Source organism: Prinia subflava, chromosome 1, assembly GCF_021018805.1.
Source record: "Prinia subflava isolate CZ2003 ecotype Zambia chromosome 1, Cam_Psub_1.2, whole genome shotgun sequence".
Lineage (NCBI taxonomy): Eukaryota > Metazoa > Chordata > Aves > Passeriformes > Cisticolidae > Prinia > Prinia subflava.
The window spans coordinates 57,918,704-57,990,792 of NC_086247.1; the positions used below are offsets into that span (position 1 = coordinate 57,918,704).

Genomic DNA, 72,089 nt, shown 5'->3' on the forward strand with positions numbered 1-72,089 from the left:
AGTTAAATAACTACACAAAACCCCAAAATTATTTCTTATTAGCCTAAAATGAAATTTGTTCTGAAGGCTCTTTTCATATTTCTAGTCTTCTTGAAACTTCCATATATACATCTATATTTGTACTAATGATATCAAAAGGTGTCCAAACAAAGCCTATAGTTAGCTAGACACTGTGGAAAGTTCTGTAATAATTATAGCTGACAATATTATATGCTGTATTTGTTCTTTATTTTCTATGTTTTCTTTTAAGGACAATATTGTGAGCAATTGCAGCTCTTTTGAAGACTACATATTTATAACCTAAAATAGTGCTTCTCAATTTTTTTGCTTCTTAACACAGCCATGAAAGAACTCAAAGCTGGTAAGTCCAAATGTAGCAATGAACTTGACTCCTGCTATTTCACCTTGAACATCTACCTGCCATTAAATCAGCAAAAAGTCATATGAAGACAAATATTGTTGAAATAACAGAAACCATTACCCAAATTTTGATACTGTCTTTCTTTTTTAGATTTTTTTTTCACTTTACTATTCTCAGCTCATACTTACAAAGTATTTGTATAGTGTAATTAATATAAATAGTGATTTACCAACTAATTGTATTGCTATGGTGACCTCAGTAAGTTGAGATGTACTGCAAGTGTTAGCAATAGTTGGACACTAGTATGCCAAAATTATGTTTCTCTGTTTTGTTGCCATCTTTCTGAAAATAAAAAGATGACAGAAAAAAAAATTAAAAAAAAAATCCATGTCTTTGCATAATTTCTTGCTAAGACTGGTCAAACTGAACAGCCAAGAAGCACCTGAGTTAATTCCACTGGAACAGAGCACATGATAACAGAGGTTGCAGTTAAATTTCTATTTTCATGAACACAATAGCAGGCTTTGGAATTTTACCCTGTTGTCTATTCTGCAAACCCTTTAAAGGGTTTTCAGGTCTTTCTCCCGTGTAAATTTTGTCATGGGTGGGAACCATGTCAGAAAGCAAAAGGTCACATGAGATTTTGGATCTTATCCTCAAAGGATGTTTTAACCTAAATCCCGTAAGTGAGAAGTGATTTTTTTGAAACTGACCTAGTGACAAAGGAGAGTAAGCAGCCTTGCTATCCGTGGGATTATTTGACAGATCATTTCTATTATGTTAAATATTTACACTAGCAGCTGAGTGCTCTAATTAGGCATTTTATTGCCTTTTTACAGCACACTGTGTGTGGAAATGCAGGAAAAAAGCGGTCCTATGACGAATATCTCAAGGGCTGCATATACCTTCATCTGCCAGTTGCCTGAAAATATTGAAAGAGGACTGAAGGAGCCCAGGAGTCCACTTTATCTGAGTAATGCAGCCTTGCTGTGACAGTGCAGCTGACTTGACCACCAGGAGTGACGATCAGTCAAGGGCAGCACCTTGTCTGTGTCTCCCCAAGATAATATCCTGGAGGCTTCCTGTAATTGACTAATGCTCTCTGAACCAGACTAGGAAGAGAGATGTGCAACGCTATGGTGCTTTTCCTGAATAATGTTGAATTCTAAGTATTCCTGGTCATGCCACTTCAGCAAAATGCTACTAAAGGCTCAGGATGTGTCTCATCGTTTTTTTATAGATGACTCCTAGCCCAGTCCAAGGAAGTAACACTTTAAGTTCATGTCAGAAGACTAGGGAAAAAAAATGAGCCCAAATGTTTAGCCACAACTGAGTGCCAGGAATTACATCTACAGATTGAACCTATTTACACATGGTTATTTCTTGCTACCACTGAGTGCAGAATCTGCACATCCTTTTCAGGATATTTATGCTGTATCGGTCTACTGGGTGGATTTCTCAGGGCAGAAGCATCTTATGAGAATAACTTTGTCATTTAAAACAGTCTTGTTGTATTTTCATAGGAGAAATGTTTTCTCCTGGTTTTACCTCAGAACATTCAACAGAATGAATGCATTTACTGTCATGTTCTTTTGAATAGCTACATCTTTTAGAGCTATAGTAGTCAACAGAATATACTACTAGTGCTGTTTCAAATAGCACTGTATAACCTGTAGTTCACTGCACATCGTGGCACATTTCCAATTAAAAAAGAAATACAACACAGTGTTTACACCTACTAATATTCTCCTGCTGTAGCTGGCCATGCCAGTGATGTCATCTTTTTGAAGATAACTGCATCTCACGTGAGAAACTCAAATATCTCCTCTACTTTCCACATGTGAATAGCTCACTTTCCACTTCAACAAACAAATTCTTCTACATCTCCAAAAAGTTTTCTCCTACAGCCTAGCAAAGTAGCTGGTGGGCTTTTGCTAAAGTGAAGAATTCTGTCAGAAAGCAAGAGGGAACTAAATTGTGTTTGTAAAAACAACTGCTTCCTTAATCGTCTGGCCATATATCAGAAAGATAAGAAACAGACAAAACTCTCCAGAAAATAAGATTCTTAGAGTAGAAACAAGTGAAATAGCCACTGTCTGAAAAAAAACTAAATTAAAAAACAAATTCATTAGTTTACTGTGCAACTGCTAGATTTTTGAAAGTTATTGGATGAATTATATTCTAGTACTCTCCTATAACTAAGTCTTTGTATGATTCAAAAAGTCAATGTCACAGGATGTTTTAAAAATGTATTCTGCATCTAGCGTAGAAATCTCCAGGATCAAAGGGAAAAAATCTAGGTTTTCATCCCCACTGGAACCTGAATGTTCTCTTACTAAAGGAAAAAAATAGAAAAAAATAAAACTATAGAAAGAAAAAATGGAAAAAAATCAAAGGAAAAGTGAAATTCATTTTTAAACCAAATTGTCACCTCCAATTATAGTTAGATATGCCCACCACAGACAACTTTCAGTAAATAAGAAGGGGAATAATAAAAGCCACACAGCCCAGTGAGTAGCTGAGGAAGGCATATTAACACCAAGTCCCCAAAACCAAAAGTAAGGGAAAAGTAAGACTTCTGTCCTGTCATATTAGAATTCATAGCAGTATAAATTTCAGTGACCAGATCTTTCCTTCTTCTGCTGCTAGGAAATTTTCTGGCCAGAAACTGTCCTCTCAGGGAACAGTGAGCTTTTGGCCTCAGCAGTTCCCAAATGTACAGAACGAGAAGATGTGTTTTTAAGAACTTTAGCTGCAGAGTATATTGGGGAGTGTCTTTGGAGACATTCTAACTCTTTTGCTTCTTCACCTTTTTAACTGCATAGAGCAGCAGCCCCTTCTGAGGAAGTGTTCAGAAACAACATTGCTCTGTGTTAAACTGGGAATTCCCTACTTAAATTACCAACTTAAATTATCCATAAACATGAATTTTACATATTATTATACAAGGCAACATTCTCATATTTAAAGGATATAAATAACACATTGGAAGAAAGCAATAATCATCCCATCTTTTCCAGTATTATGAAATTCAGCTTCCCCTGAGATTATGGGAGGAAAACTTTTAGACACTTTTTGGTTAATCTCGCCTTTACAGACAGGTTTTTTTGCCTAACAATTAATTTGCTTCCTGTTGGTTATAACTTCATGAGAGTGACATTCACTTTTGTTCAAATTGATAATTTTTCTCCAATTTCATGCAATTAAAAGTGCCAGAGAAAGTTCAAACCACACTTAATTCCTTATACTGACCTAGAATAGACACGAACTGTTAGAAACCAGATGGAGGTCAGCTTAGACTTCTATTATTTTGATGAGAGAAGTTCTACCGTATGCTTTACTATGAAAACCAACATTAGTTCACACCAACTCTACACCCAAACATTTCCACTGAAATTAATGAATAAAGATTGTTTCTCATAAAAAACATTAACATGTTTTATTGCATGATTATATGAAAAAATCAACCTGAAAATAAATTCTAAAACAAGGCATATTGTCTTCAATCTCTTTTACTTTTTCTTTTAATGACACTCTTTTGCTAAATTCTTAGTCCTCTCTAAGGACAGTTATGTGACATTCTCTGTGTTCACAGAATGACCTCAAACTGGTTTGTCACGAACGTCACAAACAAGTGAGTCTGTGGGTAAGTGGAGATTTGGAACCTAGAATTCGAGTAGAATTACATTCAAGTCTGTAAAACTCTTTTGCCTCATACTTTTCCTTACCCCAGAAACTCCAGGTTCTGGTATCCCTAAGCAGTGATTATAGTAAGTATAGATTAGTAAATTTTTAAATTCTATTATCATAACTTTAGATTTGAGATTTAAAAATTATAGTTTACATGGAATTTAACTGATTCACATCTTCTCCTCCTCTGTACAATATCTATTGGTCTGAAGCAGTGATTTTGTTTGCACTGGATTTACTCATATTTTTAATATTGATTCTAGAAGAAGCAGGTTTAGGTCTGTAATCTGAGCTGAATTTAGCAATTGATTGAGTACTACACTAACTGACTGGCTCAGCCTAATACAGAGAATAAATACTGGTCTTCTGCATCACATTGATGAAAAAGACACTGTGATTCATTGAATCACAATTCAGAAAGGCAGTGTTCACAAGTCCTTATGTCTGCTTTATACAATACCCAATATTGCTATGTAAGTGGCTGAAGAGGCAGGGAAAAGAACAGCAAAGTGGGTACTGATTAGAGATTGTCTAGTTCTACCATTGATGTGGTAATATTTGGAAGGAATGAGCTCCCAGGAGAGTTTTGACTAGCAGCAGAAGCAGGTCAAAACATGATGGCCAGTTACAGCTCTCAGGATTGTTAAGCAGGGGTCAGCTGCTTACCCAACAAGTAGACAATAATTAAATTTCATTTGACCAGATCAAGTTTTTGACTGCCAAAGAGCAGGATTTTTCCTAGCTTGATTTAAAAGAGTCATTTAAAGTTCTAGGGATAAAAAATAAGAAAAAAAAATCAAATATACATTAAACCTTTTATTTAAAAGTACTTGGTAAATCACTAACCTCTATTTTATTGAAATATCACTGATATGCAATATTCTAGAATACAAATGACTGCATTATTGCTAAAAATTACTTGTGTGGAGAATGCACATAAAATTACAGAGCTCTAAACTATCACATTTGATTTTTAATATCCTAGGCCAGTATGTGATTTGATTTAAAAAAAAAAAAAAAATTGTAAAATTTCAGTATGGAATTCATAGTTAGTAGCAGTTAATAACCAACTGTCTAAATCACATAATGAAATCAACATCTAGGAATAAAATTTTGAGAAGTATTTTCTGCATTCTCTTTTAATATTAATTTTCACATAGGTTTGAGAAATGAGCTACGGGAAAAGAAAAGAAAAGAAAAGAAAAGAAAAGAAAAGAAAAAGAAAAGAAAAGAAAAGAAAAGAAAAGAAAAGAAAAGAAAAGAAAAGAAAAGAAAAGAAAAGAAAAGAAAAGAAAAGAAAAGAAAAGAAAAGAAAAGAAAAGAAAAGAAAAGAAAAGAAAAGAAAAGAAAAGAAAAGAAAAGAAAAGAAAAGAAAAGAAAAGAAAAGAAAAGAAAAGAAAAGAAAAGAAAAGAAAAGAAAAGAAAAGAAAAGAAAAGAAAGGAAGAAAAACCCCAAAATAAAACAAGAGGAGTATAATACAATCTTTTGTTAACCCATATACTGCAACCAGCAGATTTGATAACATTGTCTCTTGAGCTTCAACTATCAGATAACATCTGGCAAATGATGTATGTAAGTCCTGTTACACAACATCTTCTGGCTTCTCAGTGTCATCTAGGGGACTGATATGTGACTAGAATAACACATTTCACACTGCCTGCTTCTGTCATGCTGGTACAAAATTTTAACAATGGATATGCCACAAAAACTGCTTTATTTAATTTTGAATTCTCAGAAAATATTTTGCAATTCTCTTTTTATCATCTTACTCATGACTCAAGCAAACTTTCTTAACAGAAATTGCCAGATATTACATAGACTTCTGACATCCAACTATTCTAATAAACTTTTTGCATCTCTAATTTATAATGACCTCTGAAGCAGTATTTTTGAAGTGTTGATCAAAAGTATTTGCTTACTTATTTTCACAGTTTTACAATGAATTTATTCCTTTCAATTACATTCTCAATTGTTTGGTAAATCTCATCACCCTATATACTGAAAACCAAAAAATAATTCGAAGTACATCTTACAGTGTCTATTCCAAACATTTTTATTTTTTCTCATTGAAGTTAAAACTTCCTCTACAAACCTATTTGAGGAAAACCTCAATGTCAGGCATTTATCTCCCTAGTGAATTGCAAACTATGCTGTGGTCATGTAAGCAATGTGCATTTGAAATAATCAAGAAGACTTTTTAGAGAAAGAATATTATTATTACTAAATAATAATAATAATAATAATAATAATAATAATAATAATAATAATTATTATTATTATTATTATTATTATTATTATTATTATTATTATTTCTCTTTTTAAAACCTATCCATAACTACTGCTCTATTTTTATTTTTAAAAAAGACCCTTTGACAATGAATGCACAAATAAAAGTTGTAGTGGGATTGTGGTAAAAATACACTGGAAAATTATTTTACATTTCAAATTTTAAATCCAAGAAGTGGAATCAGTGAACCCTGCTAATGACTGCAGATCTTCTATCATTTCATTTTACAACTTGTAAATCTGACTGACCAACTGAGTTGAATCAAAAAAGCTTATCTGAATTAATTATCTCTTAAGCAGAAGACAATTGAAGAAAATAATTTCATTTCAGACCATTCCATGGTAGTTTTTTCAGGGACAGGGGTATCTAGAGGAAGAATAGCACAGGAAGACAGAAAAATCATTAATCATGGTTTTCTAATTCCAACAAAAACTCCGTTTACTGTAACAAAATATTAAAAAAAAAAAAAGGAAAAACAAAGAGAGAGTAAATTGAACCTGTTTAAGGCTATATTAGTTTGATACTGATCAAATACACAAACGCTGAATTGATACAGCTCTACCACATAATTTGTGTGGAGGTAGAAAACTAGTTTTAATTCATTAAAAGAGTTGAAGAAACAGCAGTTTTGCTCTCAAAAACTAACAGATATTTAATTTTCACTTAGTTCCACAGATAAAAAGGTAGAGGACATTTTTTTAAACATACTAACTTTTAAGTAAGAACCCAAGCCTAGAGATTGCCTGGATTTAGGCACATGCTTAGATGTAGGCTTCCTGAAATTCTTTGCTAAATTGAGACTAGATTTAGTGGCTTGTCAGTGCAGCATTTGAGTATAGTAAGCTTAAGCAACTGTTCTTTGGAATTATCCTTTGGCATATCAGAAAGTAATTTCAGAGATTTTTGATGGATTACAGTTAAATTATAGTAGCTGTTATTTGTACTTGGCCTGAGGGCTGTTATGAAATGCACAGGTTTTGCAGAGAAGAAAATAAGGACACCTAGCATTTGGATTTGTCACAATGAAAAAAAAATGTGCAAATTGAAAATATGTACACATTGAACATAAATTGAACAAAAAAATGCCCTATTGATTTTCTGAGACAAAAAATTAGGAATATCTCTATCTAATGTGAGTTAATGGTATAAGGGAAAAAACCCTTGTTTAATCTACTCAGCATTCACAAGTATCAAATACCCACAATGAGCAGGTAATTGTTGCTTGAAACCAATTATATTGAAAATTGAATCCTTTTAAAATAGGACTTTAAAAAATTAACTTCTTACTACCTCAGTTTGTCATGATCACTTTTAGGACAGCATGCCTTGCTGTATAGATGTCATCAGTCAATTTTTTGAGAGGAGGTTTGTGTGTATCTCCTCAGTGTATGTATAAGATAAAAGTATATATGGTAAAAAGGAAGTTGTCAGAAGCTTGAGATAGGCTATAATTGTACAGAGAGAGAGAAAGTGGAAGAAAGGAAAAAAATGAATAGGACTAAGTCAGGGTGTTCATGAGCTTGATTCACAGTCTTGATTTTACAGGAGTTTTGTGTCTACCAATAGATATATTGGCCAGATTTAGCCATAGACATAATATCTACTATTCACAGAAATCATTGTATAATCTGTTTCTCACACGAAAAAGACTTTACATGTAAGTATTTCCCTACCCCATGACAGCAATATGGTAATTAAAGACTGCAGGCTCCTTGATATATTAGCACATAATAGGAGAAAATGAGAAGATGGATCAGAGACATAGATGCTCTAATGGGCAAGTTAACTTTATTTACAAAATATTTAAAACAAAATTTGTGTCAAAGTTGAATGAAGCATGATCTTATATTTAGTCCTGACAGTCTAAGAAACACAAGTGTGATATGTGAAATGAAGGTATTACAACGTCTGCATTATTCAACAAGACAGTAAACAAATCAAGATAACCCTCAGCCATCAATAAGATGACAACAAACACCTACTAGAACTACAAATATGCAAAGAATATTCAATAACATTCACCTCAGTACTGATAAACAAAAGAGATTCTCTGAACTGTCCTCTTTGCAAAAATGTGAGTACTGTCTTTAGAAAATGAACCAAGGCTAGACAATAGATGAGTGTACATAACAAATTGTGAGAGAGGATTTACTTTTTATCTGACACATTTCATCATTTACTAAACATTGAATACTGCAAAAATATTCAGTTCTAGAAACAGAAACATGACTCAGTTTTGCAAAGACTTAAGTTTACAAAGGTACTAATTATTGGGCAAGAACCCTGTTATTTATTAGTTTATTAGTTATAGGAAACTGAGTGATTTCTAACAGTTTGTTAGAAATATTTCTTTAAGGAGAATTAGCTAGAAGCACTATACAAAGAGTAAAAAATCTGTTAAGGAAAGGTAAATATCTCAATAAAGATCATTATTTATTGCTGTTAGAATTAAGAAATGCTTCATTAAATAAATTAGAAGATACCCAAAACAATGTACAATCACAATTACTTGAACCTATGCAAAAAGATAACTGAAAAGAAATAATATAATCATGGATTTTGCCTAACATATACTGACAGCTAAAGAATCACACCTGTTGCAACTGAATGGCTACAGGAAAAATTGTTTTTCTGCTTAACAGATGAGGCACACACTAAGACTGATCAGACAAAAGCACTAGGGTGATTGCTAAGATTTATTGCCAGTAACACCTCACAAACCTGTAGATACAATGCATAACGAAAATTGAACAGCTTAAGAAAAGTATTAGTGCAAAAAAAAAAAAAAAAGAATTGCTTCAATGTCAGCAGAATCTCTCCAGATATCCACATTTCCAAGGTCCCCAAGAGAAACTATTACAGCCAACAACAATTCTGTCAGGATGAGACCACAACACAACTACCCACCTAGGAGTGCATCCCAATATGAGCTATTAGAAAATCTACCAGATGAGAAAATCAGATGACCTGCAAAACCTTTGAAGACTAATCAAAAACTCCTTATTCATTACATATCAGACAAGAAGTTTCTATTTTTCCCCTGAAGAAATGCTATAACGTTTGAATGAGAACTACCAAGTAACACAACAACAGGTTTTGGAGGTGCTATTCTGAATGTGGGTAGTGAAAATTCTCATTGTAAGTTTTTAAACACTTGTAGAAGACTATTCAGGCTTTCTCTTCAGCACAAATTCCATATTATCCTCCTTGATCTGCTATTTCCAAGTGCTTCACAAATGTTACAGAGAAATCAAGAATTAATAATAAAAAAAAAAGGGCCCAGGGCCCTGATTTTACACGTGTTTAAAGCAAAGGGTAATCACTTTATACCAGACCCAAGGTTAAGCTAACTCAGCATAGTGTTTACATAAAGTCAAAAGTTTATCCTTAGGGAAAAGAGGATAAGAAAAAGACCACATTTAAGGAAAATCCTCTGCTGCTTCTAAGATTTAGATTTAATTGTTTTGTAACAAATAATAATATAAACTATTTATAGAATGACAATGGTATTTTAAAAATGCAGCTTAATCTATAAATACTAATTTTATAGGACTAATTTTTAATGTACATCTAAGATTCATAAAGATCCCTCACAGGTGGTCCAAAGACACAGACTTTTTGTCAGAGAAATGAGACTCCTCTGAAAAGAATATTTATCATTGCAACATCATAATCACCATTATTGATGAGGTCACCTACAAATGGAGAAAGGTGTTTCTTGTGGAGGTGGAATAGAATTATTTATACCTTTACTGCTGTAGAATATCCTAGTGAACCTCCTCTAGAAGTTTGTGTCCAACTTATTATGGAATGAATACAGGGAAGGGATCAGGGCGTACTGATGGCAGAGGAAGCAGTAATTGTCCCTAGTTAAGCTGTCATTTTTTCTTTACTCCAGTGCTAGAAATGCTTAGAACAGTATGTTATATTTCTCTTGTTCTTGTTTTTTTACATCAAAGTTCAGTAGAGTAGGGACTTAAGTGTTCAATTTCCTTTTGTTGGCAATATGATACTCCCAGCACGCAGAGATTTCTAAACTTGGAAGTTCTGTATTTGCCTTTTGGGTATTGCGGAAAGAAACATATAACTATGTGATGGCAAGACATAAAATGGGATCTGAGAACCCCACAAGACCTTTTAGATACTCATTTGCTGCACATAAGGAATTATTTTTCACTTAAAATTTAATATAAACCTGAGATCATGATTTTCAATGTAATGCATCACCCTACTTGAGAGAAATTCCTTCCCTTTCCCAAGACCAGATGCCCTAATGCCTTGTAAACAGCAATGAAGTGCCTGACTTTTATTAAGTGCTCTTATATCAACACAATAAATGTCCATAACACTGGGAATGTGCTTATAGTAATTTGAAGTGCCGGGGGGTTATATCTCAATAAATAAAACAGATTTACACTTTCTGGTAATTTTTGACATCACTTGGTTCTGTCTCAAAAGTTTAAATGAAGTTATGATGGGTAATTTCTCATACTTCCAAACCAACTCTGATCCCAAAGAAAAAACATTGTCTTGTTCAAAGTTGAGTGGCTCTGGCCAACCAACTGGTTTCTTAGTTGTCAAAAAACTTAACTGGATTTCAAGGCGCTAAAATGTGATTGTCATTGCTGATAATAAATTAGAAGTAATCAGACCAGGCTCAGAAGAGTAAACAAAAAAGTACAAGTGAGCTTGCTTGCATGAATATTAAACTATCCCAGGTGCCTGGGAAATATCCCATGGTAAAATACATTCAAGGCAGAACATGGACATTAGATGGCAAAATGATTTGATAATATTTTATCTAAGATTTTAGAATTCCAACAGAATTTAACAAATTCACATTAAATTTTTCATGAGTTCTAAAATATGCAAATTCCCCAAAGAGGGAGAATTTGGGTTGGGTTTTTTTTCTCCTCAGTATAGATGACGTGATTATTCTACTACTCTGACATTCACTGAAATGGGAATGTAAAAGTACTGTTACTCTGGTTAGAGAGTGTTTCCTATTCCACTTTTTGGGACACAAGAGTATGAATATTTTTTTCTTTTTTCCATTATTAGGCAGTTGAATAGAAAACATTACTGACTGACGTTTATATTAATGAGGCTAAATAAAAACACAGATGGCTTCTACTAAGTGAAGGAACTGAAAGTAATGATGTGCGATCTTAAGCCACTGTCCTGCAAAATCAGGGACCAGGATAAACAGAAATCTGATTATTCTAGCTGAGCAAGAAAGCTCAGATAAATACAGCCTCTCTCTGCCTGAATCCTTGTCTGTACTAAAAAAATGATTCTTTAAAAAGAAGCGCTGTCGATAATTTGAAGTAGGACTTGATTTTTTCTACACAAAACAGTGATTCAACACCACTTTGGAAGATAGTCTTGAGACAAAACCTTTTAGAGAAAATGAGTGTAATAGATTGAGTCAAAGGACTCAGAGCTGTGAAATGAAATTTCAGATGTAGGCCTTTCAATGGCCCAAAGAATAAGAAAACAAGAGCAAGGATGAATTATCCTTTGACTTGTTATGGGTTTTTCCCTTGTCAATCAAAAATGTATTCAAAATGAACCAGAGGAACCTGAAAATACTGTAGCCTGACATATACTTCTGTCATACCTCAGATTTCCTTAAAAAGGAACAACCCAAAAAAATGTTTGTATACATTCATGAATGTTCAGTAGGTTCAGAAAGTTCCGGTTTGAACACAGAATTATTATTCAGAATTTTAAAATAAAAAATAAAATTAAAGCAGTGTATAAAAAGTAAAGAAGTTTTCATTTACTTATAAACGCCCAAGTATGAAAAATTGTTGAAAATTTACACCAAAATACAGCTGGTTGTTACTGATATTAGCTGTAATAATGCAAAACATTAATACTTTTTCCCTTAGTTCAGAGTTCTGACATTGAAAACAGTCTATTATACCATAAGTAATACTTCATTCATCCACATGTTGCTTAACATTATAATTTAGAAATGACAAAAAATGAAAGCCTAAATTATCCTCTTCAAAAAGGAATATTTTTTTGCAAAACTTTCAGTAGTTTTACCACTTTCTGGATGTGTTCATGTTGGTTATGTGTGTAGCTCTTATTTTGTTGTTAAAGTTTTTTCTTCTGCAAGATCTCACCTTTTAGAGTACTGACGAGACCTCTGAAAATGGTTTATTTAAAAGGAAAGGAATGTATGGCAAAAAAGTTATATTTGTTTCTGAAACTGCAGCCCCCTACTGGACTTTTAACTTGGTGGATGGATTTCCAGCAATTTCAATACTAAGAAATCAAAGAACTTATTGAACAGAAAAGCTGTAGTAATTGCAAATTATTATTCTATCCCTCAGGATTTTTCTTTATAATTTCTTTTAATAGGACTTAGTCCAAACTAGATTTAAAATGCCTTAGGTGCAGGACTCTTTCCATTTGCACAGACTAATAGATCTTCATTGCAGCATTTTTCATGATACCCTAATTGATCTTTTTTTCAACTTCTTCCATTTAACTACTTTTATAAACCCTGAAGACATAGTAAATAATTTCTTTCCCTGTTTCTCCAGGTACCATTCAAATAACAATAAATGGCTGCATCTTCAATGCAGTCAAATTTACTTTTTATTTTTTAAATCTTGGCACACCCCCATACATTTACTATCACATCTCCTTATCCTCCATTAAGATCTCAAATGCAAAAGAGGCAGATGAGAGACACGTCAGGGGTAGGTGGGCACCCTCAAAGATTGATGATACTGGAGAAGCAGCTGGATTGCACTTTTCTCTGGACGAAGAAAGCCTCCTCTGCAGCCTCCAGTTAGGAAGTGTCCTGCTTTCAACAAGTGAGATGAGTGGCAACGAAAACTGCATCTCCCCTGAACATTCAGCTGCTTGAGACAGCAATCGTTTCCAATGGGTCTTTGCTTTGGATCATTTTCTTCAAGTTCTTTAAAGAGAGGTTAGCCAAAGATTTTCTTCCAATGTCTCCACTGTTCATAATTTAATTTTTTAGGTTATCATTACCTAAGCTGGTTCTAGGTGGCCTAGGTGATAATGTCTGTATTGGAGTCTTCTCTCTGCTGTTCTGTTGTACTCTGGAGTGGAGTCCTCTCTGTGTTACTATTTTATACAATCTCAAAAGCCATTATTCTGTTTTATGAGTTGGCAGGAACCCCTCCCAGTGTATAGCAGGAACCCCTCACATATATGGACAATAGATCTCAAAACATCATGCCTTATCCATGTCTGCATAATAAAAGACTGTCCAAGCAATAATTTGGAATGTGAAGTTCCTCCTCTTATTGGTGATCAAAGAGGCAGCAGTGTTGTTTTGTACTTGTCAGACAAATCATATTCTCATTTTGGCCAATATTCCTAGAAACTCCCTACTACTTACAGAGCTTTCTATTGAAATGTATGGAGGGGGAGAAAGATAGAAACAAGGGGAAAAAAAAAGGTATATTCCATCTGAAGTCTGTAATAATTTATGCTGCTGTGCCAATTTACCAGCATTGATCTTTGTGTAGAAATTCTCCTTACATCAGTAGAAAAGGAATGAGAATAGAACATGATCCATGAAATTGTCTTTTACTTGAGAATTTTTTAGACAAAGTTGTAGATTGTGCTATGAATATCTTTACAACCACAAGGAACAACCCTTTGGAAAAAAAAAAGGTAAAGAAATCTAAAGCAAAGAACTTATGGTGAGGAAATGGCAAAAGCCTACAGACCCATGGGAAAAGAGAGATAATTTAACTCACTTTTCAGAGTGGAAATGCATGGTTATAACAAAATTTTGTCCATTGTTTTTGAATTTTATAGATATACCTGGCTATCAGATAATTTGCTACAGAAATTCTCTCTTCTGTTGCTGTTTTAACCTTCTGTATTTGCTTAGCCACTGCAAAACAGTATCCTTGACTTGAAAGAAAATTTAACTATGCTGGTTAATTTCATAAGTGTTTTCTGTGGATTAATGAAAGAAAACCAGAAAGAAGAGCAATACAGAGCATGTAGACCTGCCAACTTCTATGCTGCTAACTGGAATAATTAAGAAAGAATTTTGGCTCTGCCAATTTTAGACGGTATTCTAGAGAATATTTTTCAACCTAATACAACAATGTAGCTGAAAAAAGTAGTGACATAATTGACAAAATTGCATAATAATTACAGTGCTTTAGAGTGAGCTATATTAAAGCATGACTCATCACTCAATACATAAGAAGTCACAGAACTACGTCACATCCAGCAGTGCAGTTGCAGTGCAGTATAGTGGAGCTGCAGCCAAAGAAGAAACTTAAAATCAGCAATCTTTTGTTAATAAGTGAGGGAGCAGGGGAATTAATGGAAAACATGACTATGAATTTTGTTTTACTTTAATGAAATAAACAGTGACAAGGAATACTTGTACAACTGCAATTAAGATTTACAGCCTTTCTGGAAAAATGTTTAATACATGTTACTATTTGAACCTCACACATCCTCTGGTAATAGTTGCAATAGTTTGCTTTATTGAGGAAGGAGAACTATTCCACTCCTGAGCTGGGGAAATGATTGGTGAAGTGGAAGAGCAATGATGGAATTTTCTGAGATAATTACATATTTTATTAGAATACTTTATCAATGATCTTTTTGAAATAAAAGCTGCACAGTGTAACAGTCAAGCATAAAACACTAAACTTCCCATGAAGCATTTTGAATAACCTCCTGTAATAACATTCACTTGAAAATAATACTTTTAAAAACTGCAGAATATGAACATCTTTCCCCTGAATAAGCCTTACTTGTTATGCAAAAGATACATAGGACTTTTATCAATTTCCTATCTATTAACACCTTCCTTGACAATAAACTAAGTCCCAGCTAAAGGTATTATTCCACAGCAAGATTATACATCATTAGAAAAGTTACAGTGATAAGCTTTTTCTATTAAAAATGTGATGGTTTGTACTTACCAGGTGTAAAATTATACCGAGCAGAAAACCCAATAGATTCCAGTTCAGCATCAGCAAAAAATTTAATCCACAGGAATCTGCCACTGGATTTTATCATAGGTGGATTTTGCTGTCCACAGAAACGCCCAAGGATTGGGGAAAAGCCAAAAGGTCCATCTCGCACTTCAATGTGGTCAAATTTACACTCCCAAGAAGGCTCTATGGAATATTTTTCATCAAAGTGTAGTTCGATGCATTGTCTAGGAGCAGCTAGAGGCAAAAAGAAAATTATCTTATTATTTTCTAACCCAAGACCTTTAAAAACTAAAGCAAAATTGAAGAAAATCAAATATATCAATTTTTATGCATCTTAAATTTTTGTTTAAAAACCTGTTGGAAAATTAGTACATTTGTTTTTTTTTTATAGATTTCACACTGTCAGCTTTTTTGTCTATTGTTTTCCTTTAAAAAAAGCATTCTTGACAGCAGTGCTTAGTAAAGCTGAGATATCTGTGATGAAAAGGAAAATACAGCCAGGAACAATTTCTTCAAATATAAAATGTTTCTAAGAAACTTACATATTTAGAAAAAAAGTTTTTCTCTTATATTTGTGTGAGGGGTGTTAATCAGAATACTTTTTTTATACCTAGTACTAACAAAGATGATGAAGAAAATGCTGATCAGAACTGTGCTACAGTAAGGACAGATTATGTTTCTATATGTATTGCAGTCAATGGCAAACTGGAGCATGATTGCTTTACTCAGAATTACTTCTCATTGGAAACAGGAGAGCAAATGCAGTGAATTCTCACTTAAGAAAGAAATAGATAAGGGTGATAAATGAAGAGCAAATGATATACTGAAAATCTTGAAGGAACTTCATAGTGGCTACTTAATTAGACATGTTTAAAAGAATTCCATCTTTAATAGTAGGTAATGAGTCTAGAGACAGTTGGGATGATCTCTAAAACAAATATTTCCTAACATCTCCTGTATAAAGCAAAAAAAAAAAAAAAGTAACTGAGAGAAATATAGCATTTTCTTAAAATGAGGGGGGAAACTCATGGTTTGATTGGTACATTTATCAGAGGCAACCTCCTAGAGGTGTACTGTTTTCTACACTTAATCCAGGCCATAGCAAAAACTGTGCCTTCTGTGTCCAGAGCATGGTGCACTGGAGCCTTTTGCTGACAAAACCTTCTGCTAAGACAAGGATTTGTTGTGTCATTGCCCTCTATATCTCTCATGGGATCATGTCCTGCACTTGACACACATCAAAAGAGGTTTGTATTACCATGAGCTTTGCCAGAATTACCATTCTTTCCACATGAAAATATGCAAAATCAAACTCCATGCTGAGTTATTAGCATGGAAACTGCTTAGCATGGAAACTGCTGCCAGTCCAGAAGTCAGAATCTCTACATTTCTTTCCTCAAGAGTAAAAAGAAAACTGTCAGTGTGACCAGAAAAAATATCTTGTTTGGATTCTGAAACATTTTAAAATGAAGCTCTTGAAAAGAACTCATTACTCACGTAAAGAGAGAGATTATTTAAAATTAACTGAATAAGAAGATATTAAGTGAATTTTGAAATCTTTACATAAGAGCACATAGCCATATCCCTTTTTGCAACTATTTCATGTAAAGAAATACAGCCTCATTTTATTAGAAGCATTTAAGAAGTTAATAAAAACACCTTATTTGAAAGGAAAGATTATTTTAACAGCTTTACTTACAATGTTAATATAATTCGATGATTTATATTTATTGAAACATTTAATTTAACATACTAAAGCAACCTTTTCTACTGCTCTCAATATGAAGACATTCACATTCAAGGAAACATTTACTGTTGACCTGTCATTATTTATACCAATCTACAGAAAATTTGTGATATTTATGCTCATAAAAATTCAATAGCAAAAGCAAAGGTCTGTGTTTTACATATAATTGCACCAAATTCACAGTCAATGGAAAAGAAACCACTTTGAATGTACAAAAAAAATTTCAAAAGTAAAGTCAGATAATAAAGCTTATGAAGGAGATGATAATGTTATCCTTGGTGAGGTTTGAAGAGCAAAGTAAATCTTTTCAGATTATATATAGTAAAAGATTAAATACCTGGAAGACATCATTGATTAATTTTATTCAGATGTTCTATTCTTGACTTTACACTTTTATAAAAATTATTTATTTAAACTCAAGTAAGCAAGGCTAGGACAGAAGAGAGTAATCAAGAATTTTAATTTGGGATCATATTCTGCATGCTCTTATTCCATTTCAGGAAATTTGTTGAGAACTGTTCATCATTCACCTAAGGACCATAGAGTCAGGTATCAGAAACTCTATCCTGACAATACCTTAGGTAATCTTAGGAATGCTTGTCACGGCTTGAAAATCTTACACATTCATGACTCATATGTTATGCTCCTAACCTGCCTAGAACTTTATTATTATGTTTTAATGTCACAAACTAGATATGAAGATAGATTATCCCACTGCTGTTGGTGACATACAGCAGCAAAGTACAGTGTATGGCTGCTGTGCTTCCCACAGCCACAAAGGAATTGATTCAAAAAAGGCTTATGTCATTATCATAACATATTTATCCTTTAAAAACTTTCTTTTCTGCTGCCTTATTTCATATCAAGAAGAGGGTTACAAGTTCTGGCCCATAGTTAAATCTTTAACAGGTCTTCTCTGTATCCACGACTCATGTAACATGTTAAAAATGGCCACAAGGCTCCCTCAGAGTTCAGTTATTTGATAGTTTTTGGTGTTGAAAAGGAGCCCTAGAGCCAGCTATAGCCTTGGTACAAGAAGCTCTAAAATAAAAGGAAAGATTGTAGATAAATAAGAATCAGGCCTACACATGAGAGCTATTGGCTGAGTGAATGCATGATCTGAGAAAAAGCAAAATTTCCACTATCATAATCATGCAGCTTCCTGAATCTCACATTGCCAACCAGTTTTATGACCAGAATATTGCTACAGTTTACACTATTCTGCTTTTATTTATTTTTCAACAAAGTCAAGATGAGGCTTTTCCTAGAGAAGCTCAACTCTTGCTAGAGGATCAGAGAGAATCACATCAGCTCAAGGAGAGCTCAGGAGTTTCCACTTTTCCCTAAAGTCCCATGAGTAGAAGCTACTTCACTTTAAGAATGGAGCATTGAATATTTATTAGCAGCACTTGTCCACTGGGGACAGAACAGGGCTGGGGATTGAGTTTGAGGGCTGGACCACCGCCCGTTCACACTCCTAAAATGTAAAGTCCCGTTCTGGCATTATTTTGGCCATGCCAGTAGGAAGACTTCATATTTCTGTAACTGTGTGTAACCCCAGGGTGCAACACTCAAATCCATGATCTTTCTATCAAGTGCTTTTAAATGTGCCTCTGTTCTTCATTTTGTGTTTCATATTTAGTCAATGGTTCAATGTTTGCAAGAATCTACATAAAATACAAAATTTATCAAAACTTCCTGATATGACCGTAAGGGATGAAAACCCATAATTCAAACTCTCAACTTTAAATTCTTCTTAGCAAAAATTATATAGTTTCACACCTATGCCATGGCTTTAATAAGGGGATTCTTTGCTAAGAGCAAGGTATAACAAGCAGCTATAGTTTAAATACACATCTTGTGCCACAGCTTTTGCAACAAAATATATGTACATGAAGTCACAGTAAAATTTACAGAAATAAACTGGGAACACATCCAGAATAGTCACTAATAGTGAGTGTGTGTACCTATAGAAAAATAAAACAAAAAGTCCAGAATATGAAAATCTTCCAGACTGGATTGGCATCTGGCCATCTAGTCAGAAAAGGGGGGATAGAGTGGTTATTTCTGGTATCCTAATGCACAGGTAAAGCCCATTCACATCTTCGAAACTTCTTCTGTGGCTACATTGTCAGGAAAAGTTGTTGTCAGCTCCAAATGAAATATATTGAATAATATATTGTCTCATAAAAAGGACTTGATTTCAAACCTTACAACTTCCATATTTAACTTCCAATTTTCTTTCTTCAAAAAATGTTTAGTACCATGGAAAGGTCTACTTAATGATTGCAGGTCTTGTCATGTTTTTCATGTAATTATCTTATACAAGTGCTATCTTGAGATTTTACATCCAATGAAAAAGAATCATTGGGTTCCAGCTTGCAGTAGAACAGCTGCAGCAAAACTACACAATTAGGGTTTTAATTCTGATCAGCCTCTAAGTCTGTGTAGTGACAGCTGAAGTTAAGTGAAAAAATCTGTTTCAATTTGCCACACTGCATGGAAATGAGAACTCAACACCTACTACCATCTCTATGAGCTGTCACCCTACTAATAGTTTCAATAATCCTCATTCCTTCTGGTTATCCTGCTATTATTGATAAGGAAATCAAATTTATCTTCATTTGAAAAGAGGGTTATTTCATTGTTTTGGTGAAAACTTTTGAACACAAAAATCACTGTGAAATACAGAAAGACTTTGAGCAGAAGTTTTTCATTCTGTAATAACATGACAATTTTCTAACATCTGTGAAATATCATGAAAGAGTTTAATGGCCTTTTGTGAGAACTTGAAACCTTGAAGAGCGATAACTCATTATGTCCATAAACATGTAAAGTGAAAAATATATTTTATATCTCTGTAAAGCAATTCTAGTTCATAACTATATTAATAAATAAATAATTATTAAAAGTAGAAGAGTGGCTAAAATTTTACAGGTATTTCACTTATAGGGTTACTAAACCAATTCTCAAGTTATAGTGTGTATAGTATGACTATCCCACTGCCCAAACGTTTTAATACAAATAAAAGCCTTTGCTCCTACAAAATCTCCTGTGCAAATTTCCTTTTGTAGCACACAGGCCAAATGTTCTGCAGTCTGGCAAATGCATCTGCTGTCACTGCTGTGATTGTTCTGGGCAGCTGTGAATTTTGTCAGGTTAGAATCATGAATATGCAAAATAAGGGTGAAATTTGGCCAATTTTTCTCAGTTCATTTTCTATGTTTTCTATAGGCCAAATAAGATTGAAAGGGAAAAAATACAAAAAGAACAAATCTCATTGCATTTTGAAAGGCAGATGGGATTCATCAGCAGTTCCTTGGGGATTTGTATCCACCTCCTCCAAGCCTCACTTGTGACACTCCTCTTTAGCATAACAATTTTTGTACAGAGTCCATGATTTCTAGATGACTTTAAGGATTTCTTTTAGAAAGGCATTCAACCTGGACTTTAAAATTCCTAGTTGTCCCAAGAGTTCATTATCATTACTATTGAAACAGAATTTAAAAAAAAAAAAAAAAGGGAAAAAGAAAAGCAAAATAATCTAAGAAACTTCCAGCTGTTTGCTTTGTTCTTTGACTGCTAGGATGGAAGCCTCTGCAATCAGAAATCCCTTTCTCTTTCAGAAATTCAGTCTATGATCATGGCAATTTTTGCCAGTTCCTTTACTTCACCAAAGTAATTTTGGCTTGATAAAAGGCTTGTATACATATAAGTTGAGCTACAACAATGTGGAGGAAAAAATATTGAGATGAAAGTCAACTGTTTACAACATGCTACAAGCTGGAGTCCTCAGTAAAGACTCCTAAAGTACTAGGAATTTTGTTTGAATTTGCCCTAAGACCATGTTTGATAGCAAATAAATGAAAGAATGAATTCAAGCAGCCAGGAAAGAATCTGGTGATTCATATATGTATTTATACTCACATCATACAGCTTTCACTATGGTATCTACAGTCCTGGCAAGCTGAACTCCCTGAGACATACAACGGGGAGATAGTGATGGGGGGATGAGTTATAGACTTTATCAACAGTCCCTCTAGTTGGGTACTTGGCATTCAAGCATATTGAAATTTCAATAATAAATACAGAAATAAAATGCTCATAGAGATGTTTCTGTCTTATTCTAAAATATTTATTTCCTCCATTAGTCAGGATAATCCACAATTTCTGTAGATTGTTATCTGATTTCAAAGACATTGCTATCAGTATTTTTTGTACAATCCTTTAATATCAGTGTCTTATGATAATCAGTTTCACAAAATATAAAAGATTTGGGGAAAAGCTGATACTTGCTAGACTTCTTTATCAATTTCTGTAATTTTACATGTTGCAAAAAAAAAAAAAAAGATAAATAATCCATTCTAATTACAAAAAAAAAGTTTTTGTTGGCTTTCAGTAGCTCTTTTGCCTTTTCTTTGAAATCTGCCACATTTTAAAATATTATTGCTCAGATATCTTTCTATATCTCTGCTTATTTTTGTCACATTTTCCAGACAGACATGACTATTTCTGAACTTTTCAGAAGACAGAAATAGACACGGGGAGATCAGAGCTGAAAATGTTGTGCAATGCCTATGGTTCATTGTGGGCTTTAAAATGACCAGCTGCAATCCAAACTGTTGATTTGGATTGGATGGAAAGAAGAAAATACCCCTGACATAGAAAAATTGTGTTCAACTGGATTTTGCAAGATTGAATTTTCCAATAAATTATAACAAGATGTCTGTTGAGTTTACTCTTTTCCCTACACTTTGCTTTAAACTTGTCAATGTGGAATTTTATCTTTGTCATAGAAGTTGGTTGATTAAATCTTTCCTTAATTAATTGTTCTTAGGCATTTCCATTTTAAGATATTTTAAATCACATTATTTCAACAGTGTATTTTGCATCTTTCAGCACATTAACTATATTTTTGTATGTACTTAATTACTATTATAAAGACAAAAGTCTGTAATATTGGACTTTCAAGCACCTTCTTACTATGAGGAAAAACATCTCATGACCTAAGAGATGGGACTAAATTTTACAGAAATGGTGGGTTATTTTCGACACCATTTCACTTTAATGACAGAACACCCTGTGTTTCAGATCTTTGAAGATAAAACAGGTATACTTTTTCCCAGTCTCAGAGGACTGCTGGAAAATTTGATCAATATATGCAAAAAGACCAAGATCTAGCAAGATATGTGTGACCAGAAGAAAAAAACAAAAAACAAAAAACAAAAAAAACACACACTAAATTTTGAACCTATGCATTTATCTCCTCTTACTTCAGTCAAGTTATCTAGAACCAAAGTGGTATTTAGTAATTTTTCTGACTTTTGACTTTCTAAAAGTACAATAGTGTGTGTGGGCCTAGAACAGCTAATTCAATTTAAATCAGCTATATATATTTGGAAATATATCTTGGTACCACCTGTATCTTTCATAAAATAATTATTTCTGTAATTCTTCACTACATCATAATTAATTATTAATTCTCTAAATCAGGCGTGCATAGAAGACCATCACTGTTTTATTCTACATGTATTCACAACTCATGAAAGAAACTTTTTGATTCCAGGGACTCACTATATAGTACCTGATTCATCTGTTCTGAGCTCTGATAGGATCTAATCTCTATCACTTTCCATAGACTGATTACTACAACAATCTCTCCAACATCCATTGTACTAAGACTAATGAAAAGAAACCACATAATTTGTAATACACTTTAGTATTTCCTTTCCATGCCTGCAATTGTATAATCTTTAAAAACTAAGTTTTAGAGTTGTTTGTGCTGAAGTTTATACTTTTCTTGTTTTATTTTGTAGGTTTGGTTTTTTTCATTTTCATTTCTTATGAACAACTGGATGGAAAACAATTTCCACTCTGTGGGTATTTTTCTGTATGATTTATTTTACTGTACTTTGCCTAGCTAAGCTTGTCATCCCTGCTTCAGTTATGGTAAGTTTAAAATTCCTGCATGAAAGTCAAAAGCATTTTTGTTTCCCATGTCCAGTTTTATTACTCATTTTAAATATCCTTTCTTCTGTCACATTACAGCATTTTAGGTTCTATTCATTTTCTAAATATCCTGAAAGAAATGGTACTGTTTATTACTGAGTCATACATACTTACCAGCTTAACCAATTTATGAGTTATACCAAGATAGAAATCAAGAGTTTCTGTAAATCTATTGCCTTGAAAAGATTTATTACCATGACTTTATCTACTCTTGACATATAATAAAACCTATTCTTTTTAATGCAGTTGAGGGTAAAATAAAAAGATTCTTCTTTTGATCACCTTCTATAATGTAGACACACTCTCTGTCTGGAGGATACTTGTTGGGGTAATTTGGAGAAGTGAAGATGCCTCCTTCTGCATATTTTGTCCAAGTTCCACACTGCACTGGTCTCTGCCCTTCGGAAGTAGTTTGCTTTTCTGTGAAATGATGAGATTAAGCATTTTATCATTAGCTGACAAATTATTATGTCCACGTGACACTTAGAACTATGTAGCAGGATAAATACACCAGCCCCTTTTCTGCCCTTTGAGTGGCCTCAAACTTTTCTCTGTTGAGACTGAGTATGATTATTGATCTAGGGGAAAAGAAGGCTGGTTTTTATGGGTACAAACATATAATTCTTACTCAAAATTTTTTCTCAAAGCAGAGGAGAGGTTTGGATGTCTAGGGGAAAATAAATTTGCATTGCTTTTAAAATAATAACCTGCTAGGGAAAGCACGTGCTTGAGAATTGGAAGGCATGAATTTCCTACTCATACATCTCAAAAAGCTCAAGCATGTGCTCTATCAGCAAGCTTCATGCCATAATACAGGAATATATCAGTCACAAAATGAAGGAAATAACTCAGAGAATTATGATCCTATATAGAAGTTGTTTCAAATCTGCAGCATATTTAGTCTATATTCACTGGACAGAGGTAGACAGGGGAATTCCTGGAATCTGGTTCATAGATTATTTTTATCTCACTGTTTGCTGTAAAATTAATAAATAGCTCTGAGGTCAGGAATTCCAGCCCAGAACTTTCCTTCTCCTAAGTGAATCATCAGGGAGCAGTCAGACATTCTTGTCTGCTTTCTTCCTAGCCCTGAATTTCTTGCATTTCTTTCTGTTCTCTGGCAGAGAGACTGGAGTCAAAGGTTTGGGCCAGTTCAAGCTGAAGATCAGGGATCCCCTCCTGAGCATCTTGCTTTGACAAGTAGGCTAAAATGAGATAGATTCTTCAGGAAATATATCTAGGCTGCTATTAAAAGGAAGGACAGTAGTTTCAAGACTGGTGTTGCTCTGAATGAAGTATCTAATAATCAAAGAATTGTCCCATATAACTTAAGCCCCCGGTGCATAAAGGTGTTTGAGGGTCCCTTTTAGGATCAACGGAGAAAAACAAGCACCTTCTAAGGATGATATTAACTGTCTGAGGTCTGACTTATACTCTGCAAGCATTTCTTTTTCACCCTGGTCCATATCCAGGCAGAGAATGACATGGAGCCTAATTTCCTACAATGAATTCCAGCCTGCAGGGACTGTGCATTCAGACACAGGTTCAGACACACTGTGCTTAGCAGCAGTCCCTGCTAGGCTCTCCTCACACTGAGCATCCAAGGCTTTCAAGAACCTCTTTCTGTACTCCTCATGCACAAATGCACCTGTGATAACAAATTTCAGGATTTTAATTATACTTCAACTGGAAAAAAGATCTTCAGTGTAGGCAAGTGCCCAAAGTGGACTTCCCAATTTGAAAGTGGGAGTATTTTATAGTCTTTAGCTAGAGTCAGGTGGGGCCTGGTAAACACCTCTGGATTTTTTGTGTGCATACAGGCACATGAGTACTCCAATCAAATGGACAAAGGACAGACACTGGAAGTAAATGGGCTACTAAAATTTTCAAAAACTAAACACTCAAATCCATATTTTGGTCTCTAATAAATTGTCTGACAAAAATGTCTGAAGTTTACATACCTGTTCCTTTTTTGGTTGCCCCAGACAAATGTAGGATGATTAGACTTGCTACAACTGAAAGAGAAATATGCATTAAATATCACAGAGTGATAGTTTCTGCAATCAAATCACTTGTACTCATATATCTCACAAGAATACAAATGAAATAGCATTACTGCAAAGAAAAAGTTTCATATTTACTTGCATCTTTTAATTGCATATATTGTATAAACAAGTTTCTCCATGGTCTGTTCTTCTAAGTATTTATCTTTGCAAATGTATGCAAATAAAGAGGAGATCTTTTGGGTTTGAATCAAAATCCACAGGCACTGAAGTTCTCATTCTATTTTTTTCCTTTTTCATAAATATTAGAGAAAATATTTTTATCAATACTTATTTATATAATAATAGTTTGTGTCAGTAACAGAAAAGTGGCTTTTAACAGAGGGAGACTAAATTTCATTGCCACTGTATGTACTAATGTCTCTCACTATGGCATAATAAAATTTGAAAATGAGTACTGGGAATAGGAAGGAAGTGAAGGGCTGGGTTCTTCACATCCATCAAAGCATTTTCAAATCTCTAGTGAAGTAAATTATTGTGTGTGCTTAACAATCTCATTAATCTAGTTTGACTTGTTGAGAGGGTGTTGCTTTTTTTTGCTGCAGTGAACCTGCAGCCCATTTTACAAACAGGTATCTACTGTCTCCAGCCGTGATAGGACAACCATTCCTCTTGGAAACAAATGCAACTTTTCTGAAATAGACTTTGACCTGGAGATAATTACTGGGTTCCTGGGAATTTCCAAATATAACAGTTTGACTAGAAAAGGCTAAGAGGCAAACCCTTGGTGCAGTCATAGTGAGACTAATTTGCAAGATCAAAGTGATTAGCTAGCTATTCAATGAAGAAATCACACACTGATTTTCTTGTCATCATTCATATCTTCTCTGGCTATCAGAGAAAGTGGAATAGCAAGGGCAGAAGAGAGCAGATCCATCAGTTCTTGGAGTGCTTAGGACTTTGCCCCGGCTAGTTTGGCATTAGGCCCAAACACAGCACCTAGGCTGCTCTGACTTTAAGGTGGAAGTGAAGTTGTGTGCTTATTCAGAGCATTTTGGGTCAGCCAGCTACCATTTTGTTGATGACTATGACGAGGAACTGATCAATTAATAAAAGTAATAGAAAGTAATAATTTCTTCTTATTTTCCCCAAGAGACAACAAAAGACACCATGGGCTAGTAACTATGATCCTTTCCAAGACGGGGCTTTTAACATTTTCACCTTTTCATCGCAATTTGTGTGTAATTTTCACCACAAAGGAAGCCACTCTCCACATTTCCAGTATTCTGCTAACACTGAGATCCCTATTTCTACGTCTTTGACCTTTCCCATGTAACAGAGGGTTTGAGGCATGGATGATGGCTGCCTATTAAGCAGGGTAAGATTGGAATTCTGGGAAAATGAAGGCTTGGCAGCAAATTCACTATTTCTTGGTCAGGCTCACAGCCCCTAAAAACAGACGTTGGCAGCACTGAGAGTTAAAACTCTTGTGTGTCATGGGCATTCAGTGAGAGCACCACACCTTCTGCTCAGAGAGGAATGCTACCTAGCCATCCATACCCTTACTGTCCTCAGGGATGAATTCTGGAAGTACATGCTAGCTGGGAGTCTGCCTCCAACTGTGTCAAAATCCAAAGGCAAGGCAGAAATCATCACTTTATTGAGTTGCTCATTTACTTTAGCTGTGTTTCATGCAGTGATCATAATGCACCTATGCCTGTAATCTTCACCAGCCTACACCTAGTTTCTCAATAGTCTAAAGTGGATTGGTTTTCAAATATGGAATCAGCTGCCAGTGTTCCTTCTGCCCACAAATTTGTGGAAGCTAGAATAGGACACAGATAGCCAAACAAACTCCATGTGAGAAGTGTTTCTTTTAGGCAATTAATAACATTTCATATCCGATTCTTACAGGTTCATTTCAAGCATCTATATCTATTAGGTCTCCCCTCATTTTCTGTATGGAAAAAAGTGGAGTTCAGAGAAGTAAAGAGTTGGTCCAAGTCACAGATGTATTATTACCAAGATGATAAAAAGAAAACCTAGGTCTTTTCAGTTCCAGATGTATCTGCTGGAAAAGAGGTTTCCAAATCACAGAGCTGTTTTCCCAAAGCATAGAGCTATACTTACATGTCATTATATCAGTATTTGTTATTACTTAGCAGTCAAAATAATCTTGATGATAAAGTCTAATAGACAAGCAGAGAGTAATAAACTAAGCGGTTTGGGAGGTTTGGTTTTATTGTGGACATGTAATGTCTAACATATGGATAGATAAAGTGAAACACTTCTCCCACATTAAAAAAAAAAAAAAAAAAAAAAAAAAAAAAAAAAAAAAAAAAAAGCAAGAAAGGCTCTTGCTTTAGTGTTAATAACAGTAGCTCTAAAATATACATGTTTCCAGAAAGTAATTAAAATTGTGATCTTCCTGAGAAAAGCCAACACAATATATTTTATTTAAGCAGACAAGGCAGGCCATTTTATTCTGTGATCTCTCACCTTTTTCTTCCTTAAGCCATAGAAAAAGAACTGTGCTTTTCAGAGAGGGGGAAAAAAAAAGACCCCAAAGAGACCAACCATGGAACCTTCACTCACTGAAAACTGTCATTTGTGAAGCACTGGCAGCATAGTGACAATATTGTGATTATCTCGATTTGGGAATTGTTTCGAAGTTTCCACAAAATTTCTTGTTGCATTCTCACTGTTTTTCTCCTCCCCATTTCCCTCCTAGTCAAGGGTGTCATTATAATCGCGCTTTCTAGTGCCACTCTGATTACGCATCTTTCCATCATTTTTGGCTCTGTACATTTTTTCCTTATAAGCTGTACATTAAGTGATTTATCTCTTGGACGGGCTTTTAGGAGGCTGTGATTTGGCACAGAAGCGGCTTAGCCGGGCAAAGAGTTGTTGGACAAGCAATACCTGGCCATAGCGCTATTGTACAGGTGTGGGCGCACAGAGAAGTGCCGGGAGGAACTGGGACCAGTCCAGCCCTTCAGAACAGTGGACCCTCTGCAAAACAGAGGCAGGAAAGGGGGTCCAACCGCTCAGCGTGGGGCCCCTAAGCTCTTGCAAGAGCAGGTGACATATTTTGGTGCCTCCTTGCTAATCCTGGTGGATTTCGGCCGAGGGCGCCGCCCCCGCCCCGCAGCTCTCCGGGATCCGTGCCCGGTGCGGCCGCCCCCGCCCCCGCCGCGGCTCCCGGCGCTGCCCCGCGCCCCCTCAGCCCCGGCTGCCGGTTCGAGCCGCTGCCGGCGGGGGCAGCTCCTCTGCGCTCCCTGCCGGAGCGGCGAACGCCACCAGGCGCGTCGCGCCCAGGTGAAAGCCTCCAGCCCCGGTAGCGTGCCCCCCGCCCGCCCGCGGCGCTGGCAGACACCGGCTGCCCTCCGGTGCACCGCAGCGTGCTGGGGGAGAGGATGCGGTGTGTGCGTGGGGGAGTTCGCCCCCGCGCCGCGGGAGCCTGGGCGTCCCGTACGCCAGGAGCGGAGGCAGCGGAGGGCAGGAGCCCGTGAGCGGGCTGGGGGTGGGAAGGGGGAGATGGATACTCACTGTGAAAGAAGCTGCGCCCATTGGTCATGTCTGTTCCTTACACAAGGGGCTTCGGTCTCCACTAATTCCATTTAGATACGGGAGGACTTCCAGTGGCGGGGAGAGGATGGAAGTAGGAAAAGAAGAAAAAGACAAGAAAAAAAGAAAAAAGAAAAAAAAAAATCCCGAAGCCCACACACAGCAGAGCGGAGCAGCCCTTCCTCTCCCGCGCTCTCCCTCACCGCCTTCAAATGATCACCGCCGGCTCAATCCCATCACACCCGAGCGATCACCAGCACCGCCACGAGCGGTGCATCGCGGCGGGCAAGGCGGCGGCGGCGGTCCGCGCATCCAGGTGCCGGCGGGCGGCGGCGGCGGAGCGAGCCGAGCCCCTAGTCACCAGTTTCATACAGAACCAAAAGCAGATCGAAGCATTTCCTGCAGGACTCCGAGCCCAGCGACTTCCAGCCCTTCGGCTTCTTTTGATGCATTGAAGAAGGGATTAATGGGTCCGTCATCAGCTCCCTGTGCTTGCTCCTCTGAAGGGGTGGGGGCGGGCGGGAGGGAACCCAAAGAGGAGGGGTGGGGTAGGGAAAGATTTACCAAATAGGGGATTTAGTCATATTTGTGTGCAATGAGAACCCCATTAGACAAGAAATCCTTTAAAATCGAATAAATTCATTTTTGCAAAACCCTCTCCCTGCGCATAACATAGTATCAAGTGGTAGCAGCGGCAAGAGGCTGAAAACACATTGCACGATCTGAAATCCCCTCGGGAATGGATGGAGCGAAAAAGAGATGGATGAGGATAGATAGATGCACCCTCACTTCTTCAGTCCAGGGCGGGAAGTAGAAGAAAGCCGTGGAGACTCTTCCATTCATTCATTGCAGGGGAAGGGGAAGAGGAGGGGAAGGACGGGAGGGCGGCGGTGGTGGGGAAGGAATGATTTCAAAACTGGGAAAGGAAGGGTAAGAGGAGAGGGATCGCTTCCCCTCTCCTAATCAGTTCATGGATCAGACAAAATGGTCATGAGTTCCTCTTTGACCTGCACCTGCCAAAGGGAAATTGAAAAGATTTTCCCCCTTGAGAGGCTGCTTCTTCCTCTACACACCCACACCCACGCACGCACAAAGACACGCACACACACAAGCACAAAAGGGAGCAATAAAAGTTTATCTGCTAATCCTCCGGCCGCAGATACAATGATTACCTCTTCCAATCAGCCCAGAGACGACTGCAAAATCTCTCCTTTTTTCTCCCGCCCTCCTCCCGCGTCTAGGACTTATCTTCCTCCCCAGCTACATCCCACCCCAAAACCCCATCCCTGTGACGAGATTGCGGAGGGCTACTGGTCAGGGCAGGAAGGAACGAGAACACAGTAGAGAAAACATACGAATAATAAGAGTATTGAGAGGACCTGAAACGGTCTCAATGGAAAACAAGAGGTGAGGAGGAGTGGTTGAGCAGAAAGGTCCCTGTCCCCTCTTGGCCCTGCAGAGCCGCGGCAGCCGGCACCTCACTCCCGCAGCACCGCGGCCCCGGCGAGGGCAGGGCGGCAAGAGAGGACAGCGAGCGAAGCGCACGGCTGGGGCGGCGGCGAGCGACGTGCAGAAGGGAAGATTTGTGCCACGCAAGCGCGGGGGGAGCAGGATGGGATCCCCCGGCTCCTCTGCACCGCTGTTGCGGCGGCCAAGCTGGGGAGCAGCCGGCGAGGGAAAGCCGCTGACTCCCGAGGGGGGCAGAGCCAGGGGAGCCGGGCTCCCCGCAGCCCCTGCCCGGGCTCCCCACGCCGCAGCAGCGCCTCGGAGGCGGGGTCGGCGCTGCTCCTCCTTGCCCGCACCTGATGCTCACGCCGTTTGCAACAAGAAAAGTGTGTCTGGACGCGCAGCCGAGGCGGGGAGAGGAGCGGGGGCCGTGCGGGGGTGTTGGGGAGGAGGCTGTAAGTCAATTAAAAATGAAATGCAGCCAGGGATCCTCCTTTGCGCGGGTGCGGAAAAGCCCGGGCGGGGGTGAGCGCAGGTGGGACGGCAGCGATGGCTGTGTGCCCGCGGTGCGCACGGAGGAGCCGGCCTGCCCGCTGGGCCGGCGGGTCCGCCCTCAGCCCGGGCTCTGCCCCCAGCCCGGGGTCTGCCCCCTAGCCCGGGCTCAGCCCCCCAGCCCGGGGTCTGTCCCCTAGCCCGGGCTCTGCCCCCCCAGCCCGGGCTCTGTCCCCCAGCCCGGGCTCTGTCCCCCAGCCCGGCTCTGCCCCCCGAGCCCGGCTCTGCCCCCCCAGCCCGGGCTCTGCCCCCCAGCCCGGGCTCTGCCCCCCAGCCCGGGCTCTGCCCCCCAGCCCGGGCTCTGCCGGCGGGCGGGGGCAGTGCTAGTGTAGGAGGGAGGCCTACTGTCTTTAGGGCCGCTTTTACTGAGGTGGGTCCCCTTGCTGCCTTTGGGACAGTACTGAGAAGCACAGCAGCTGTTCTGGAAGGTGAATGATGAGGAAGCCTGGACATTTGTTTATGATCTTTTTTGTTTATTTTCCCCAGTAAAAGGCTGTGTTTTAATAAAAAGCCTTAGGGGTTTCTGTCAGCCTGTGGCTTGTCTGCCCCATACTCTGAAATGAAGACGGTATCAGCCATCAATGCTTACGATTGCAGGCAGTCAGCAATTACAGTGCTCACATTAAGGCGAATCTGAGGTGATCTTGGCTAGCAGGAGTCACCCACTCAACCAGCCAGCCTCAGCCTAGCCAGCCTGACTGAGCACTTAAAAATCCTGCTGGGCGAGAAGGGCACAGGGTTTTGCTGCAGGGTTATGAGTAAGCTCCTTATAATAAGGAATATGGAAGATATAAGACTTCGTGAAAGGATTCACCTGTTTTGTGTAATCCATCTTGGCATGAGCAACATCAAGTTTGCAGCTGTTAATCTTAATAAACTGTCCTGCTCTGCTTTCTAATCCTCTCAGCACTTTCTCTGACCTTCCTTATTCTCATCCACAATGCATTACAGAACTTTATTTGTAAAGTAATTGAAAGACACATGATTTATCTGTAGGATAAACTTCTATACAGATGTGCAGTCTACCTTAGTCAAGCAACAGCAGAGTAACAGAAAAAGGGTAGTGTTGAAAACAGTCATACAAATGTTTATAGACAGTCAGACGTTTCTTCTGCAGGATGATGCAGACATTCATATGGCTAAGTTTCAAGTTATAGTTACTTAAAAAAAAAAAAGTAATAGACCAAGTAGGCACAAAACAGCTGATTTTGCTGTTCTGGGAAATGTGCTGTGTCACATCATATAAGAGCGAGCTTCACATTTTTCCTTTTCTGAAAGAGAGTACTTTCAGTTTTAAAATTCCTAGATCTTTTATTGTCACTCATAATTTTAAGGACACCATTGCAATAGTATTGAGAAACAGAAAGTGGTACCTACCAAGTGTGTTTATGCCAAAATGTAATCAGTAACCATCATTGTGGAGTGAGACATCCACACAATAAATGAGGCATGACCACAATGGCCACTGCATGTTCTCATTAGCAATGAGACCTTAAGGAGATATCTCAGGATCTGCATTGCTGAATGCTAAAAGCTTATGCAAAAGTGTTTATAAGTAAGTACTCAGTGTTTGCAGTTTAGAGACTGGTCAAATTTGCTTTCTGTCTCAATAGATATCACTCTGTAGAGAGTTTGAATTTTTGAACTTCATACAACTGCTGAAATCTTCACCACCATATTTTTTTGGCTTTATGTCTCATTTTGTTGCAAAATGTCTTTATGTGAAGTTTGGTAAAAGCTCTTTCTAGTAAAGTAGTAGCTCATGCTCTTAGGTGAGCACATCTTCCATTACCTTGGAATTCTGTAGCTATTTTTTTATAAACTTAGTGTGTATTTTTACATCCTTTCACCAGAACCTTACATTTCTGATAGCAAGTAAACTCAAAAAGGAAGAAAAGGACTGTCATTTAATAAAACATGAAATGTTTTCAAAAAATGGGAAAGCCTAATAACCATAAACAATTATGTCAAATGGCATCTTAGTATTAGGAAGTTGGATTTACTTGGTCAGAGTCCTATTGATTTTTAAATGAGTTTAGGCTTTGAATTTTTCTTAGAGTAACAACATTTGCTTATTTTATTTCATGGAATGACAACTACACTTTTAGATTAGAAAGGTACTTTTATTAGTTCTATATTGGTTGTCAGCTGAATATTGGTTTTAAACATAAGCAAGAAAATCCAACATAATTATGTTCCTTGATTCAATACATACAATGTTATTCTTTGTAGTTTTAAACTATCCATTACATGGAAATCTCTTCATATAGCACATTTTGTTGGCCCGTCTCTTTCACATTCAGAGCTGAAGTTTTTCTATTGATTTTTAGAGCAATTTATTTGAACCCAGAATATTTCATTCAGCAAGGTATGAAACACTTCCTTCCTGTGGCCTAACATCTTTAGGCCAATGTAAGACACTGATCAGTCTGAGGAGGGTTGGTGTGGCAGAAAGGAGATCACTCATTTATAGACCAGTTTAAGCACTGTGAAACATTTTCAAATTGAGATTACAAGATGAAAAAAGACACATGCATGAAAATATCTAACAGTCTTGTCCAAAACAGTAGTGTACAATCAGAGACAAAGGTTCAGTTCAGCTTTGGAAGGAACCTGAGCAAGGCTGCACCCAGGGGGCACTAAGAATGGTCACAAAATGCGCCCCCCTCGCAGTCACCAGATATTACATTTTTATAAGTTTTGGTCCATTTGCACATTGGGCTGTAATTGTCCGATTACAGCTTCAGGTTGGGAGGTCCCATCCTTGTTCCTCCCTTCAGTCTGCCGTTGTTTATGTTTTTGGGCCTGAAAATTGTCATTGGTATCCAGCAGGAAAAGGATTTATTTTGTCTACCTACTCTTTGAAGAGAGCTTACTAGTACTTAATATGAGGTTCAGAACTATACCTAAGCAACACAGAAACTGAAAACTTGAAAGCTAAAACTTAAGGCTTCAAGAGCTACATGAAGCATTGGACAGTTTTCTTCAACAGACAAAAAAAAAGCTTTTTGCCTCTGAATTGTGTTATGCTGGTGTTCCAATGACAAGAAAAGAAAACTTCTGCTTTGCTTTCCCCCCTTCTGTGGTTAGCCTATGTGTTTGTATGTCAAAAGCAGAAGTCCTGAGCAACTGGCTGTAAGTGGCCCTGTCTAGGCAAAGGTTGGACAAGACAATCTCCAGAAGTCCCTTCCCACCTCAAACACTCCATGATGCTTTGAGTCTGTAAACCGTGGGTAACAATGGAGCATAAAGTGGGGGAACAGTTTCGGTGAGAAAAAGAAACTCCTTAATATTCAGGACTGACTTGGCTTGCTTTCAGTTGTAGTGTGTAAGAAAATGAGACAATATATCTCGATTATTTTCTCCTTGAACCAGAGGAGATTATTCAGTCTCAGTTAAAATGGTAAATTATTCTCAGTTAAAAATTCCCCAGCATAGAGGAACCTAAGGTAAATTACCTCCACACCTTTCTCAATTAAATTCTTTCTTATGAAAACAAAACCTGACCAGCATTTGTACATTCTTTCTTGGCTACTTTGGTTAGTCTTGTCTTATCCCAATTCTGCCATTGACAACTATTCTAACTATACCCCATAAAAACTAAGTGAATTAATTCCTCTTTGTGTAGATAAAGACTGGAAGGATTCGAAACAGCCATGAGTTTCTCCCACATTTTCAACAAAACATTCCTTGAACTGCAAGAAACAGCACAGTTATGAAATGGAGAAGGCACTGGCTTCCTTATTTATGGAAAGCAATCTATGCTTCTGAGGGTGGGAAGGAAGAAATACGAGAGTGGTGTTTCTCTTCTCTATGCCTTCTTTAAAAACATTTTTGATTCTGTGCTGTCATATGTGATCACAGATGCACTTTTTTGCCACAATCTCTTTGTGAATGATTTTTTTTTTTTTTTTTTTTTTTTTTTTTTTTTTTTTTTTTTTTTTTTTTTTTTTTTTTTTTTGGCTAGAATCTAGAAAATCCAAACTTCTGGCTGAGTATAACAGTTATGCACAGTGTGACATTTGGAAACACTGAAATGAATCACCAAGCTGATCAGCACATCTACATTCATGGTTTAATTCAGATTAGGAGTGTCATTCTAAAATGAATCTTCCAATTGCCCTCACTTACTGCATTTTGGATTGCAAATTGGAGCAGACTTTTGAGTGTGTGAGCTGTTTTCCTTATAGATGAAACTAAGCTGAGAGATGTGTTCCTGGAGCAGAGTCTGTTTGCTCACTGCTAAAGGGCATGCAGCCCCACAGGAACAGAGTAAAACTAACTAAATAAATAAATGTCCTTTAAAACAGGTACAGAGCAGACATGGAGAACTCTGTACCAGCCATTTCCCCCTTCAGATAGGCTCCTTTTGCCCTGAATTGCATATTAATATGGACTTATTTCTTTCAACAGGGCTAGAAGCTGAAACATGAAAAACTGAAATACATTCTTTTGTGATGAAACACCTACAGAGAGGCATAACATATACTTTCCTGTGTGATATCAGGATAATGGAACCTTTTAGTCCCTTAAAATAACATCTCTTATCCATTTTCTGGTCATTCACAGACTGTCTTTTGCAAGTGCAGAAGGAATTTGGGTCTACACCCTTCCAACAAATGTTTCTCTGAATACAACAAATTTAGAACATCTCTTCTCACACAGTTTTCTTGAAAATGGAACTGTATTCCCCTTCTGCAAACCAGTCTGTGAGATAACCCTTAAATATGAGAAGAAAAGAGTTTAAACAAGGAATGAAGAAAAATCTGATACTTTTCATCAGCAGTTTTTCATAATTAATCTTGTATTTAATAAGTACAACTTGGATTTACATGATATCACACAATTTCAATGGATAAAAAAGACTTCTCTTTGACAGGACACTTTTATTTCTTCTTCTCTTTTTTTCTTTTATCCTGTTTGATTAGTCTCACTCTGAAATGGAATGAATTAAAAAATCAATTTTTTGGGATGATACAGAAACTGGCAACGTTGCCTACTGTACTCCATTTTCTTTCTTTATTTAGAATAGTGGTCTTCAAAATGGGGGAAGATTGTGGACTCATAGAGTCTACAATACAACCCATTGTGGTGCAGAAAGAAAATAATTTTTTACACCATTAATAAACAAAACAAAACAATTTAAAAAAATGTTTGTTAGTTCACCCATATCTCATCCTTATTAATTTCTATTTTTGTATATGGTTTATAAAGAAAATGCATTAGTACAGTAGTCTGTGTATGTATTTTATAAATAAATAAATAAACATGTATTAGGCTGTATACTTGAAAATCTCTTACTACTAGGGGTTTGTCACCAAAAAAAGTTTGAAGACCACTAAAGTTCTGCCAGTTCCAAACAAATACCATTTGTTCCAGTTCTCTCTGGAACAAGTGGTATTTGCAAAAGTGCTAGCTCAGATTCTACATTTAAGACAGAGATAAATTTGTCACTTAAAGCTTTCAAGAACCTTTAATTCTACCATTTCAAGAATAAAGGTAATTCAGAATGGGGGGAGGGGGTGTGTTTTGGTTGTGTTTGTTAGTTGTTTTGGTTTTTGATTCATATGTTGATGGTTTGATTTATGAATTAAACACAGACATGTTGCTATCTGAAAAAGCTTAAGAAATTCCATACCTGTCATTGGCAAAATCTTGAAGAAAGCTATTGAACAGAAATTTTTTTTTAAAAAAATTCTCCTTTCCAAGTCATCTAGTAAGAATTTTGTGATTACTACTCTCTGACTAAAATAACTACCATCAAATAAACCCCCAGAAATGAAAACAAAAGAAGGAAAAATGATAAATTATCAGTTTTCAAAGAAACAACTGTAAGATCACATGAAACTCATGGTAAATCTTCCCAAGCTTATATTCTGAATCGCCAATCACAGCTTAAGGATTTGAAGACAACAGCGGAAGATATACTATGGGAATATGCATAATTTAAATTAAAACTTGAAATGGCAGAAGCTAAAATGAGTTTTAAAATAGACAACTAGTTCCTTACAAAACTACCATGATTACTACATATTAAGAAGTTATCAAAAAATGCTAGTTTATTATTAGCTGATTCATCTGCACTTGCCTCTGAGCCATTCCATTGCAGTTTTTACTGCACTCTTTTTCCTATAACTCTATTTAGGGTAAGTAAACCCAAGTGCTCAATGGTGGTCCCATCTGAAAACTGTATTTAGAAATAATGTGACATATATAGGGACTCTATGAACCTGTTCTTCACTGTAAGAATGAAGAAGAGTACTTAAGAGAAAGTATAATTGAGTTATATAGATACTCGGATGTTTTCCTGAGATATTCTCTTTAGTACTGACAAAAGAAATTACCTCCTAAATAAGACAAAACAGCACCGTTTCTCCTACACAGTAGTGTGGAATCTTAGAAGGGTTAATTGGAAAGTTCAACTATTTCTTATTTTATTAGTGTTCTGGTGGAATGTTGTAATCAAAGGTATTTTTCCAGGGAATTGTTAATAGGCTTCAATTTACCATTTAAGATAAATACTCCTTTTTACACTAGGGAGGCAGGGTGAGTCATATTTATTATTTAAGTGAAATATTTATAATACTGTGCCATGGAAAGAAGTGCATGAATCTTGCTGTCTTGCCAAACATTTCATTCTTGCAAGACCATAACAGAGAGGGTGGCAAATCACATATTCTGGAGTTAAGTTAGTTTTTGCAAGACACTATGAAATTACTAATTACTGTAGACCTGCTTCAAAAAAAGCATTTATTTATAATCTCTTATGGAAAAGGAATTTGAAAGCTGCATGCAATTTTCTAACTTCCAAGTCAGCACCTTTGCTGTATCTAGCACATGAGTTATAAATGTAGTGCATGCAGCAAAGCTACAAGTAAATAAATGATGGATTGCAAACCAGATTGAGATGAGGGCAGAAGGGGAAGAGTTATTTGGGAACACTGAATTAGAAGGAAAAGCCTGGCTTGATGGGCAGTTATAAATCAACAAAATTTCACTGAAGATGCTGGATATACATTTGTCAGTCTAAGTGAAGTCTTATTTTAAGACTAGCTTCTAGACTAATACACAGTTTAGACTTTCATTGTATTGTCCTTTTCTTAATCTTGAGATTGGAGCACAAGGGAAGGTTGGCAGAAGATGGGAAGAGTACATATATAAGTAGGCATAGTCCTAATGGAGATATTTGGATATTAATGGATAACACTAAAGACTTTTCTCAGGTAAAATTGATTCCTAACGAATACTAACAGACCTAGGAATCTATATACATGGGGGTTTGCTTTCAGGCAACTGGCATCAAATTATTCTAAATAAGGCAAAATCATTGTATCATGCTTTGGGGCAATATGTTACATACATGAATAAGTTGTTACTGGTGAAAATTTTCTAAGCTAAAATGTCCTGTGATTTAAGTCCTGTAACAATTCTTCATAATTAAGGAAAATATGTTGAACCCAGCATTTTTAACACACATTTCCTGTAAAATGTAAACTATTTCTTTCCAAGGCCCGATCTCATGTAAAAATAATGATCTCTTTTTAAAGTCCTGGCTAGGACAAAATTTAGTATCATTAAGTCAATAACGTTAAAATTACTTTCAGTTGCCATCTTTTGAATGGCCTTTCATTCACAGTGTGAATATGCAAATTTTGATAGAGGTCTTCATCATTAAATGAATAGTATGCTCTGTCACATGATAGTTTTTTAAATTACAGTTCATCTTTCTCAGTGCATTCTGCATCAGCCTACTAAACTGAATAGCCTCAAGTTTAGCTATTCTATTTTAAAACTGTCAAACATTATTAGCAGAGCAGAGAAGCAGTTCAAAAAGTAATTAATTCCAGGGCTTAGCGTAAACTGCTATTTTAATTAAAAGAACACTAAATACTAATGTCCTGATTCTTTGTACTTAGAACACAAAATAAAAAAGTCTAAATCACTTACATTTAATACATTTTAAATGCAAGTTGAAATATATTAAAGGCATATCTCCTGTTCCTACTCTTCATAAACTGACTTAAAAAAAAAAGAATATATTTTATGCCATATTTATTGGTTATGTTGTGCCATTTTTCTTACTGATTCTCTTCCAGTCTGTGCTGCATAGGAATATCAATTGTTACACCATAATTGCAGTGTGTAGGATGCCAGACCTCAGCTGTGCAGTTGTGACTATTGCCACCTTTAAATCCACAGAAGACGTGAGGTCCAAAACAAAGAAGATGTGAGGTTCTCTTTTGAAGCTCTGAAGTGCTCTCTATGCTTTGCAAATTTACAGCTTCCATCTTGTGTAGACTTTAAATTATACACAAGGAAGGCACTTTACATCGTGAAGAAGCACTGTTCAGGCTGCACAGAGAGGTAGTGAGGTCTTCTTCTCTGGAGACATTCAAATCCCGCCTGGACATGACCCTGTGCAATGTGCTGCAGGTGAGCCTGCTTTAGCAGTGGGATTATATGACCTTCAGAAGTCCCTTCCAACCCTCGTCATTCTGTGATTCTGAGAAACAAGGATTTTGGGCAGTTTGGTTTTTACAGCTTTACAGTCTCACACCTTTGGTGGGCCTCTTTCCTCAAGGAGCAGTTAAAATCCACAGGTATGTCTGCAGTGTGCCACAGAGCACAGTGTGGCTGGTCCTAAATTAGCACTGATTCCCTCCCTGCCAGACAGAAATCTCCATCAGGATCATCACCATGGCCTGAAGAAGCTTGAGCTATCAGGCACCCATGAGACCAGGGTTCCTTCTCTGGAGCAGGAGGCTGTGTGTACCACATGATGGTACCAGCATTGCCTGGGGCTAGCTCAGGTGTTTATGTGCAGAGCTTCTTTGCACAACACATTCTGCCTGTGATGCTTATCTCACCTCGCAGTAGAACCGCAGTAATGCAATATGCGCCGCCACAGCATTTCCCATGTGGAGAAAACTCCAGCTTGTGCAAGATGATTGACAAGGACACGCTGTGTTTGTCCTTCCCTCTCCACAATACTTGACTTTCTCTATAATTTCTAATTCAGTTGCTGCTTTATGGCCAGGACCCAGGGAAACTAAAAGATCAATTCAAATTTTGGGAAGAAAGACACAGACAACAAGCTTAATCATCTAGTAAAAAAACCCAACAAAACCCAAACAACCAAACTAACAAAAACGAAAAAATAATGAAAACAAAACCTAAAATTTTGTCACAGATTATATGTTTAGCCTGCAAGAGCATCTGATAAAATTTAAGTAACTGATGCAAGATCACTGCAAAGGAAATGATAGAAAAATATTCTCCTTTCTTCCCCTCTACAAGGTTAAGCACTTTGACCTTACCTTCTCTAAAACATTTTTAAATATCTGGACAGAAAACCTGCATCTGAAATCTGTGAAATTCGGATTCAACGGGGTTTGGTTTTTCTGATTTAGACTACAGATTTCAATTAGAGGTGCTGCATCCTAAATAATTATCAGGAGGCTGACCATGGGGCTTCGCTCTATATATTTAAAGTTCCTGGAAAATTGCTGGACATAAGAACAGACAAAATTTTGCCTACAGAGACAAAACTTTATGTCAGTATCTTTTTTTTTTTTTTTTTTTTTTTTTTTTTTTTTTTTTTTTTTTTTTTGTGTGTGTGTGTGTGTCAGAAAATTTTATCTGTGTTATCACGTTATCACAGTATTATATGAGACAAACATTTTTTCATCTGCAATATGGCCACATGGCATGTCAATATTGGTCCAGTATTTCCAAGACAAGAAAAAATCCTGGAAGGACTATGGAGTATTAAGGTTAATCTCAGGTGTTTTAGCATTTTGATATTAGGGTCAATTCCCAGTTTCTTATACTTTTATAAGCTTTATCCATTCATGTAATTTTTTTTTCTGCCAAGTATCTGATTATGTCTTTATATTTTGTAAAAATGTCAAGAATGGTTGAATCATTCCTCAGTCTAATATAAAGAAACAAAAATCTGCTCATTAATTCTTTATCTGAAGAGTTTTAGAAACTTTTCTTTAAATAGAAGAATATTCATTTAATTTAAATTTCTGATACTTCATGTAAGTAATTACAGTATCAAAAGTCTGTACAAATTTGACCAAATTGGAAACAGAAGGGCTATTTTCTAGCCAGTGCAAAGGAAGGAGGAAAAAAGATAGATATGGAAGGACTAACATATGACTGAAAGTAGACTTCTTCTAGATGGTGCTATTGCTTTTCTCTTGTGTGAAAAAAAAAATCTTTTATAAGAAAATAGATTGTGATTAATTAATTAAGGTCTGTATTGTTGTTATACAAATGAGAAACACTCTCAGGATATAAAATAATCTCACACATAGCATACCTAACAGCTAAGTGTATATTATATCTATGTTTCCAAGTACTTTTCAAGGTAATTTTCAATCATATATATTGTCATATCGAAATTACATTGCATCAATTAACACTATCACTTGATTTTATCTTTAAAATTTATACCAAAATGAGGCTTTGACAGAAAACTACCATTTTTCCTCTGGCTGTATTAAAAGGTTTGAAAGACTCACAAAACCCTCTGGGATTTGCATGTACATACTACTAATCATATGACCTGCCCAGCAGTCTGAATTGAGAGAGGTTAAATAGGAAAATATCTATATTACAGAATGTTCTTTATAGAAGTATTTACATTTATTAATATTTGTAGCATACTACTCAATTCCTAAAGATCAGAATGTGTTTCCCTTCTGTTCAGGCGCCTAATTTCTTTATACTGATTTAAGAGTAAAGTCTTCAATGAAAATAAATTAAGGGATTCAGTAGTATAAGTGCTCAGAAAAGCTGTTGTTCAAAATCACTTACCTGGCAAAAGTCCCAGGAAGATAGCAGTGGTGTCATCTCTTCAAAACATTATATGACTCCTTTACTCCATCTCAAAGCTTTTATTGTATTTATTTTCAAATCTTCATAGAATCATAGGGAAATAAAAATGAAAGGGCCTTTAGGAGGTCACTAAGTTCTCTGGCACAAGGCTAGATGAACTATATATTTGTCATTCCTGATACATGTTTATGTAGCCAGTCTTTAAATTCTCTATTGAAGGAGATAAAAAAGTCTCAATGGGCAGTTTCTTTCCATGCTTCAGTGACCCTATTATTGCTAATATTCGACGTGAATCTTTCTGGATGAAAATCCACCATAAACTGACAAAATGACACAGGTCAGCTCTGCGCATTTAAGCAACAACAGACTTCGGGCTTACATTGCTCAGGGTGTTGTGATGCTGATCAGTTGAAGCTTATTTCTCCATGAAGGGAACTAGATTTTGCACTTTAATATTATGATCAATCTAGTATTTGGCTCTGAGATCACAAAAGAAAAGTATAAAACCAGAGATATCCCAAATCATAAATTTCGGGTTTAACACTCAGAGTTCTTCCCTCTAAATTACCTGCAGAGGAACAGTTTGCCAAACTACTGCCTCTGCAAGCTTCTATGTGGGATATTTTAAGTGATTTCTCAGTGGTCTATGAAAAGCATTTTAGTTTTAGCAGAGTTACACCACTTATGTTGTTTTTGGATGGGATATTACAGGTGATATCATTTCTGAGATGATTTAAGAGTGAATTCAAGAATACTCTCAGTTAAAGAGTGATTTTTTTTTGCATTATATCTGTATACTGACCTTAAATGCTCTTTGAAAAGTAAGCCTAAATTCATCACTAAGTTGTCTTTATCCTTGCAAAATAAATTATTTCAATTTTAAAAACCCTACTGAAGAGGTTTAATTTCCACAGTAGGTCTGAATGAAATCATAATATCACTCATTTCATTTAATAAAATGCTGCATTTCCCAAAATAAGCTCCCAAAAGTCACATTCACATTCTGAGTTACAAAATAAAAATTTTAATAATATTTAATTAATATTGGATTTCATATTACTTTCAAAATCAGAAATATATGGTGTAGAGGAAAAAGGAATATGTTCGTTCAGTTTTAATGGCTTCATAGTTTAATGAAAACCTGACAAATATATGAGGCAGATACAGACAATAAATAGAATATGTGAGAACACCGAAGTTTTACCAGAAAAAAAGAAGATGAATCCTATTTATTGTTTTTGCTTACAAAGAAGGTGAGGATTTTCCCTCTCTGAACTATTTTTTTATGGGTAAGTTCAAAGTACTGCTTAAACTGCAGTTGACTGTAGCAATTCCAAAAAGAAAAGAAATTCCAAAGAAAGCTGGATAATGACCTGGATAACTACAGATTAGCACCCTTATCCACAGTGGACAAAGGGGTAGAAACGCGAAGATAAATATTCGTGCTACAAAGAATCAACACAGCTTTTGTAGAGAAAAGCCATGTCCAATACATCTACAAGAGTCCCCCAAGACAGCACTAAACTTGTGAGAAAATAAAAGGTAATTTGGTTAATAAAATATTCTTGGCTTTTCAGTACATTCTGAACAAAACTTCCTAAATAAACTAAGATGTCAGAGATAAAAGGGAAGATTCAGTCATGGTAAGGAGGAGAACATGGGAATTGATGGTCAGTTTTCACAGCTACAGGGACTTCTGAGAGCGACCTTTTTGGTCTTTCTCTGTTGTCAAATATGTTTACAAATAAATCTGAAAATTATAGGAGCAATGATGTGATATAGCTCTCTAAAAATACAAAATCAGGCACAAGGGGCAGAGCTGAATGTGAACTATAACAAAAGGACCTTATAATATTTGAATGAAGCATCAACATAATAGAAGACAAAGTGGCAAATTAACTCAAATGAAATAATACAAAGTAATTTTTAAAAAGTCACCCGGTGACATACTCACAATAAAAGATTTTGGTTTATTATGATGAGCTCCTGAAAGAGCTGAAAGAGCTGAGTGAAAGAGAGGAGTGAAAGATCTCCTGAGATTTCTACAGGTAGTACTTTGAAAATATCATATAGAATTTTCAGCAGTCAAAAAGGCAAAATGAATGTTAACCATTCAGGAATACAAAAAAAAGAACAAATAAGAACTTGGTTAGAATGCGTATTCTTGCATTCTGCCTGCAGTCCTGTTCTTCCCATTAAAAAAAAAAAATCTAACATTAAAATTAAAAAAATAGGGATCAAAATACAGGAAATGTGCTCAGAGAAATGGAGTACCTTCTATAGGTTTGGAGAGAGGTTACTGACAGAAGATGGAAGGCCCACAGAATTCTTAGTGAAACAAAGTGGGTGAACTGGGAAATCTAGAGTATGATTCTTATTTCTTTTTTTTTAAGAAGGTGCTCTTGATGATTGTGAGGGACGAGACATTGAACAAGATCTCGGTTTGATGCAATGCATAATAGTTTTAAATTTTCTTTTTAGCATGCTTTTCATGATCTGTTTCAAAAAAAAGACCAAAAAAAGCACACCAAAATATTATTTGTAAGCAATCTATATAAAAAGCCTAAAAAGAAGGAAATTTTTACCTGGACGTGGTCATATCATGTATCACTGGCCAAGTACTGGTACGTACTGGACTTCCATTGGGTGCTCCTGTCTCTTTCAAAGCTGTCTGTTTCTCTGACATTTAAACTAACTCATACAAAAGACCTGACAGGTTCTTTTTTTCCCCATGTTCCCTCAAGCAGGTCAAAAGGGCTTGAAGATACTCAGATTCTCAAGCTCCAAGGGAGTCTTGATAAGCAATCTCCTACCTCGGTGACCACAGAGCTCTAGCAATATTCAAGGCTCCCTGAGATGCTTGCGAGTCCCAAGGACTCTTCTCCTTCTTAAGTCCCAAGGGCTCCTGGACTTCCTTGAATGAGCTTAAGAGTCTGGAGTTTTTGGGTTTTTTCCCAGTCCAGAGTTAGCAGGAAGGTTTTCCCTTGGCCAAACCCCCTTCCTGGGATTTCTGGAGTCCCTGTTTTGACACTGAGTATCCACAGAGTCTGGAAATCCTGGTTTCCAGACTAACTGTCAGTATACCAGTAACATCCCACAGCCTCCGCTTATTCTACAATTTGGGTAAATGCCTGTAGTGGGATACACAGCTTTAGTCCTTGAAATGCACATTCAGTTATTTGACCTGATTAATTTACATTCCCAGAGGCAAAATATCAGTTTCAATTTAATCAATATAGAGATTGAACTGTTAATTCAACAACTCAGGTGTGCTACATAGTGCTGTGAAGAGCAAAGAAACCTTAGCCAACCAAACAAAACTCACAAAACCCAACAGATCAACATTAATTTAACAGAACTTTACAGAAAAGTTAGCAGCTTGGACATAATAAAAGCTGTGCCTTGTCCAACACATCCACAAGAGTCAAATATTTTCTGCATTTCATAACCCTAAGTAAAATAAAGCTTGCTTATTTTTTGTCTTTTTTTTCAAAATGCCACATTAAATCGTAATATTTAAAAGAGAAAGAATGAAATTTACTTGCCTGGTATGACTCAATGTGTGAAAGGAAAGAAATGCAAATCATTTGTTTTGCTGTTCCTCAATGTACTCTGCATTTACATGTATTTTGAGTGCATTGAATGAATGCTATTCCCAAAATCTTGCTATAACTACAACATACAATCCAATACTCTTAACTATACATTAGGGGAAAAAAACAAACCCTGTTTAAATTCTTCGTTTCAAAGTCAGTTCTCATCCTTAAGCACAGTCAGAATTTTCTTTTATTTTCTTGGTTTAACATGGGCCCATAACTGATGTTCATGTTTTCCCCCGTGTTTAATTACAGACTAACTGGATTCATCTTTCAAGCAACTTTAGGTCTGGAAACTGCAGTTCAGATGGGAGCAAGTGTTCTATTTTTTTATGACTGACTAAATGAAGAGATATCATAACAGAAATGAAAATAAAAGCAAGATGAGGACATCAGCTAGTTTATTCTATTATGTGCCCTACAGGTGTCATAGATGAAAGGGAGTGTTTGTTCCATGATGAACCCAACATTTTTAAGAACTGCACTAATAAAGTTTGCCCATATTCCAGAGTAAGCAGAAGTTTTTCTGGAGCATCCATCACAACTTTGCTTTCTCTTACACCACAAAAGGAAACACCTTCTCTGTTGAAAATCTATCATACCCATCCCATATGCTTTTCTCAAAGTATAATATAGATGTGAATGATCTGATTTGAATGGCCAGGCTTAAAGAATTTATTACTTTCGCAGGTAAAATAAACCTATTTAAAAAGAATGTATGCCTCTCCATTGTAGTTATGAGTTATCAATTACAAGAATACAGTGAGATTTTTTAAAATGTATTAAATGTTGAATTTTTAAATTGAGCAATAGTAGTGGCTAGAAAAATAATGAATGATTAAAAAATGTGGCAGGATACTTTGTAGAAAATAATTTTGAATGGATTACACTCAGTGAAATTCCAAACAGCCATGAATGAACAACCAACTCACTGTGTTAGAAACTATGAAGAACTTATCCTCTGCATTCGTGTAGCATTAAGCTTTTTCAAAGACATCATATGATGAAAGTTTGAACAAGGATGGGCAATCATCACACATTCACATTAAACATATAGAAGTACAAGGTAGCTTTAAGCTTTAAAGTTCCAGAATACTGACATGCATTAAAAAGATACAAAATATATGTCCATACATGTGAGGATAAACAGACTTAAAAAGCAGACTACACGCTTACCAAAATACAGCCAAGATCAATTGACTCCATGAAGAAAATAATGTACACAAAGATTTGATGATGCCCAAAGTACTTTGCAAAAATAAGTTCTCGGTAGCATAGTCTTTTCCTCATGGGTTCTCTTAAAAATGGTACAGGCTGGGAGAAACAGAGAGGGACAGACTGCCATAAGAAAGTGCAGATGATCACTTTATGCAAGCTACAAAAACCTGTTCTTCTGACCCTGAAGTACTGAATGGTGACTAATTAGCCTTCTCTGCTTTGACATCTACCATTGACTGTCCTTGGGGCAAGCAATGTGTGAAAATTTATCTCTGCAATCTTTAGTAGCTTGAAAAAATGAGGTGATCAAACATTAGGGTTTTGACTAGTGTTCATGTGGTCACAAGAGTGTCTTACATTGTCAGATAAATTAACATTCCATTAGTGTTTCAAAAGCAGCAGGGTATTCCATAATGTTAAAATACTGTGTAGAAAATGCCTTTCTCTCTGCAAAATACCTTGAGTAGATATTCTATTTCCAGAGGATAGTCATAACAAAAAGAGGATGTAGCTCCTTCAGAAGGTAATGAAAAGTCAAACAAGATTTCATTTAGCATTTACACCAGCATACACTCATTCTGGAGTTTTTCACATGGTGTCAAATGCTGGTGGTGTTGAGAATAAGACAGTTCTGAATACATTGAAAAATGTCATACAGTGAAACAGATATTTCTAATGGTATGGTCACACATCTGGGGATATGAAAGCTTTGATAGTGATTTATTTTTGAGACATTCACTATACAAGCTGTTCAAGTACCAGTTCATGGGTAAATGGCACTTAGAATGTTGATAAAAGCAGCCTAGTAATGGTGAAATGAATGATAAAGTGATATTAACAGCAGGTCCTTGGTTCTTTTCTTGTTGCAAGTTGAAAATAAGCAGCCTTGGCCCTTTTCTTGTTACAAGTTGATTTTCTGGTGTCTTATGAACTACCAAGTGACTGCTGTAATCCCTGTAAAGCTGATATATATCCTTGCCTTAAGCTACAAGATCTGTAAATAGAACAGCAGAAGATAATAATCTGATTCTTATTATAATTTATTTTCATTTTTTGATTCAAAATAAAATAATCTTTATTCACTTTACACATGTGCTTTTAAGTGTTAGGTTTAGAATATTCACTTGGATGATAAGATTCTAAATTTTTTTGTCTGCACTTAAAAACTATCAAAATATCTTGTATCTTCAGGTCATGACCTTGAGCAATCAGGCTGTGATAATGTTATCACCAACACAGGGAAACAATGCAATACAACAAAAGTGTTCTGACATAAGATGAGGTCACAGTTACTTCTTTCTGAGCACATTTTTGTCTCAGTCTCCCCTCTGATCTATTTTTATCAAAACACTTTCAGAAGACCTCTAAAAGTTACAGCCAGATCTTTTTTTTTTTCAAACACATTAAAGCAAGAATTCTTTGTCGTATGGTTTAATAGTCCATAGAGAAACAAGTCTTGAGCATATTTACTGTCAGCAGGGTGTTATACTTCCATTCATTTCAGTTTTAGACAATCAGTACACTGAATTGTATAAGCACATAAATTAAATTTGTTAGGATCCAAGAAACAGCTACATAATCTACTTTACTCATATTCTCAAACCATTTCCTGAAACATTTATGATCATACGTGCTTATGACTAGGAAAGTGTCTTATATGTGCAAATGATAGCACAGCAAATCTGAACTCAAAAACCTCCTGCAGGAGCTCAGGCTACCAGGCAATATCAACACACCCACCTTGCGTTGCTATGTGCACAGTTCTCACTCATGTAAGAATTTTTACTCATGCATGAGGTTCTATTTTGAAGCACATTGAGAGATAACATGTGGATACATTAGGGTTATATTCTCTCTGATCTTCCAAAACAGCTCCTCTGTTTTCTCAGACCTTTGAAGAATCACAGATCCTTTGGAAGAATCTCTCTACATTTAAGCTGAGGAATAAGGAGCCAATTCTGTTTACAAGTGGATAATTGAATTCTCAAGGAAAAATCAATATTAATTCAAGGCAGATGTAGATGATGGTCCTGCTAAAAAAATACATGCATAGAAGTTTTTTAACATTTTATGGCAGTTTTTCTAGTTTCAGAAAGATACAAGGTTGTGCAAGTATTCATGTTAACACCCTAAAAGAAATTATTGAGCCATCTTACTTTCTCTGTTCCATGACAGACTGGAAGAATGAATAGGGATTATATCCAAGAAAACGTCCAGTAATTTTTCAGTGACAAAGTGGATTTCTGAACTTATCAACAGGTCTCAGCATCACAGATACAGAGATGTGAATGAATAAAGTTCTCATGTGAACAAAAATATACAAAAAGGCACTAAAATAAAGCTTTTTTTCACCTCATTAACCTAATTTTTTCATCTTACATGTTCTAGGCATAGCAACCTTTTTCTTCAAAATTCCAAATACATTTGTGACCTTAGTGTCTCCCAATTAGGGATGTCCAAATTATCCCTAATTGTTTTAGAAAAGCAGAACTAGTATCTTCCCAACAATTGCATGCAGATTAGACACCTGAAAAATGACTCATAAGCCATTAAATATTATAGAAACAACAAACCTTATGTTAAGGTTTTCCAGAGAGCATATTTAAATAGACAAGACAGACAAGTCAATTCCTTAAATTGTAGGCAGGGAGGAACTTCTTGATTGCAAAGAAGGATGAGAAAATTGTCTCAGTGCTATGTGGCACAGGTTTCTGATATCCAGAGAAATCATCTGCCATGAACATTCAAAGTTCAGTTACTCATATGTACACTGGATTTATTGCTTAGTTTCACTGCAATTTCAACACATTTTGTTTTAGCAGATTTTCAGTCTGTAAGAATTCAGTAACCTATTTACAGCTGCATTGCAGTAATTGCAAAAATTATTTCATCATATTGTACAAGGTGAGCTGAGAGAGAACTCCTTTAACATTTGTTGTTCATGAGCTACTGTATGGTAGTTTTGCCATCTAAAACTACTCCTCGTTTCATGACTGATGTGGTTCAGTTCTTACTGATAGTAAGTGAGGAGATTGTCTCGAGGAATCTGCATCTTATCGGGTTTAGATTATTAGGTTTATTTCAGTGTGAAGTGGTAGCCTTTGGCTGCAAAGATCTAACCACATCTTTTCACAATCTGATTTTAGAAAAGGGGTTTATTAAATCAATAAAACATAAATCTAACAAAGGGATATTGTGGGAAACAGTGTTTCAGTTCTTGCTGATCTTATTTCTCTTCAGGCCTTTGACAAGGAGTATAAACTTACAGTGGCCTTTACCTTGGTTATTACAGGCAAATCAAACTGAAATTTAACTATCTCTGGCTTGTATTTACAAAAAGAGGTGGGTTTGGGGTGGTTTGTTTGGGTTTTTTGGTTGTTGTTTGTTTTTCACAAGAAAACTTTGGCAATTTTCTTGTCAGATGGTTGCACATGTCAACAAAAGATTTTTTGGTAGAATAATCACACCATACACAGCATAAACTCTGCACAATATCAGGCAGCAAAGTGCTCTTCTTTTTAATACATACTTTTTCTTCTTTCATATTTTCTGTTACTAGATGAGCTGCAATACAACTTTGTTAGAGCTACAGCAGATGTATGAGATATGACAGATTTGCCTTTCTTTTTTCAATCAGATGCAAAAGAAAGATGGAAACTTTAGGTAAAACTGAGTAGAAAAGTATGCTTCAAAATATGGCCATTATATTTTGTAATATTACTGAGATATTAACAATTAATGAGATCTTCTTGATTTATTCCTTCAGGTTGTTACCACTTTTCTAGAATACTAAAATTATTCAGCCTTAGCAATATTTCCTTGATAATTTGAACACAAGATTTCTTAACCCCAGAAAATCATTCTTATGTTAGACAGCAGATTGGTGCTAACTCCTCTGTCTACTGAAAGGACTGCAGTAGACATATATTATGACAAATGAAATGATAAAAATGCATATCTTGATTAAAACTGTGATTACACTGGAAAAATAAGGAAAACATTTTTTTACTTACCTTTCTTTCCAGTGAACTATTATACAATATATTTTAAAAGTAAGTTCTTTAACTTGCCATATAAAAAATAATCTTTCATAGTTGATGATAAATTTGTGATTATTCCTTCAGTCTAAGATTTCACTTTACTATCTGTATAAATATAAATATGTGTTCATAAATATACACATAAATAAAGTTTGTCATTCACATCAGAAAGTCTGATTTCCTTTTGCATAGACAAATCACTTTTTAGACACAGGTAGACACAGGTAGACACAGACCACTGCCAAGAGGAAAAATTACTTAAGTGACTTAAATGCAGCTGATTTTCTTTGTTTAACATTGTCTCCAAATGCAAACACTGGGCCAACTTCTTCTAAATTACTGTACTTACAACTGTAGAGTAGTAAGGAAAAAAACACCTGGAAGAGAAAAAGATGTTCAGAGCTGAAATGGGAACTCTTGGTTCAGTGAGAGCTGAAAAGAATATGAAAAGATTGCTTTAAGGATACTCCTTTCTCCTGTTAAGTACATGTTTTAGATAAAACTGAAATCATGGAGAGGTTGAAAAGAGATGTTAGTCATTTACACTTCAAAAGATTTTCACAATGACTAAATTGTCTGTTCTAAGTGTTAGTGTCACACATAAGGATTGTGCATGATTCAAAATGCTTTTTGCAAAATACATATAAAAGCTAGTCTTTGCGTTGTTCTTAGGAGCACTCTGCCAGTTCCAGAGTATAAGTGAAGATAGGGAAGCAGAATAGGCTCCTTATTTGTTACACAAAATGTTTAGTTGCTTTGAGGCTTTAAATAATGTATTTGCACCATAAATGTCATCACTTCTGATTCAAATATCTTGGTATACTAGTTCAACCAAAAAGTTATGATTCAACAGGGGCATGTAACAAGAAAGTTATCTGCAAGAAGTGTCCTTGCTTTGCTCTTCATGAGTAACAATAGATCTCAGAGAAAATAACAAGATTCATTTTTTTCATTACATAGTTAGTTAAATATGAGAAATGATCCCATTCCTTAAAATACTTAATGGCCATTTAAACTCAATGAAAACAAGAAGAAGATCTGTCATTCATTCTGCATAAATTAACATCCTAAATGCAATTTCTCATTACATATGAAGTAAATTTCATGAAAGCTATAAGGTTTTCAGCTCTCTCTATGATCATTAGTTTGAACCTGCAAAGCCCTTAATGAGATAAAATGTAGTAGCATCAAGTCAGATGATATGATACATTTCAGAAATACTGGCTTGTAAAGATCCTTTTGACATTAGAAGTTGGTACTTTAGTAATTCTGGAACATCTGTAACCATGAGAAGATTATAAAGTTTTAAATTTCAGATTTTGGCATCTGAAATGGCATTTATCACTGACAGATCTTTGTCTCAGTAAACTTATCTCTGTCTTATTTTAAGACATCAAAAACTGTTCAAGATAAATAAATTCTACCACTCTTATTTAGGGTTCTGTGATCTTTGAAAATATGTTTACATACTCATTTAAATAGATTTCACCATCTGTTCAGATATGAGTGGCTCCTAAATGATGATCTGCATAATGATACTTGAAGTTTCCTTCACATGTGGGAAGTTTTCATTGCCAACCCATCTTTGACTGCTGCCCTACAAAGCAGTAGAGTCACTCACTGAGAAGGGCAAGAAGGGTTTTTATTTTAAAACTGTTTTGCAAATGTCTTTAGTGCAGTTTTTCTAGCTCTTATTATATTGAATTAATTTAAGTGCAAAGAAAAAAAAAAAAAAACTCCACAGCTTAAATTAAGTATATATATTCCATAATTTGAAATAAAATATTCATTAGTACAAAGCTATATGAATTATCCAAAAAATCAAAAATATACTTACATAGCCTATATAAGTGTAGAAAGGATATTAAGGGATCCTGAAATTGTTTCTCTTGATAAAGAAGTGTCTTGGACATCCTGCATGGTTTTTATCAACCAATAGTCATAATAAATTAATGATATTTTAGGTTGTCTAGTGGCATGCAAAGACTGAGGCAAGGTGCCCTGACATTTCACTCAGATAATCTGTGACTAGTGGGTCAAAATTTAATTTCTCTCAAATTTTCAAAATTTAAATTTAATAATCCTATACTTTTTAATACAAAAATGCCAACTTTAGGTGATCTAATTTCAGGATGAGGATTAAGCCAATTCTGGATCTGATTTCCACTTATGACATTTTGAACTGTGCTGAAACCCACTGAGTTTCATTCTTCCCTGTGCATCTTTTCTCCCCTTTTCTCTCCTACTTTATTTACTACTTGCTCTCTTCTTGATCAGGTATTGCTAACAGTGCTGTTGTTTTCAAATTTTTAACCCATGAGAAAATATTCTGGTCTTTGGTAATGGTTAGATAGGGCAGGCATATATTTGACACTGGAAATGTTGAGATAAATAGTGCCTAATGTAGTAAGTGGATGATTTCTGCAGTTTGAAGTGGTTGTTAGGAGTGCAACAAAAAAAATACAAAGAAGAAAATTTGCCAGAGAGAATCAACAAGGATTAATGAAAAACTTCATTAAAACATCTGACAGAATGAGACATCACTGTCTCTATAAGAAAAAATCTTGTCTTCTCTTCAGCCTAGCAACTCACCTCTGCCTTTGTGTGACACTGAACCAGATGTAGGAACTGATCTGGCTTTTTTTTTTTCTAATTTTTCTTTTTTATTCATTTCACCAGTTAACTACTGCAGGGGGCATTGGACAACTGAAGACTAGAACCAATATGATTTCACAGAATCCATTTATTGTTTACAATACAATCCCAGTCATGGATTCTAAAATCTACAGCACACATCTCTTGGCTGGCCAAGTCACTTGTTCAAGAGGCAGGTTCATCTCCTTCAGGACACTAATTAGTCAAATGTTCATTCTCACGCTGCACCTCCTGCATCTAGGGTTTACATACTTTGTAGACAGTTTCTCAGGCTCTCTGTTCTTATTTTCATCCTGTTGTTTTCCAGTAACCTTGATGAATTCCTGAGAGCTCTGGAAAACAAGACTGCAGGTGTCCTGTTATCACCAATGATTTTGGCTGGTACACAGAATAGCCTAAGTTGTGCAAATACATTGGTACAAACTACCAACTCATGGTGCAAGTTGGTTTCCTTTAGAGAGGGACTGCCAAGGTCTAAGTGAAACTCAAAACTAAAAACCTCAAGTTGATTAAGAATTGATTTGACTGAAAATTGAATTGATTTCTGAATTGAAATGAACGAATGTCTCACTCTTAATAGGTCAGATTTTCCAAGCAGTTACCACTTTTTCAAGTAAATAGACAGGGTAAGGCATTCATTATTTGTTTCTGAGACATTTCTGTGTCGCTTTGGAAACATGTTAGCATGCTAGCAGCCAGAGAAGAATTCTCTGGATGCAGGCTATAATGAAATGGTCAATGGCTTATTAAATTGGTTGATGAGAGCAATAGAATAGCTTCAGGCATACAAAGGTGCAGAAGAATAACTGGAATCTCTTATTTACAGAGTAGACATTTTGGCTCTCTAAATATCTTTAAGAGGAAAAATCTTGATAAGTTTATTGTCTGAGTCTAATTAAAAAATAATTTTAGGAGCCCATTACTGTATTGAACATACTCATCAGGATTTTTTAAGGGACATTTTAGAATAATAAATAAATCTAATTGTAAGGCTTTTTTCCCTCCCTAAAAATTCTGACAAAACCATTTCCATTTTAGCCTTGCCTGTGAGTGTATCTGTTTGTCTGATGTAACCAATGAGATTTCTTTCTTCATTATATTTGATCAAATCCCTTGAAAACCACTGGCTTTAAAAATCTGACAAGTAGCTAAGCCACCCTCTTGTGTGTGTGCACACGTGTGTTGCAGTTCCAGAAATCTTACTGAATCAGTGGAAATGATACAGTGGTAGTGGTTATTTAGATCAATCACCATAACTTGATAGAGAGTGGTGATCCACATTTCTTTGTTCCATTCTCCTTTAATTGCAGTATAATTTGCTCAAAAGGTCTTGAGTTGAACTATGGAAATCAAGGTCATATATCTGCAGTTATATTTGTCATACAGAACAAAAATGTCAGCTCTGAGCTTCCTACATGAACAAACATCAACTGACTAATTTCTGCTTGAATTCAAAGTACAAGTTAAATACTTTGTAATTTTCTGATCTTATCTCAGAAATAATTTCTCTTAATGATCAAATACAATCCTTTATGAAGATTTCAGCTGTGACAATACAGCATGACACATTAGCTTTTCTCTTGCTCCCTTAGCAACAAGCACTGTGCATTGTTCCTTTATTAAGGTATAGCTTTGTTAATCCTGAATCTTATGAAAAGTAAGACACATTTATTTCTAAGGAACTCACTGGAGATTGGTAGTGAGTATCACACCACAAAGCAGATTACATCTTCATACCATTAGAAAGAATATTACCATATTTCTTCCTGTTTGTAATGTAATATTTCATTACACATTATATTATGTTTCATTATATTCCCATTTGATGTAGGTTCCTGGTCTGAATCCTGATCATTCCTTATCTAAAAGTTTGAACTGTGCAAAACTCTATCAAAATTAGGTACAAGGTTTTAGTTTTCTACACCTTTGCTATTTCCCCTGTGAGAGATGGAGGGAAAAGAGAGGAAATGGGATGAAAATTCAAGTGAGAAACAAGTTAAATGTTTCTACTAGTTCACAAATTCCAATACCATAGAAATCCTCATGAGTAGTTGCATCCACACCCAGAACTGTAAGGGTGCAAAAGACTGAAATTCAGAAAGATCTGATTATAGACTTCTACTTCAGTGCTTTGTAAATGTAAAGCTACTGTATCTGTGCTCAGATAGATTTTAGACATTAAAAAAAATATAAAAACCAACAGAATAAACCCAGACAAAATATCCCAAACCCACAACCCAACCCAAAAACCACAAAATTTCCTCCAAAACCCAAAACTAATCCCAGTTACCATAAATTATACTCAGGACGTTGTAACCATGATTTCACATATGTCTAGTTCTAAAATTTAACACAAATAATCAGGGAACACACAGACAACATTTACACCGAACTGTCAGTGAGCATGAATCCTTGAATTAACTTTTGCATATTCAAGAACCAGAATACTCTTTAAAATCTGCATCAACATAGGTTTTCATTTTCAGTTCTGTACAACTTCATCAGTGATTTCTGTTGCTGACGTAAACCTGGAGAGAGATGTGTGATTCCAAAAGTTAGCATTGTACACCCTATGGATTTCCCACACAAATATTTTCAAGAAATCAATTTATTTTATCAATAACAACAGTTGCAAAGTGCTACTAGACTAATATTTTGGAATGCTAGCATTCAGAGGACATCAAAGAAAATAACAAGAATGAGGGTTTATTTCTGGGGACTGGAAGAGAAAATAAATCTACTGAGAGTCAGTTTAATAAGACTGTGAATGAACTAGGAATTTGGAGTAAAAAGACTTCTGGAATTCTTGAAAAATTTAAATTAGTGTTTTGTCCTATTCACTTTGCTCAGGTTTTCTTGAAATTATCTGACCTGAAGAAAAAATAGTATGACATTTTAAACAAAAATCTCATACATAATAGGAGTGCAAGAAAGCAAACCATAAATGGAATTAAATAAAAAGAACACTCATTCTGATTCCATTCATTGGAATCAAACTCACTTTTCATTCATTGTTAGGAATACCTTTACTTTTTGGTGACCTGTATCTGCTCACTTTGCTGTCTCCAGCAGTCTTTCTAGCACTGGAAGTTCATTTCAAGTTTACAAAGTCTTCGAGGATTTTATCTGTGTCCAGAAGTATGAGCAGGCTGGAAAGAATGAGGTATATCAAATTATGCCCAACAGGTCCTTCAGGTAAGCCAGCAAGGAAACTGTTTTGTAAAACCTCTCCAAATATAACAGTGCATTACTATATCTAGGAACAGAGAATTTCCCTTCAGTACTCCCTTTAAAGCCTTTATAAAAATTCAGAAACATTGATCTACAGTTAAGGACTCTACAGAGATCATTTGAGAGAAAGAGCATCCTGGGTACCTGTTCAGGCACAAAGTGAATCCAATTTTTAGCAGTAAATGAATCTCATGACACAGCACTGTGTTTAAAAGGTTTAAGGAAGGACAGCTTTCTTCTTTGTTTTTTTGGGGTTTTCTGGGGGGGTTTTTTTTGGTTCTTTTTCTTTCTTTCTTTTCTTTCTTTCTTTTTCTTTTTTTTTTTTTTTTTTTTAACTTCATATTAAATAAAGGAATTTGGACTTTGTGCAAAACTAAGTTTTCAGAGAAAAGTCTTGGCACATTTTAACAGTAAGACATCAAGCCTCCAATTTTTTTTGTCCCTTTGGGGTATACTCCTGTCTAAAGGATTCACTCTAAGTTACTACTTTGCCCTGCTACAGGTAACTGAGCCTTTTGGTGACTGAAAAATGAAATGTTATTAAATTTTATACCATATTGGCTAGGAAAGAGTATGAACAATTGGTACCCAAAAGCCTGAGTTCTAGTTGGCAATTTTAAATTAAAATAGAAACAAAAATGAGAAACTTCAGTTAGTTCTGCCCATCCCATATGCACAATGCTATATATATTTTTTGCAGTGCTTTGAACAGGATTATGTTCCTTATGAGTTGAATATGGGAGGGGCTTGTAGACTACACATATATACTTAGCTAATTTTTAATTTTATTTCTGATTGAGAAAATGGAAAAGTGAAGAAATCAGAAAAATATTAGGAATACTCATGCTATAGTGAAGCAAAAGAATAGATATACTGTCACAAAATCACAAAGAATAGGAGGTTTTCTACCATCACTTATCCTGCTTTATACTTTGAAGGGACTTGGGCACATGACCAAATTTCTCCAGGAATAACAATGTACATCAGCTGATCTCTGCTAAAATTAACATCCTCTACCCTGTCAAACTCAACAAAGCTAGCAAAGCTGAGCAAAACATATCTAAATGTTTCCACAATTATTATTCATGGGATTTTGATAGAGATATTATTTGGGAATTAAACAAGCTATATGCACATATTATGGAAAATCAGTCTTGAGAAGGAATACTCTTTTATTTTGAGGGGGGGAAGGGATGTCAGAAATGGGAGTGCTTTCCACTTTGACAGCTGCTGTCTTTTATCTTGGAAAACTCATATTTCTCCACAGAGATTATTGCAATATTATCACAGTTATGAGTAGGACAGCTATGAGAAGGTAAATACTAAGGAAAAAACAAATCTGAGAGACTGACAGAAGAAATTAAGTAGTTCAAGAAATACAGTTTGCTACTCTTTGCAAATATGCAGTGATGCACCCTCACACTTCTGCTCATTCCTCTAACTCTAGCACGCACAGTCAGTTACTCATTCCAGGTGGGAAGGAAATCAGTCAATTATTTTGTACAACTTGTTGAAAACATGCACTCCTACATATGTCTTTGGTTTCACAGTTAAGCAGGCTAGATCATGCCAGCCTGTCCATAAATGAAGTTCTCATCAGGAGGTACCTCACCCCAAGGTGAAGGAAGAATATCCATGTTTTTTGCCCACTGGCAAAGTGTTTCTCCTAACAAGGACATTTTCAAAGGAGAGACAAATTACTATGAGGGATCACAGAGCCCAAATGTCAGCTCTCTTTTTTTATCTGTAGTTAACATTTGACAAGAAGTGTGATAAATATAACAGAGAAAGGATTTGAGTTTTGGTTTTGTCTCTGACCCAAAACCTTCCTATAGCAAAGACACTTAGCTGCGAGTTAAATGTGTAAAAAACATCTCAGAAGATGACAGGTTCCTCATAGACTCACATGCCCCAGTAACAGAAATTGCTGAAGAATGGTGGCTCTGGACTTGTGTTTTCAAATATTTTCCCACGTGAGTTGGCAAGCAGGGGCTGACAAAGCACAGTTGATCATGCCTGAAAGCAGCTGCAGTGTCTGGACTAGGAGTCTGGACTCGTAAGGTCAGTCATGTCTCAGAGCCTTAGAAAAAAATAAGAAATTTATAGGAAATGCAATCCAGGCATATAGTGAATGTTTAATGAGAGGAGATATTTATGTTATCATTGCTACATCTTAAATGTAACAAGGCATTTCATTCGCTGCTTATAAAAATACACAAAATTGAAAGGCACCTACAGAATACATAGACAAGACTAATTTAACTAAAATGATGTAAATCCCTGCAATAGCTACTAGTTCAGTCTCCTTACCTTCTGCTGTGGTTCTTGTGGTGCAGCTGTGTTCTTCACTCAGCAGTGATTGCGATGACACATTAACTCAGCTTGTTAAAAAGCCTGGAAATGAAAATTATTTAAAGAAAGCAAGACAAAAGCTAAAACTCAATGGGAGTTGACAAGTCTGACAGGAGATTATACAGGTCCAGTTACACACTGGAAATACTCAAAGAATAGGATGCACAGGCCATTTTTCTGAAAGAACTATTTAATTGAATATTTCTGCTGTGTTTCTCTAATCAAAGCCAGCCTGATGGGCCCAGAAAAACAATTGCCTTTCCTATGCAGTATTAATACTCATAAGCAGCTTCTGCATCCCAGATTGCATCATATTTGTCATTACTTGAAGGTTGTGGTTTAGCACTGAAGCACCTGCAGCATATTAAATGCATCCCAGACACTTACTCTTATACAGTGTAGTCACATTGTGCATAAATAAATTGTGTCAAATAGTTGGAATTATCTAGTCTTCTCTCTGTAGCTTGTCTTACATAACCTGCATTAGGCTTGTGAGTTCAGAAAGTCACATTGGCAGCTCGCCAATCCTCAAGAATTCATTGGGATTTTAAATCTCCTAATGATCTTACTCAATATCACTGCCAAATATTTGTACAAGTGACTTTGGTTTGTTGCTCTTCAAATGAAAAGATAATCAGATGAGAGATTCTCCTAGGCTTTTTAGAGTGTGTTGGGGTTTTTTCTTAAAATCAGTCAGCAAGTACAACTATCATACTCATTTAAACCATTATTTCTCAAGGAGAACATATTGAAGTAATTTAAAAAAATTTCAGAATTATGGAAACTGAGGCAATTTTTATCCTTGTGCAACCTACACATCCTCAGCACTAGATTGGAGAACAGTGGTTCTGCAGACATTTACATGCAGTGCTAGAGGACACAAGTTTAAGCTACTGCTTCATATCAGCATTAATGGCAATTCTTACTAAACACTCTGTCCTACCCCCAGCACTGCTGTGGCATGCACTGACAAAAAATCAAGTGGCAAATAAAAGACTTCAGTCTGCCATTATCTAATCTCAAGATTAGATTCCAAGATAATTACACATTTCAAATAGAAATTAGGTTAAAACTAGACTGATATTCTAATCAAGTTAGAGCTCAGTTTGGTAATTCTTATTACAACATATTAAAAGAGTCTGCTACATATAAACAAAGGCTGTAGTAATACAGATGAAATAATTCAGACTTCTGCATATTTGTAGGCACTGGTTTATTTCACTTCAAGGGGATGGCTCATCCTTAAGGAGGTTAAGCTACTCGGGAAGGCTCCAAGAACTTGCAAAGATTTTCTCTAAACTTGCTCATCTACCTCTGTGTGAAGATGTTTTACATATTGAAATAGTCACAATTAAATATTTTTATGCTCTTTCAGCCCAGTTTGAGCAGTTCCTTCTCAAATGAGATATTTAAACATTTCTGTACTCCCCTTACATAAATAATTGTTCCTTATCTGACATCCACTGCAAAGAATGGAGTTAAGTGCAAAGAATGTTTGTCTGGGCTGGGATTGCAGAATTGTGTTCTCAAAGAGGCAGATTGAGACGAAGGGCTAAGGAAAGCATGATCTTACTTTGTAAAGTAGTGGTTAATTAGCTAACTTGGACTCATAACAAAGCTTGGCAAACTAGATCAACTGCAGAGAACACGGTATTCTGACAGCAACCTCACAACTTGGTATCCTAATGCTCATTAAGAAGACTTGACTTTTCCTGCTCTCATTACAGTCAGGTTGTGATTTCCTGGGGTGAATTTGATTGACTATTCACAAATACTTGATCATTATACCTTTCTTTCCAGCATCTTTTCCCCACAAGTAACCTAAAGGGAATAGCTTGATTCCTAAGCAGTTCTTCTCACACTCATAGTACTCAGATGTGTTTTACCAAGCGTGGGTTAAATACTGAAGGGGCAACAGCCCTATGGAAAAATAAAGCAGTCATTATGCTTTCAGCAAAGCCTGGACAACATCCAAAGACAGGCTTGTTTTAGCAAGAGGGGATCTTGGCTGCAATCCTGGTGGCCTGAAAAGGAAGGAGAACAAATGCAGAAATCAAATCAGATTCTCTCAGGCAGACAGTAAAGAGTATTACTCATAGCAATTTATTAGCATTGACTTTCTAAACTTTTGCCATTTATGATATTTCAGGTCCTCAGTTCACTACAATGTTGGAGATTTTTTATCAGTCATTCAGACCTTTCACTGATGTGAATGAATGAATTCTTATTTACCAATAGAAGTTTCTCTACTCATTCTTTTACTTCAAAGCACAGAATCAGAATCATAGAATAACTTGGGTTGGAAGGGATTTTTAAAGGTCAGCTAGTTCAATCTTTCCTGCCATGACCAGCAGCATCTTCAGCTGGATCAGGCTTCCTCAGGGCTGTCTCAAGCCTGACCTTGAATATTTCCAGTGATGAGGCATATACCACTTCTCTGCAAATTGTTCCAGTGTTTCACCACTTTCATTGTAAAAACTTTCTTCTTAAAATCTAATCTAATCCTATCTAATCTATTCTACTCTCTTTCAGTTTGAAAATATTGTCGCTTTTCCTTTTGCAACAAGTGTTGCTAAAACATTTTGTTCCCATTATTCTTATAAGACCCCTTTATGTATTTCAACATCTCAGTAAGGTCTTCCTGTAGCCTTCTGTTCTCCAGACTGAACAACCTCAGCTCTCTCAGCCTTTCCTCGGAGGAGATGTGTTCTATTACTCTAATTATTATTATTATTCTATTTTTTTTTTTATTATGGCCCTTCTCTGAATTCTCTCCAATACATTTAGGGCCACAGACCTGTCAGCAATACTCCAAGTGGAGCCCCATGAGAGCAGAGCTGAGAGACAGAGTTACCTCCCTACTTGTTTTGATGCAGCCCTTCTGGGCTGTAAGTGCACATTGCCACCTCATGTCCAGCCTGTCATCTACCAGCACCCCCAAATCTTCTTTGGCAGGGTTGCCCTTGGTCCCCTCATTCTCCAGCCTCTGTTGATACTGGGGGTTGCATAGACCCAGCTGCAGCACTTGCACTTGGCTTTGTTGAACCTCACAAGGTTCACATGGGACTAGTTCTTGAAGTTATCATCAGGATGGCATCGTATTTCCGAGGTGTATCCACACCACCCCTCACTCGGTGTCATCTGCAAATTGCTGAGGGTGCACTCAATCCCTCTGTTTAGGGCATTGATGAAGACACTGAGCTGTATTGGTCCCCGTACAAACCCATGTGGGATGTCCCCCAGCACTGATCTTCATCTGGACATGGAGATGTGGGCCACTCCTTCTGGATTTGACCATCCAAAAAATTCCATATGGTTCCTGCCTCCACAAAACATTCTTTTCATTTTCAAAATTTGTTACCTTTCACTCTGAATGGTCAGTCCTTCATTTACAGATTCATATTTTCAGTTTATTTGAACTGTTTTCAATCTTATACTTTTCAAGGATTGTGTTAATTTGGGATAATAGGTGGTTTATGTGCTTAAGTAGAATTAGCTAAATTTGTTTAACATTTTATATGCTTTTCCATCATTAAATAATTATTCCTTGTAGTTCAATAAATTGGAAGTTATACTGAAAGATTGCTATTATGTGCTATCATTTAGGAGCAATGCTAGGATTGTGAAGTAAGAGTTATTTCAAATATTAATTAGTTTTTAATTTTAGCTACAATAGAGTTCATATTTCATTGCAGTCACTCAAATATAATAAAGTAATGTCAAACAGTACAGAATGATGCAAAAGGTTTCTGGCATGACCAAGACACACTGTGAATGCTATTGTCTATTGCAGTTTAATGGGCCTCAATTGGTGTAGCTAATATATCATATTGTGCAAAGAAAAAAAGCATAATTAAATGCTATTTCTGTGTAATTACACCATCCATTATTCATTACTAAAATTAAGGCAATTTTAAAAGTCTTCTATCACAATAAATTATTAGAGAAAAATAAAGATCATTTGAGATGAAACCTTGGTTTTATGTTTTGTTATATTACATGTCTGAGTGCTTGCAGCCTGTGCTGAAAAAAGAACACATTAACTTCCTGAGAGGAGTCTTCTTCTCCAGAAAAAAATAAGATCACGCCAAACCATCATTATCCAACATTATCACTTACATGTGGAAAGGATGCTACAGAGGTATCAAAACCCCCCATATGAGAAAATCATAAGATATCATGCACATAATTTTTTGTGTCCATTAACCATATAGGAGGAGGGTTGTACATACAGCAAGAGGTGTTGAAAGACAATTGTACACTTGATATTCATTATGAGAGAAAGATAGTGAAAATCATAAGTTTTCCAGACTGAATCTGGGAACCTGAATCATAAAAATTTAACTTCTTCAAAATAGTTATATCAATATATGGATCATATGTCATGAGTAACAAAGTTTCCTATGAAACCCAATAGCATGCAAAACCAGTAACCCAAGTGTTCTAAAATTTTTAACAATAACAACAACACTAATTAATATAAAAACCAACAAAAATTAAACAAAAAGCCAAACCCTTCCTTTCCCCCTCTATGTCCACCACTGAAAAAATCAGAACACTGTTCAGTGGTCACAAAAATATGAGAGACATACTTCAAGCATAGGAAAATTGTGCTTGTCTGCTATAACAGTGTTTAAATGCTGTGGCTTAAAATGCAGGAATGACAGGATCCCAAAACTAAATTCTGAAGCTTATTATTACATAAGGTCAACAGTACCCACGAGATAAATAGGCTAAAAAACCCTCTAAGAACAAGTTTATCAGCAAATCATATGTGTTTCTAAGAAGAAAACTTTATGAACACTGAGACCTAGGGAGATATATTTAAGATTCATCAAGAAAAATTTCACAGAAGTTTGATTCCTTCTCAGCAATTATATTTTTATATATATATATATATATATATATATATATATATAAAGGAAAATTATTGGTAGTGAGATCCAAGTTCCTTTAATATTTTATGTTTCCTATCAAAAGAAATGTGGCCAGAAGATTGAGGGAAGTGGTTCTGTCCCTCTGCTCTACTCTGGTGACACCCCACCTGCAGTGTTGCATCCAGCTGTAGGATATCCAGCATGGGAAGGACATGAGCCTCTTGTAATGAGCCCAGAGAATGGTCACCAAGATAATCAGAGGAGTGGATCACCTCTCCTAGAAGGAAAGGCTGAAATAGTTAGTATTTTTCAGCCTGGAGGAAGAAAGGCCTCAGGGTGACCTACCTGAGGGTTTCCAGTACCAGAAGGAAACAGACATGAAAGATAGAGAGAGACCATTTACAAAAGCATGTAGTGACAGAACAAGGGGGAATGGCTTCAAAAGGTTAAAGAGTAGATTTAGACTAAATATTTGGAAGACATTTGTACTATGCAGGTGACTAGGCCCTGAAACAGGTTTCTTAGAGAAGTTCTGGATGCCCCATTCCTGAAAGCACTCAATGTCAGGCTAGATGGATCTCTAAACAACCCAGTCTAGTGAAAAATATCCTAAATCATAGCAGGGGATTTGGAACCAGATGATTTTTAAGGTCTTTTCCAACCCAAATCATTCTTTGATTCTATATTCAGATGGCGAAGACAGGAGTAATGATGCAGACAAAATCTGGGCACTGTCTGGCAGTGAAGGAGAAAGTGAATCAAGATGTCAAAGATATTCTTGGAGGGGAAAAAAGTACTGTCCTATTTATTGATCTACTTTTGAAGTGCAGCTCTCTATGAAAATCTTTGAAACATGGACTCCAAAACAGGAACCAAGAAGAAACTTTCAAGACAGGGCAGACAGCACACAGCCAGTGGAAAGATGGTGACATTTTTTTGCCACAGTACTACTAAGATTATTTTGACTCTTAGAACATCTCGTATATAGAAGATTATAGAGTCAGTATAACAAAACATTTTTCAGTAAGTCACAGCAGAGAAAAATGCAATTACATGCTGAAACAGAAGAAGAAATGGGCATTTATAACAGCAAATAATGTCAAACATAAAATTAGAGAAGCATGTGAAGTCAGTTAAAAATGGGAAGATGGATTACATCTAAAGAGAAATTAAATGAACTGTGGTCATAAATTGGACACCATACCATGACATGCAAATTCAGTGGTCAGACCCATTTTTCATGGTAGATACTAGATCTGCTAGAAGATAGGAAAACTTCCACCAAAAAAGCTGGACAACTATTCAATGAAAGAGATCTTGTCCAAGCTGCTAAACAAAAAAAATACAAAACTTAAAGTGATTATAAGACCTATAATTTCCACAAATAAAAGCCCAAAAAACAAACAAAAAAAATCCCAGTAAACCATGTAAAATTTTAGAAAATATGAAAATAGGATAAATTTAAAAGAAATGAGAGGTGATGAAGGGAGAACAATATTTTTCAAGTAGTTCAAATGGACTTAGATCTTGCTTTTAGTATTAGTCTGAGGCTAATGACACAGAGGCTTGAGTAAGACAGAAACTGGCTCAATCTAACAATACATGGTATCGTAGTTTGCATCCAATGAGACAGAGTCATATTAGTAGTTCAGGTTTTAGTTTAAATATTTTTAGTTTCTAGGTATATAATATATATGTATAATATGTATATATAATATTTTGAAACCTTAGTTATATAAAGGAACAGATTTATTCCAAGATTGCTGCACCTTGCAAAACACTGTTAGCAACAGACAATTTAAATAACCATAAAAGTACAAAATATTTTTCAATACTTCAATGTTGATGTATCTTCTACTTTAATTTTTTTAATCAATCTCTTTTATTGCATACAGATTGCCAACAAATTACAATAGATAAGCTAAAAAAATTCCACAGCCAGTGTTGCTCTCTCAAAATATTTCATTTTAACGGCTGATGTAAAAAAATGATACCATAAGAAAAAGAAAAGGCACAGAAAGTTACACAGAGTGGCACCTTTGGAATGTATTTGTTCAATAAATTTTTCCTTAAACGTCAAGAAAATTATGCAGAAAATACAGTAAAAAATAAAACGTAAACTTAAGTCAACTTCTTCAGTACAGTTCACAAGTAAAGATAAAATCAAAGCTGTAGTCAGGTGGTGCTCAGTGTTTTCTGACTGGAATCAAAACAAAGCATGGGATGTTAGGATGAGGGAGAGATCTTGATCTCTCACCTTATCTACTGTCACCTATCATTACCCAGAAACACAATAATGTCACCATCTGGTCTTCAATGAGACTTTTACTACAAAATTAGCTTAATTGCCAGGGGAAGTCAAGATGTAATATGAACCCTAGTGGCAAGTGCCCCTTATGCACTGGTCAAAATGTCATCTTTCCTACCAAACACCAAGCAAGCTTTCTCATTATCTTCTTTAGACTTCCTGCAAAATAAGCCTCTTGCTGTGCTATTTCCTAAATACTTCCAAAACATGATACCTACAGGTGCTCTGAGTAAACTCTTGCAAAACCACAAATCACTTCAAGGACTGACAGAAAGCAAAAAGCAACAAAATTGTAGCTACAGAGTTTTTAAAGTTCCATTGGTCTAGAAAAAAGGTGCTGCTGTTGCTCCACGACTGCAGACCTGAAGCGATTGATAATCACAGTGATGAGTCATTCTCCGGGTAATCTCAATTAAGTGGTTTCTAGTGTTCAGCAAATTCTTCTTAAATGCATTTTGCTTCACAGAAGTGGACAAACAGCAATATAACATTGTCCTAACCTTGTAGGAAAATGTCAGGCTTCATTAGTGCTTTTATGAAGATTTACATCTTCATGTGATGACACCATCTGCCTAAATATATTTTTCCAAAATCATAATTAGAAAAGCACTGGTTAAAAGGTTAGGAAGTTAAAGGTGGCTTAAATTATCTTCATTCAAATCAACTCATGTCAGTCTTTCATCACATTCACTTTTTTGTCTAAATGTTTTCTAGTCATCTCCATTTGACTCAAATGTCAAACTTGTAGTGGAGCATTAGAAAACTTGTTAAATATATTTATAGAGTAAAAGCAAATTTCCTTCTCAATATATTTTGCGGTGTGCTAGAAATATGGCAGCCCATTTTAAAAATTCCATTTTAAAGCAATATTTTCAGGTTTTAATTTGAGCTTTAAATTTTACCCAAACTGTATTAAATTCCTATATTACGTGAGACTGAAAATTATGTAAGTCCAAACAAAATTATCCAAGTCTGATATAAGCTACAAGAAACCAAAAGCATTTCTGAAGTCTGAAGAGTTTAAGTTTTAATGTCTTACTTAATTTCATGCTCCAACTGGCTGCTTCTCAGATTTAAAAAGAAAAAAAAAGACTGATGAAGAGAAGGGAAAAGAAAATACCTCCCACCACTTTTTCTAGTCTAAGAGGAAAAGGGCATCAAATAAACTAGCATATACAACAGAAACTAAAGAAAATGTGCCCATACACCATGCAGAGAGGACTTGTGGAATCCCCAGCCACAAAACCTTTGCGTTACTACAGGAGTTTGACAGTTTCACAGAAGAGGATCCATGGCCTTTCATGTACACCATGGAATACCCTGCTTCTTTCACCAAGGAGCACCTGGAATTCATCTCAGTAGTTATTGTGAATTTATCTAGACAGTGTCACTACATACTTGCACCAATTTGTATTTTTTTTTCCTGGGGTATTGACAGAGGGGTTATTTAGCAGGGGCTTTGATGGAACCTGCAGTGTGTATCTTACATTCTTAGAAATACATCCCTGAGCTTTTGCAAGTAACAGGTAATAGAATTATTTCTTTATTGAAGGGCAAAGACTTGATCTAAATTTGTACAAATCACTAAGTCAAGGTCTTGAACTCATCACCTATGTGATTAGATTGTAGTATCATCTCTGAACTAATTACTTAGAGAAAGCCTTCCTGTAAAAGCCATTATAAGTTCTAGGAAGTATTTTGTATTTTCCACAAAAGTCACAGTTTTCTGAAAAACACCTAGGTTACATGACTAGAAGTTAATTTTCAGAGTGGAAATAATTAGGTAAAATGTGCCATTGAGTGGTCTGCCATAAACTGGTGGGTTTTGAAGGTGTTTATACCAACTGACCATTCAATGTATCACACAGCTTTTTTATTACTGCAATTATAAACCATGAACTTAGGTGTTGCTGTAATTATGTATTGCCATCAAATTAAAATTAAATGTCATAGTAACCTGACTTCCACTGGGCACTGCAACACTCAGAATTTGTTTTCAGGGTGGACTTATCAACATGAAATCTAGATAACAGGACATCTCTTTTGGCTGAGATGCAATAGTGCCAGAGACCTGTAAGCCAAAGCACTGTTCTACTCTGTTTTTTTATAATTGCTATGATATCACAGACAAGCTATTTGGGATCCCTGTGTTCCCCCTTTCCAAGGGCCTAATATTTATGGCATTTTTGGTTAAAGTGTCAATTTGGCATCTTTGCTTAACCATTGAGAAGTCACAACCCCAACATAATTTATTATCAGTATTGGCTCTCTGGAGTCTAAGCACAGAATCATATTGTAGAGAACAGAATTTCTTTCCCATAGTCAAAACTTCTCAGAGGGAAGATCATCTCAGAACACATAAATAATTGCAGACTGACATATCTTCTTTTTATTTTTTTTTTCTGCCAGAAGGAGTAACAGGCAAAACACAGAAAAATAAAATTAAGCGTTAAGGAGTTGTTGAAAAAATAGCTTTGGTTTGAATTTTTACTCTAGCAGAATTGTTTAAGTCTATATTATGCTAAATTTGTCTTGCACCTGTCCACTCCAGAGAGGAGGAGGCCAGTGATGAAATGATGACGTGATGGCTGTGATTTTCAGACAAAGCCTAAACTAATAATTTTATTACCTCTTTCAAAATTACTGTGAATCTTGCATACTGGTGGGTGGGGTTAAGGGGGAAGAGAGAAAGAAGTATCACTGGTGCAAAAACCAGCACAGGGTTTTACACACTCTTTTAGCAGTGATCTGGTGAGTTTCTCTTTGCCTGGGCTGCAGCTCCAATACAGTTCTGGGAAATGAGCACAGCACACACACAGAACACTGCTGCACATAAACAGGGAATCCTAAACAGGATTGCATCCTAAACACAGTGAATTATTTCATGAGATGATACTAAGCCAATGTCTGATAGAGACAGCAGAACTGGAACTTGCTGTGCCATCTGACACATTGATGGTTCTGACCAAGCTGTACAATGGGATCTGTACTCAAAACCAACTCTTCTTACAGCAAACCTGTGTTGCAATTTAGACTGAAGGCTGTACCCAAAGTACTGGGAAGTTTGGAAAGTATTCAGTTCAATGCAGTTTAACGTTGCAAAAGCCACAGTTTGCTCAATGTCACTTAGAAACAACACTCTGAACATCTAGTTCTATGTCATCATAGAACTAGATGAACAAAAGCACTTGTTTCTGTTGCTATCTACCCTTTATTTTAGTGATGTGAAACAGCTAGTTTACTGAAAGACAAAATTTATTCCAAGAATTTATAGACAACTGGAAAGGATATCACTTATAGAAAAGGAAAAGTGGCAAGAGGGACCCAAAGGAAGAGTGAGAGAAGCAAGGAAACAAACATGATGACAACTAAGGAGAAAAGAACATGAAAATAATAGGAAAGGAATGAACATTCAGAGCTAGTGCAAGTCTATACATGAAGGTTAGTCTTGAACTGAACACATCAACAATGGATTTGCTTTATTATTTCCACAGTTTTTAATTCTAAAACTGTGTTATTTATACCAACAATTACCAATTTAAATCTCATGTTCTTAAAAGTAGCAGTGTCTCTTCCTCTCAAAAACTTGATGTGCAAGATGATAGTGAACATGCAAACCAAGGAGCACAAGATATTATTCACCCAAGAACTACAAGCTACTGTGGGAGTACTTAACACTGAAAATAACTCTCTACAAATACAGTATAGGAATCTTCACTTTCACTGGAAAAAATAAAATCAATCTTAAAAATAAGTTTATAGTATAGAGGAAAATCAGCAGCCGAATCATTAAAATGAACACAACTTGGAATAGGAAACAGAAGGAAAAAAATGCAAATATCATAGAAAATATATTAAATTTTTTATTAATTTTAGAAGTGATGCTGACTTTTCAAAAACAAATAGGAAACTTGTTTGAATATGTTTAATTATATATTAAAGAAATTGTAATTTATATATTTATTTCTTCTCTTAAAAAACATGAACACTACATTTTTTCAAAACTATTCTGAGAAAGAATATTCATTTTTTTGGTGGAAGCAGAAGGAGCTAAGCTGTGCAATATTATTCTTAATTCATGATTTACGATTCCTTTGTAAATTCCAGTCTGGATGTTATTAACATAATCAGAAGAACTGAAAACAGATCGAGCCACCAGTTTCTCAGGAAAAAAAAAAAAAAGTAAATTCTTGGAAGATGGCCAGAGAACAGCCAATAAAAAACCCAGAATTTTCATTTGTAAATAAAGAATTTCCATTCCAGAATTTTGATGACAAAATAATGGTAATTTTTACCCATTATAATACCCTATAGTATTATGTTATTATTTAATATTATTTATAGTAGAATTTTAGTATTATTGTTTATAGTAGTGGTTTAGTAGTATTATTTATTAGTACTTTAGAATTATGGAAATGTGCATACAAAAAATGTTGGTCTGAGCAGCATTGGGGTTTTCTTATTTTTAATATTTTTGCACATGCCATGGTGGGGTTTGCAGTGCTGTGCAAAGCCATACTTTACAGATAGAACCAATCCATTTGAAATACAGGAAGCAGTACAGCCATTTAAATGCAATAAAGTTGTCAATTTATTAGCATATGGCATTATGGACACACCTGCCCAATCCTTTCTTCCCCTGCCCTATCCTCTTTCCATCTGATTGGTTTTTTTTTTCCTTTCCCTTTTTCCTCCTTTTTTCAGCATCTCCTGTCTTCATACACCATCTTTAAAATATGTTTTAGGAAGAGATTTACGTCCATAACTCAGAACAGTTCACTATGAATTATGGAATGAGATTCTGTTCTCCCCTATTTTTCTAGAGAAAAATTTCACATTTCAATAGGAAATCTCTATTTGTTTCTATTTTTGAAGATGTACACTTTGCAAAGAGGAACTTAAGTTCACTGGACAAAAAAAAATTGAGAAAAAGGAAATGACCCTGTTTCACTGTGTGTGTTTCACTACGTACTCATCTGAGAAGAAAGAAACTTGTTTTCCTATCCCTGCTCCAATTACTCAGTATTTTTATTCCACTAAAGTATTAAAGCATCTTACTACTCATTAATTTAGCTGTAATATCTTCCTGCTCCCTGAGAAATTAATTTGATACATTAATACAGTTTTGTCATCACCAGAGTTAGACTGTAGAAGGAAGAGTTGAGGATCTGCGCTTCAGATTTGTGCTCACAAATTTCATTTAACTGTTACACCAGACAGTGAAAGTTTTTTATGGATTAAGGCTTTAAACTTTTATGCCTCAAATCATAAAACAGAGATATATAACCTTCAGTGTCTCACAACATTGCTGAAAGATTTAATTCACTCACACTGACTGAAAATTGCTTGAAATAAAAGCTTGAATGAAAGACAGAGAAGTGCAAATGTAGCTGTCTTTGAAGAGCAACTGGGGAAAGGATTTGTCTCAAGCAGGCTTGTCAAGGTTGGCCATGGTAATACACACTGCTTGATAGGAATATCTGTTTAACAGCTGGATGAAAGCAAGATCTACTTTCCCTCCCATTTTTCCTCTGTTTTAATGAACTTGAGTGGAAACTCTCTCATTTCACAAAGAGAGTAGATAGCTTCTATTTTCTTTGCCAAACTGAACTACATTTAAATTGTTCACTTTTTCTTCCCTCATCAAGAAAATAATCTTTTTCTAGTTGAAAGAATAGTGAAGTTCATTCATCTCTTAGCACTTATATGTATGAAAAAACACCCAAACCAGAACTTATGGTCCTCTGAGCTCTAACAAAAACGTGAAAAGGGAACAGCTTGATATCATATCTCATGGGTACATGGGATGAAAGCTCATGAAATCCTGGTGGGAAAAAATTATATTTAAATAAGCAATGAAATAAGTAGAGTCAACTGACAAGATTTACAGCTAAATCCTTTAAATCCATACTGCAAATAAAACCACTTTTATCTTCTTTGTCTTATGCTCCTTCCCATTTGCCTTCCTTGGAGAATGATACTTTAAAATAATAAAAATATTTTAAAATTCCAAATAGATACTATCTGTAATACACCGAGGCACATTCAATATAGCTGTAACTTTAGCTCCCTTGATATGTGTTCTCTAGAGTATATTACTGGCTTTGAAAGAAATAATAGCTAAAGAAGTTTTCAAGCTGTAATAGTCATAAATCTGTTCATATACTTCACTTACAACATGTTAAGATTATATTTTAAATATTTTTACTTACTCTATGTTGTTGTGAAATATTGAGAATGGCAAAAGCTCTAGATACATGGTTTGTGATCAGGAATGTTTAGCTTTAGATTAAAAACCTTGAAAAAATGTATATTATACAGCTACAGTACCACGAAGAAATGTC

At 35.9% G+C, this 72,089-nt stretch overlaps 1 protein-coding gene across 1 annotated transcript; it reads right to left on the reverse strand.

The window, feature by feature from the left end:
- Positions 1-13,049: 13,049 nt before the first annotated feature.
- Positions 13,050-29,106, reverse strand: LOC134553218 (neuropilin and tolloid-like protein 1). The gene is made up of 5 exons (XM_063403067.1): positions 28,608-29,106; positions 25,017-25,070; positions 23,338-23,475; positions 15,285-15,533; positions 13,050-13,276 (listed from the first exon to the last, which is right to left on the reverse strand). The coding sequence occupies exons 1-5, from the start codon at positions 28,633-28,635 to the stop codon at positions 13,050-13,052; spliced, it is 696 nt and encodes a 231-aa protein (XP_063259137.1). The 5' UTR covers positions 28,636-29,106.
- Positions 29,107-72,089: the final 42,983 nt, after the last annotated feature.

Excerpts from the sequence above, each read along its gene's own strand:
- LOC134553218 (XM_063403067.1), bottom strand. The coding sequence starts at position 28,635 with ATGACCAATGGGCGCAGCTTCTTTCACA. Across the intron at positions 25,071-28,607 it reads TGGGCGCAGCTTCTTTCACA|TTGTAGCAAGTCTAATCATC; the intron begins GTGAGTATCCAT and ends TTTCTCTTTCAG. Across the intron at positions 23,476-25,016 it reads GGCAACCAAAAAAGGAACAG|AAAAGCAAACTACTTCCGAA; the intron begins GTATGTAAACTT and ends ATCATTTCACAG.